The sequence below is a fragment of the Panthera pardus genome, unplaced genomic scaffold, assembly GCF_024362965.1.
Source record: "Panthera pardus isolate Hobbes unplaced genomic scaffold, ASM2436296v1 HiC_scaffold_18, whole genome shotgun sequence".
NCBI lineage: Eukaryota > Metazoa > Chordata > Mammalia > Carnivora > Felidae > Panthera > Panthera pardus.
Window position 1 is genome coordinate 11,075,162 of NW_026526743.1, and position 70,673 is coordinate 11,145,834.

The 70,673-nt window shown below is 45.6% G+C and overlaps 2 protein-coding genes and 2 long non-coding RNA genes across 4 annotated transcripts; 3 read left to right on the forward strand and 1 right to left on the reverse strand.

Annotated features, from left to right (window-relative positions):
• Positions 1-653: 653 nt before the first annotated feature.
• LOC109259343 (zinc finger protein 543-like) lies at positions 654-20,306 on the forward strand. Its single transcript, XM_019436904.2, has 6 exons — positions 654-1,025; positions 1,174-1,290; positions 2,261-2,668; positions 3,509-3,635; positions 10,373-10,468; positions 15,963-20,306. The coding sequence occupies exons 3-6, from the start codon at positions 2,480-2,482 to the stop codon at positions 17,807-17,809; spliced, it is 2,259 nt and encodes a 752-aa protein (XP_019292449.2). The 5' UTR covers positions 654-1,025; positions 1,174-1,290; positions 2,261-2,479; the 3' UTR covers positions 17,810-20,306.
• A 66-nt stretch (positions 20,307-20,372) lies between these two features.
• Positions 20,373-33,713, reverse strand: LOC128778065 (uncharacterized). Its single transcript, XR_008423452.1, has 2 exons — positions 33,309-33,713; positions 20,373-20,622 (listed from the first exon to the last, which is right to left on the reverse strand). It is a non-coding gene; the product is annotated as an uncharacterized LOC128778065 (long non-coding RNA).
• Positions 33,714-33,756: 43 nt separating this feature from the next.
• On the forward strand, positions 33,757-39,740 carry LOC109259377 (uncharacterized). Its single transcript, XR_002076640.2, has 3 exons — positions 33,757-34,203; positions 34,945-35,071; positions 36,105-39,740. It is a non-coding gene; the product is annotated as an uncharacterized LOC109259377 (long non-coding RNA).
• A 12,216-nt stretch (positions 39,741-51,956) lies between these two features.
• Positions 51,957-59,674, forward strand: ZNF304 (zinc finger protein 304). Its single transcript, XM_019436924.2, has 3 exons — positions 51,957-52,390; positions 54,044-54,170; positions 56,223-59,674. The coding sequence occupies exons 1-3, from the start codon at positions 52,358-52,360 to the stop codon at positions 58,040-58,042; spliced, it is 1,980 nt and encodes a 659-aa protein (XP_019292469.2). The 5' UTR covers positions 51,957-52,357; the 3' UTR covers positions 58,043-59,674.
• Positions 59,675-70,673: the final 10,999 nt, after the last annotated feature.

The window sequence follows — 70,673 nt, forward strand, 5'->3', positions numbered from 1 at the left end:
AACCCTGTTCGCTAACAACTCCCGAATTTGCAGATCCATGCACGACCCCTGGGCCAGCGATGAGACACAGGTCAAAGCGGCGGTGCTCGACCCCTGCGTCCACCTCCGGCCTCGCTCACCAGCTGGCGTCAAGGCCCCACAGCACGTGCAGCTGGTGCTGGACAGAGCCCGCGAGGGGCCAGGGGATGCGCATGCGCCGCGTGGGAGGGAGGGCTTCTGGCGTCTGCGTCCTGGCGCTCGCTACTCTTAAGGCTTGTGTGCCCGGCTCCCTCCAGGAGGATCGCGAGGAAGTGAGGAGCACGGGGAAGTCCCGAGCTGAGCCGAAGACCTCGGTCCCCGACGTGTCACGTGCCCCGACCCCGGGCGGACGTCCCGGCCCCCGGAGCCTCGATTTCCCCGGGCACGTGAAGGACCGCTTCGCGCCCGTCCCTCGGCCCCACTGTGAAGATGCAGGTCTGAGGCGGTACTCGGCCTCGCGCACTCTTCCACTGGAGGAGACAGGCTCGGGAAGCTCCCCACCGCCGCTGCTTTCAGGGACAAAACCACAATTCCCAGAAGGCTGTACACCGCGTGTCCGCGCGCGCTGGGCCAATGACAGCTCAGGACAGGGGCGTTTCCTGCGGCCCGCCCCGGCGGGGGCGGGACTTCCTGCTCCGTGGAGGCGAACGTCATCCGCCGGTGCCGGGTGGGGAGTACCGGTCTGTGCGGCTTCGAGCAGTGGTGGGCAGGGCGCCTTTATGAGGCGCGAGCGGAGAAGGCGGTGTGGAGCGTGGGTCTTACCTCCGCGTCCTTGTACGAGCCTGATACCCGCCCCTCATTCTCTATAACGGGGTGTCACGTGAGCGCCTGCTGTCCCTGCAGCCCTGGGCCTCGAGCGCGCTTCACAGCGGGGAAACTGAGGCTGGGAGTGAGACCGTCAGCCGAGCTCGCCCCGCTCTGGGGCCCCTCGGCCGCCACCCCCTCCCCGGGCCCCGCTCTGTGCACAGGGTCCCACGATGGCGGCGGCGTGGATGGCCCCTGCGCGGGTGAGTGGACGACGCTGTGGGTATTGCAGCCTGTCTGCTGCGGAGAGGGCTCCTGGGCAGCCGGAGGCTAGGAAGCCGTTCGCTTGCCTTTTCTCCCTGTCGTTTGTGTACAGCGCGCGTCGCTAGCTTGTCGTTTTATTGTCCGTAGTCCTGCGGCAGTGCCGGAGTTCCGACAAGTGTTTGGTCAGTGCCGGGAAGGTGAAAGTGATGCTTCCTTCCGCGGGCGTCCGTCACTCACAGATCCAGCCCGCCCCGGGACCTGCAGGTGCCCACCCGGCCCTCCCGCCGACCTCCTCGACCTTGCCTTCTTACCCGGGGGCGCGGTTCTCCGGACACACCAGCCTGACCATGCTGAGTTCATCCCCCAGCCCTTGTCCTTGCCCTGCCCTGTGCCCGCGATTCTGCCCCTTTGACTCTGGCGGGAGGGAGGGGGGGTCTTCCTCTCACATCCTTCTGGCCTCTGCTCAGATGTCACGCATTTGGACAGAACTGTCCCAGCAGTACAGGCCGAAGTGGCCCCTTCCCTGCTTGACCATCATCTGGCATTTTTGTGTAGGAAACCTGGCAAAATTAAATAAGGGTTCCTGGTTGAATATGTCTGGGATGTTGTGGGAGCAAAGAGAAAACAGTGGCAGAGGAACCATAATCGCTGGCCTTGGTTAATTTTTGCTGTGGGTTGAAGGGCAGACCTAACATTTCACCTCTTTTAATCCTCACCTCCTCTGAGTTAAGTTCTGTTAGTATTGCTGTTTTGCGTGAAAACAACTTGAGGCTTAGAGAGTTCAGTTATTTGCCCAAATTCACTTCAGCTCTTTTTTCTTTTTAATGTTTTACTTATGTTTGAGAGAGAGAGAGAGAGTGCGAGCCAGGGAGGGGCAGAGAGGGGGACAGAGGATCCGAAGTGGGCTCCGTGCTGACAGCAGCAAGCCAGATGTGGGGCTCAAACTCACAAACCTTGAGATCATGACCTGAGTTGAAGTCAGACACTCAACCGGCAGACACCCAGGCGCCCCTCCCTGCTGCTCTTAAGTAGCAGAAACAATCAGTGTGTCAGCCACCACAGCCTGTATTTGTACCCCCTTCTGTACCAAACGCATATAGGGATACCTGGCAGTGACACGGAAACATTGCAAGCCAAGCAGGCTTCCTTGGAGTAGGCAGTTTGGGCAGAAGGTGGGAATATGGCATTTCAGCAGGTGGAAGCGTGTGGACAAAACAAGGTATATTTGTTTCAGGAGTCCCCAGAAGACCTGTGTGATTTCCGTGGCCCCCCGCCCCCAGCTGTCGAGACCTACCTGGGAGGGCCAGCCTCTGTGATCATTTGCTGACTGTTCCGTCGTACACTCTGCCAGGAGAGACAGATGTAAATCGGAGGCTGTTCTCATGGCCGCAGCCTGCTTGCATCGTCCTCAGCAGCTTCCGTTCTCCGGGCCTGAAGTAGTCTTTCCTCAGGGATGGGTGCCGCGAGGACCCAGGCAGGCGGGTTTGAGTTCCGGCAGAGTCGCCAAAGGAAAGGAAAGAAGACTCCAGTAGGAAAAGGAAACAATGGCTCATTGTGGATTCTCCCTGGCAGTCTGAGGAGCAGAAGGCGTTGGCACCTGATCCGGGCCCTGCCCCTTCCCAAGCAGGTGCCACCACCTCAGGTGACTGTCCTGTAAGGTGGCTGATGATGAGCTCGCTCCTCTGCCCTTGTCCACAGAAATTATGTTCAGTGTTTGCCGAAATGAGTGTGACTGGGGATTTATGTGAAATGCTTCACATCTGCATTAACTCCTTTGCTAATGGAGGAGTGTCAAGATTGTGCAGTTAGACTATAGACCAGAGGGACCTCAGTTCAAATCCTGCCTCTGCTCATACCACATGTAAACTTAGGGCCCTGACTGGCGTGAGGGTGATAATGATACGACCTCAGGCTGTGGTCAGTCGTCCAGTGCTGCTTTTACGAATATCTTTTTTTCATTAATTTTCAAAACTGCTACCACCGAGGGATAATTACTGTATTGACCCAGGAATTGAGGCTCCCAAGTTCACATGCCAGGCAAGTGTTGATTTTAAGAGGATTCACACCTCAGGAGTATGACTTTTGTTCCCTTTAAGGAGACAGGCAGAGCGTCTGCGCGAGGCAGGCACACTGTGGAGACCAGTGAGTCTCGGGGATTATTCTGTAACTATCATTGCTGCTGTTTTCAGTGCTCTCTCCCATTCATCTGGCGTCTCGGAGCCCTTGCCATGCTGTGTCTCGCAGTCCACACAGGAAGGTCGTGACCTTGCGTCATTCTCCCTGGGCTCCCACGTGGGAGGCTCCTGGCTCCCGTGCTGCTGTAATCAAGGCAGAGCAGCATCTCGGAGTCCTTGAGGCCAGCACAGAGCTCAACCCTCAGCGGCCGTTTGGTCTCTCTGCTCCCTTGCCACCAAGAGAGATGGGCTCTGGTTCCCGTCAGTAGCCCTGGGACAAACACAGCTGCCTCTATTTGACTTTTCAGATGCTGGTGACCTTCGATGATGTGGCCGTGACTTTTACTCAGGAGGAGTGGGGGCAGCTGGACCCGGCCCAGAGGACCCTGTACCAGGAGGTGATGCTGGAAACCTGCAGGCTCCTGGTCTCTCTGGGTGAGGCCTCCCTCCTCCTGCCGTGTGGGAGACCCATCACCTCCTTCCCTCCACTCTCTGGCTCCAGGCCTGGCTGGTCGAGAAGGCCTCTGTAGCCTGCCTCCCTCCTCCCCACAGCTTCGGTGATTTTCTAGACTCCCCTCTTCCTGCCTGCTCTCCTGTGTGGGAGGGAGGGTGAGGCGAGAACATAGTTGGCTTTTGGTCACAGCCAAAGAAGGGTGTGTTGGGAGGAAATGGGGGTGTCTCACGGAACCCACAGGAAGGAATGCCCGCTGGGCCCCTTGAGGGACTGATCCAGCAACTTCGAGAAGCACGATTATGCCCTGGCTTCCGGGGCTTTCGTCCTGACCTCTCCGTGGGTCTGCCTGTGTCTCTGTTTTTTCACAGTGTTTTTTTCTGCCACAGCTGTTTGGCAGCAGGAAGCGGTCACCCAGTCCTTGCGGTGTGAGGCCCCATGTTCCGTGTCTCTACTCTTCTTGTATGCGGATACTGTTCCTCTTCATTCGTTTAATTCTCCCGACATGCCATCTTCGGCAAGTGAGGAAAATAGGGCCACTGCAACGAGTCCCTCTAAAGCTTAATCTGTTCAATTTAAAAGACCCCTCTTCGTTGCGAAAGGTTCTTTCTTTTGTGAAATGTTGAGGAGGATAGATAACGTTTATGTCTGTGCAAGCGTCCCTATTTGACCACACGACTGAGTGGGAGTCCCAATTTTTTGTTTTTAGTGGTTCCTGAAGCGCTGTCTAGCGTCATCAAGTCTGTGTCTCTCTCTGGCCCGTGTTCCCTGAGGATTGATGCCTCCTGCTCACATCCCCCGTCACTGTTTCAGCCTCCTTGGGCTGAGGTTGCTGGCCCCACACGGCTGCTTCCTTCTTCGTATAGTGCTTAGGAGACCAGGGTCTGGTGCCAGACCCTTACTGTTCAGTCCCCGCTCTGTGGCTTATGAGCTCTGTGTTTCTGGACCGGGTACTGAACCGCTCTGTGCCTCGTGATCTCAGCTAAAATGAAGTAATATAGCACCTCTGCTTCACAGGGCTGTCGTGAAGGTCAAATGGCTCAGAACAGTGTCTGGTGATATCTTGCGATGTGCGGCTTTAGCGATTGTGACCCTCGCTGCCGCCAGTACTGTTCTCATGTCATCATCGTTCTCATTGTCTGGTCTTCACCCTCATACTTGCACTCAGCATCTTCTGGAACAGTGTTGTATAGCTTTGTAGTCAAAGAGGCCAGATGCCAGACACGACTACACAGACCCTGATCCATCTTGGCTCAGCCATTTACCAGTTCCACGGTTTCAGCAAATCTGCCTGATCTCGGTTTCTTCGTCTATAAATGGTGCCAGTCACAGTGTTTACTTCGTGTGGAGGCTGTAAGGAAATCCTAAATTAGAATTTTTTATGTTCACTGGAAGAACAACAGAATCCTTTGCTTAGGACCTAAAAAAGACTTCGCTCAATGAAGACACTTTTGAGTGAAAAGCCTCAATATTTTATTTTATCTTTTTGTGAAGTTTATTCATTTATTTTGAGAAAGAGAGAGAACACAGGAGGGGCAGAGAGGGAGGGAGAGAGAGAGAATCCTAAGCAGGTTCCACCCCGTCAGCATGGAGCCCGACGTGGAGCTCAAACTCATGAATGGTGAGATCATGACCTGAGCCGAAATCAAGAGTCAGACATCCAACTGACTGAGCCACCCAGGGACCCAAGGCTCAATATTTTAAATATCATTTATTTTCTAAGTTAGTACATAAATTTAATTCTATGTTTTAAGAACATACTGCATTTAAATTGCTTGGCACAGTCCCTTGGGATATGGTTGCATCCTATAAATATTAGTGTTTTGTTTTGTTTTTAAGTTTATTTTTGAGAGAGTTGGGGAGGGGCAGAGAGAGGGAGGGAGAGAGAATCCCAAGCAGGCTTCACACTGTCAGCATGGAGCACGATTTGGGGCTCAAACTTGAAAACCGTGAGATCATGACCTGAGCCAAAATCCAGAGTCAGACACTTAACTGACTGAGCCACCCAGGTGCCCCTAGTTGTTTTTTTTTTGTTTTTTTGAAGACTTTTTAGGGGCGCCTGGGTGGCTCAGTCAGTTAAGCGTCCGACTTTGGCTCAGGTCACGATCTCGCGGTCCGTGAGTTCGAGCCCCGCGTCGGGCTCTGGGCTGACGGCTCGGAGCCTGGAGCCTGCTTCCGATTCTGTGTCTCCCTCTCTCTCTGCCCCTCCCCCGTTTATGCTCTGTCTCTCTCTGTCTCAAAAATAAATAAACGTTAAAAAAAAAAAAAAGACTTTTTAAAGAGCAATTTCAGGTTCATAGCAAAATTGAGAGATTCCCCATAAACCCCCTTCCTCCACACCTGCACAGCCTCCCACATTATCAACATTTCTCCCAGAGTGGTGCTTTTGTTACAGTCAGTGAACCTACACTGACCTCATAGTCCCCGAAAGTCCATAGTTTACATTAGGGGTCACTCCTTGTGTTGTGCATTCTGTGGGTTTGGACAAATGTGTAATGACACGTTTCCATCATTATAGTATCATGCAGAGTATTTTCACTGTGCTAAAAATCCTCTTTGCTCTGCCTATTCGTCCCTTCTCCTGCTCCACTTCATTAACCCCTGATCTTTTTACTATCCCCATTTGTGTTTTCCAGAATGTCTTGTAGTTGGAATCATACAGTATGTAGCCTTTTCAGATTGACTTCTTTCATTTAGTAATGTGCATTTAAGGTTTCTCAGTGTCTTTCTATGGCTTGATAGCTCATTTATTTTTAGTGCTGCGTACTCCATTTTCTAGATGTACCACAGTGTATCCATTTACCTGCTGGAGAAAGTCTCAGTTGCTTCCAAATTTTGGCAATTAACTATAAAGCTGTTGTAAATATCCATGTATAAGCTTTTATGTGGACTTTTGGGTAAATAAGGATCTTATGGTAAAGTTATGTGTACCTTTTTTTTGTCTTATTACATTTTCTTGTCACATTACCTAATACTTCCAGTATTTTTGTAGATGTTTATCAAGTTGAGGAAATTTACCTCCATTCCGCTTTTGCTTAGAGTTCTTTTTTTTTCTTATGTATTTTTTTAAATTTATTTTTTCATTTCGAGAGAAAGAGAGAGCACGAGTGGGGGAGAGAGACAGAGAATCCCAAGCAGCCTCTGTGTTGTCAGCACAGAGCCAGATGCAGGGCTAGATCCCACTAACTGAGATCATGATCTGAACCAAAGTCAGGAGTCAGACATTTAACCAGCTGAGTCACACAGGCTCCCCAGAGGTTTTTTGTTTTTTTTTTTAACTCTGAAACATGAATGGATGTTGGATTTTATCAAATGCTTTTCTGCATTATCAATATGATTGTTTGATTTTTCTTCTTTAGCCTGTTGCTGTGATGGATTATGTTAATTAATTTTTAAATTTTGAGTCAGGTTTGTATATCTGGGATAAATCCCACTTGGTTGTGATATATCATCTCTTTATACACTGTTGGGTTTGATTTGTTAATATTTTGTGGAGGATTTTTTTTTTTTTCATCTATGTTCATGAGACATATTGTGTATACTTTTCTGTGATGTCTTTATTTGATACTAGGTAATGCTGGCCTTACATATTGAATTAGGAAATATTCCCTCTGCTTCTGTCTCTGGGAGAGATTGTAGGGAATTGGTATAATTTCTTCTTTCAGGTTTTGGTAGAAGTCACCAGTGAACCCAACTGGGCCTCGTGCTTTGTTTTTTGGAAGGTTATTAACTTTTGATTCAATTTCCTTAATAGATATACACCTACTCGGATTGTCTGTTTCTTCTTGTGTGAGTTTTAGCACATTGTGTCAAGTGCATTCATCTCAGTTATTGAATTTGTGAGCATAGAGTGGTTGATGGTATTCTTTTAAAGTCCTTTAAAAAAATTTTTTTTCATGTTTGTTTATTTTTGAGAGACAGAGACAGAGCATAAGCAGGGGAGGGACAGGGAGAGAGGGAGACACAGAATCTGAAGCAGGCTCCAGGCTCCAAGCTGTTAGCAGAGCCCAACGTGGGGCTCGAACTCACAAAGCACAAGATCATGATCTGAACTAAAGTCAGATGCTTAACTAACTGAGCCACCCAGGCACCCCTTTTAATATCCTATTAATGTCCATAGGATCTGTAATTTGTGTTCTCTCTCATTTTTTTTTTTTTCTTCAGTTAGCCTGGCTAGAGGCTTATCCATTTTAATGATCTTTTTAAAGAACCAGATTTTTGTTTTGTTGATTTTTCTCTGTTTTCTGTTTTCTTTTTTTCAAAAAAATTTTTTTTAACGTTTATTTATTTTTGAGACAGAGAGAGACAGAGCATGAACGGGGGAGGGGCAGAGAGAGAGGGAGACAAAGAATCTGAAACAGGCTTCAGGCTCTGAGCCATCAGCACAGAGCCCGACACGGGGCTGGAACTCACGGACCCTGAGATCGTGACCTGAGCTGAAGTCTGACGCTTAACTGACTGAGCCACCCAGGCGCCCCTCTGTTTTCTGTTTTCAGTTTCATTAATTTCCGCTCTAATTCTTATTTCTTTTGTAGTGTTTACTTAGCACTTTATTTGTTCTTCTAGTCTCCTAAGGTGGAAATTTATATAATTAACTTTAGATCTTTCTTTAAAAAAAATATTTCTATGTTATAAATTTACTGCTAAGCACTGCATTGCTGCGTTCCACAATTTTGCTAAGTTGTATTTTTTATTTTTTTATGTTTATTTGGTTTGAAGTTTTTTGTTGTTTTTTTTCTTCGGTAATCTCTACACTCAACATGGGGCTCAAATTCATGACCCCAAGATCAAGAGTCACATGCTCTTCCAACTGAGCCACAGAGGCATCCTCTATTTTGGTTTTCATTTAGTTCAAAATATTTTTTACTTTCTTGAGATTGCTTCTTAGACCCACATGTTATTTAAAAATGTGCTGTTTAATCTTTACCTATTTGGGGATTTTCCAGTTATCTTTCTATTATTAATTTCTAGTTAATTACTTTGTGGTCTGAGAGCAGACATTATATGATTTCTGTTCTTTTTAAATTTTGGTTAAGGTGTGTTTTATGGCCCACAATATGATCTGTTATGGTGAATGTCCCATGTGAGAGAAGAATGTGTATTCTGTTTTGGGATGCAGTAGTCTACAGATGTCAGTTATATCCAGGTAATTGATGGGATTGTTCAGTTCAACTATGGCATTATTAACTGTCTGCCTGTTGGATCTGTCCATTACTTTTTTTTTTTTTTTTTTAAGTTTATGTATTATTTACTTTGGGAGAGAGACAGCGGGGCAGAGAGAGAGGGAGAGAGAGAGAATCTCAAGCAGGCTTCACACTGGCAACGCAGAGCCTGACACGGGGCTCAAAATCATGAAACTGCGAGATCATGACCTGAGCAGAAACCAAGAGTCGGACGCTCAACCAACTAAGTCACCCAGGCGCCCCGGATCTGTCCATTTCTGGTAGAGGAGTAGTGTAGTCTCCAACTTTGATAGGGGATTCATCTATTACTCCTTGTCATTCTGTCAGTTTTTGCCTCATATAGTTTGATGGCAGACACATACAGATTAAGGAATTTTATGTCTTCTTTTTATTTAAAAAAAAAATTTTTTTTTTCAACGTTTATTTTATTTTTGGGACAGAGAGAGACAGAGCATGAACGGGGGAGGGGCAGAGAGAGGGAGACACAGAATCGGAAACAGGCTCCAGGCTCCGAGCCATCAGCCCAGAGCCCGACGCGGGGCTCGAACTCACGGACCGTGAGATCGTGACCTGGCTGAAGTCGGACGCTTAACCGCCTGCGCCACCCAGGTGCCCCGAGTCTTCTTAGCAAACTAACCCATTTATCATTACATAATGCTTTCTTCATCCCTGGTAATTTTCCTTGCTTTGAGGTCTTCCCTGTCTGAAATTAATACAGGTCTGCCTGCTTTCTTTTGACTAGTGTTAGCGTATTCTGATAACGTATTAGTATATTTTCCTCCATCCATTTACTTTCAACATGTATCTTTTTATTTACAGTGGGTTTTTTATAGACGATCTATAGTTGGGTCTTATTTTTTTATCCATTCTGACCATCTCTGTCTTATAATTGGAGCATTTAGAAAAAAAAACAGACGTTCCAAGTGATATTGATACAGAGGGGTTAATATTTACCATATTTGTCACTGTATTCTATTTGTTGTCCTTGTTCCTGTATTTGCATTCTAGTCTTTCTGCCTGGAATAACCTGTCTCTCTGCTCAGAGTACCCAGCCACTCTGCCTACCTGACTGTCTATGATCAGAGATGCCACTGGGGAAATGAACCTACTAGGTGGGGTGCCATCATCCTGGGAAGTGTTTAAAATCTCCTGATGCCCAAGCCTCACCCCAGATATTTTGTGTAAATTAGGCAGTGGTAGCAGCGAAGCTCACCAGGTATTGGCTGACGCACAGGGAGGTCGAGGCCCCTGACTGGATTAATTAGAAAGCACCTTCAGGAAATAGGTCTAAACAGCGTTGCGATTCTACAGGATGGGGATCAAAGGGAATTGGTGCATTCTGTGGAGCCGATGCTAATGTCTACAGTCTTTGGGGCCCAATGACAGTGTTTTATGCAGCTGGTTTCCAGGACACATCATTTTATTTGCATGGATGGGAGCAGCTTCATTCTGAGGCCTTCTCCAAATTCTGATGTCCCAGTCTAGATTTATTTCTTCTCACCAGAATCTCCACGTCCTCTTTCTTTCTCCGTAAACAGGCTGTCCTCTACCCAAACCAGAGCAGATCTACCCACTGGAGCGGAGCCCAGAGTTATGGACACTGCAGAGAGGCCTCTCCTCTAGCAACTGCCCAGGTGGGTGCCAACAGCTGGCCAGGTGGGGGTCCTGGCAGCTTGTAGACGGCAGAGTAGACTGTCCCTGGAGTTTGTGGAAGTTTTACTGTTGTGGCCTCTCTCAAGGCTTACGATGCACGGAGCCTTGTAACCTGAGGTGTTTCCACCCGTTCCCGGCACCCCATCACAATGTCCAGCACTCCTGGGGAGGTGTGGGGCCTATTAAGTAAGAAGTCCAGGCTCTTGGCTCTGGTTGCTTGGGCTTAAAAACTAGCTGTGACATGCCACAACCCTGTGGCCGCAAGAAAGGTGCGTCATCTCACAGTGCCTTCATGTCAGTTCAGCCACTGTAACCCAGCTGCTCTAACAGGTGTATTCCAGAATCTTGGGGGCTCAGCATATGAAAAGTACTTTTCTCACCGAAGGACTGTGTGGGTCCACCTGCAGCTGTGTGCCACACAGTTACTCAGGGACCCAGCTACCTCCTGTCATCAACATGAGACTTTCAGGTTGACCTGCCACCTTCCGGCTGGCAGAAGGGAAATCAGAGAAGAAAGGGAGGTGTCATACCCACTATTTCTCCTCGCATTCGATCTGGCTGCACTTCGGTGCCTGGCTCTGGGAAATGAGGCTGAACTGTGTGTCCGTGGAGAGGAGCCAATGGTTTGGTGAGTGTAGTCTGCTCCTGAAAACTGCTAGCAATAATAGTTTCTGTATCACTGGATTGTTTGAGGACGTACCAGATTGCATGTGACGCTGGTTCACACTGGCCCTGACCTACAGGGCACGAATGGCTCAGCAAAGGTAAGCTGTTAGTGCCACTTACGTCACAGTATGAGTCCTCGTGAATAATGATAGTAGTTCAAGTTGCCTTCTGAAGTGCAAGGAGACTAGCTGTCCTCTGCGTCTCACCCTTTCCCACCTTCTCCACCATTCTCCAAGGGTCCGTTAGACACTCAGAAGCACTCCCGGGCTCCATATCTTAGCACCCCTCCTGTCGCTTAAGCTTCAAGGTAACACTTCACCAACACCTCACCTTCTCTTCCCCAAATGTGGGCCGCTGAGGCCCTCGGGACATCAGGTGTGCTGACTGGTGCCACCGCAGAGCCAGGCTCTCCCCTCTCGTGGTCCCTTGGTCTATTCAGCCCTTCAGAGTCTGTTCCACACCTTCGCCCTTGTCCCCGGTCTCACGTCTGCGAATGTGCAAAAGACACTTCAGCTCACCATGCCTGAGAGGGAGCTCGTGATTTTTCCCTCTCCTCCCACCTCCCGTGCAGGTCAGAAGGCTGGGTGCCACTTTAAGTCACTCCTCAACCCTTCCGTCTCCACCAGCCCCCACATCCAGACATCCTGTCCATTTCACGCACGCGTCTCCACTGCCTCCCCTGCTACCCCTGACCTGTCCCCACACACCTAAGTCCAGCCGGTCTCCCTGCGTCTGCTGCATGCCTCTGATCTGTGCTGCCTCCCACACTGGCCCCCCCAGCCGCTTGGACCTTGTTCTAGACCTTCGCCGGCCCCCCTACCCACCCAGTGATGTCTCAGCACATTTTCATGGTGAAAGTCGTCTGTGTTCTTCTGTTGCTTGATCTCCAACCCTTATACATGGATAGAAATCTCTGTGTGAACCTCCCCATCCTGCCCCCTCGTGGAGCTCGACCTTAGTTCCTGCACTAAGTCCTGATCACACCTTTTTAGGGCACTTGCTTCTTCACGTATTTTCTGCCTCTTCAACTTTATCTAATCTCTGCTCAACATAAAAATATGCTCGGTTGCCTCACACTTAGGGAAAGTAAATTACAAAGGCTTATGCCTCTCCCGTGTCTGCACACTGGCATCAACTCCACTTTCCCTGTATAACCAATCTTGGAAAAGTTGTCTCATTCTTTTTTTTTTTTAATGTTCATTCATTTTTTTGAGAGAGAGAGAGAGAAACAGAGCACGAGCGGGGGAACGGGCAGAGAGAGAGGGAGACACAGAGTCTGAAGCAGACTCCAGGCTTTGAGCTGTCAGCACAGAGCCTGACATGGGGCTCGAACCCATGAACAGTGAGATCGTGACCTGAGCCAAAGTCGGATGCTTAACCAACTGAGCCACCCAGGTGCCCCAAAGTTGTCTCATTCTTCCGAGAGATGTCTACATTTTTGTTCCATACCTCCCATTAATGATTATTTTCTTGAACTTTTTGAATGAGATATAACTCATATGCTGTGTTGCTTAAAAGCCTTAAGAGGTCAGCTTGACGAATCTTTGTATACGTATAAACCCACATCACCACCGTTACGCTAATATATACCACAGTGCCCCTGATCTGTGGTTTCGCTTTCTGCGGTTTCAGTTACCCGTGGGCAACCACGGTCCAAAAGCAGGTGATGGTCCTTCTGATATATCAGCAGAAGGTCAATAGTAGCCTAATGCTGTGTCACACGCCTGCGTCATTCACCTCCCTTCGTCTCCTCATGTGGGCGTTTTATCATCTCACAGCACCACAAGAAGGGTGAGTGGCGTACAATAAGATATTTTCGGATAGAGACCACATTTGTGTAACTTTTATTCCAGCGTTTGTTAAAATTGTTGTATTTTATTATTAGTTTTTTTTGTTAATCTCTTATGTGCCAAATGTATAAATTAAACTTTAGGTATGTATGTACAGGGACAAAACATAGTATATACAGGATTGATACTACCCGTCATTTCAGGGACCCACGGGGGGTCTTGGTACAAATCCCCCGCAGATAAGGGGGGCCACTGTAGAATATCTCCAGCACCTTGTCGGGGTCTCATGCCCTCGACAGCCCCTTCCGTGAGGTAGCCCCTGTTTAGACCATCAGCATAGATTTATTTTGAGTGTTGAACCCACTGTGTGCTGTCGGTATATCTGTCTCTTGATCATCATTATGTCTGTGAGATTCTTTTCATGTGGTTGCATATAGTTGGAGTTTTTCACAGTCGACACAGTGTGATGTCTCATTGTGTGAAAAACTGCCGTTTATTTATCCCTTCCCCTCTTGACAGGCATTGCTGTTGTTTTCAACTTCCTGCTGCCGAGGATATTCTTGTCATGTGTTTCGGTGCCGAGAGGCACTGATTTCTGTGAGGAACGGACTCTGGTATGTTTCTGGGTCAGTTTGGCTCAATTGGAAACTGCCAGGCAGTTCGGCAGAATGGTGTCCCCTTTCACGTTCCCGCCATTCGCGTATGAAAGTGCCGACATTGTCCTCTTCGCTCTTTGAGGCCCCGTGGGGGGTTCCTCTGAACCACAGCACGGGAAAATGTTCCTTAGGAAAATATTCCTTACACGGTCACTGCTTTGCTCCCAGTTTCCAAATACGGCAGCGACCATCAGGATAATGGGTAACGGCCCGCAGTTTACTGAACGCCCCACAGGGGCCGGCATTGTGCCCGGCGTTTTACAGGTCTTGTCTCAATTCAGCCTTCAGGGCGGCCTTTGAGGCAGAAGCTGAGCCTGTCAGTGCTTTAGACGAGATTGAGATGGGAGCAGCTAAGTGACTTGTGCCATATCTGCTCACTTGGTGCAGGCAGGACGTGAGCCAGGATGTGGGCCAGGCGTTCCGGTTCCAGAGCAGACACTTAAACTCCGTACCGTGTGAGCACGTCGTATGGCACGCTTTTCTGATTGTGTCGTGGGCATCCGGCCTTCTTGGGGTCTCTGCCCCTGATCTCCCGGGACCTATCTTGTCTCCTTACTCTGGTGGCCTCTTTAATGTTGGCTCATCACACCTCTCATGGACCGTGCTCCCCCCCACCCCCAAGTGGGGAAGGGACAGAGAGAGAGGGGGACAGAGATCTAAAGCAGGCTCTGTGCTGATAGCAGAGGGCCCAGTGCAGGGCTCGAACTCACAAACAAGACATGACCTGGGCCCAAGTCAGACACTTAACTGACTGAGCCACCCGGGTGACCCATGGACCGTTCTTTTTATTCTTCAATACCCTCCAGGGTTAATATGTATGTACATTCTTACACTGTCAGTTTACATCGTCCTAATTAGGTCCCAGATGTATGTTAGGGGACTAACTCATGATAAACAATTAGAGCTAACGGGGGTTACATTTTGCTCAGTGTCTGGCACCAGACTGAACATGGTCCACATAGCAAACATGGCAAATGCAGGATTTCACTCCATCGTCATGGAGTCCTATAGTCCAGGCTCTTTTTTTAGCTTTATTCTTGAGAAGACAAAATGAGGGCTGAAGGAATTTGAGTGCCTTGGGAGGTACCACGGAGCTAATACTGAGTTCCTGTGGGGCTTGGGCCTAGGGTTTCTGTGGTCCAAGACCATGATCTTTTTTTTTTTTTTTTTAATGTTTGTTTATTTTTGAGAGAGAGACAGAGCATGAGCAGTGGGGGGGGGGGGGGCAGAGAGAGAGAGAGAGAGAGAGGGAGACACAGAATCCTAAGTAGGCTCCAGGCTCTGAGCTGTCAGCACACAGCCCAATGCAGGGCTGGAACCCACGAACTGAGATCATGACCTGAGCCGAACAAAGTCAGATGCCCAACCGACTGAGCCACCCAGGCGCCCCCCCAAGACCATGATCTTAACCGTAATACTGCTGTGATCTCTAACTTTTGTTAAAGTGGACCTCAGGTACAAATTGCAATTAATCCTAAACCTTGGCTTATGACACACTGTCCTCACTGATTCATGAATGACCTTGATTAATTGATGTATTACCCAAGGTATTTGCTCATTCATTTCTTTTTGAAAATAACGTACTTAACATCACTGAACTGAAGAACGAGAACATTGCTCACACCTGCTGTCTAGGCGGTCTGCACTGCTGTAACGAGAATGCCACAGACTGGCAGCTCTAACAACAAACGTTTGTTATCCACGGTTGTGGAGGCTAGAAGTCTAAGATCTGGGTGCTGGCAGATCTGATGTGTGGTGAGGGCCCTCTTCCTGGTTTGCAGATGGCGGTCTCTCTGTCCTCACACGGCAGACGCTCTTGTGTCTCCCCTTGCGAGGACAGCAATCCCGTGTCGGGGGCTGTACTCTCACAGGCCCATCTCTGGCGTGCTGCACTCCTTGAGTCTCAGAACACTCTGCCTTTGTTCATTCTGTTAACTGAGGCCGAAATGGTGTTCCCACTCTCTCTGTCCGGCAGCTTCTAGCTCTCCCTGTGCGGGAAGCTTCCCTGACCTCTTCCTGGCTGCTGCATGGGCTGCCTCAGGTGCTCCTATCCTGGCCTCTTATAGCACCTGCAGACGTTCTTGCTTGGAGCAAACCCAGCACACACGCGACATTCCTGTCTGCCCGTCCCTAGTCTCCAGACACTCTGTCCCCCATCGGTTCTCTCCCTCTGGATTTCCTCTCAAAGGTTTCAAGAGTTCAGAATCCAAAAAGAAAGAAATTGTAAACGGGGTTTCCGAGATTGGAAAACATGGGAGGTGCTGAGCCACTGTTTCCATTTTCTTATTCCCACTGAAATGGCAATTTTGCTTTTCTGTGTTCCCATCTCTAATAGGCCCTTCTGTGTATTGTATTCCCTTCAGGTGACAATATAAAACCTGAGACCACCGAGCCTTCCCCTTCTCACCTTGCCTTGTCTGAGGAAACCTCACCACGGGAGCAAATGACTTCACGAGCCCCAGGGTACTCCCAGCTTGGGCAAGGCAAGAGTCAGGATAGGCCATCAGAAATGCTGGAAGGCCAGTTGGAACCAGGAACAGACCCCCTGATGGAAAAGCTCCCTGGAAACATGAAGCCCGAACATGATGGTTTAGGGACAGATGATCGTCTACACTCAAGGATTGTACAGGAGCTGATCCCTGCGGGACATGTCCTCCATGAACGTGACTCACGGGGACCACCGAAAGATCCCTTGATTCGTGAAGGGAGACGTCCCTATAAGTGTGCGGAATGCGGGAAAGCGTTTACCAAGAACTGCTTTCTTGTTCGACACGAGCAGGTTCACACTGGAGTGAAGCCCTATGAATGCACCGAGTGCGGGAAAACTTTTAGCAAGAGCACACACCTCCTCCAGCACCACATGATCCACACGGGGGAGAGGCCCTACGAGTGCATGGAGTGCGGGAAGGCCTTCAACCGCAGGTCGCACCTCACGAGGCACCAGCGGATTCACACTGGGGAGAAGCCTTACAAGTGCAGCGAGTGTGGAAAGGCCTTCACCCACCGCTCCAATTTAGTCTTGCATAACAGGAGCCACACTGGAGAGAAACCCTTTGTGTGCAAAGAATGTGGAAAAGCCTTCCGAGATAAGACAGGTTTCCTTCGACACTACATCATCCACACAGGAGAGAAGCCCTTCGAGTGCCTGGAGTGCGGGAAGGCCTTCAACCGCCGCTCACACCTCACGTGGCACCAGCAGATTCACAGTGGAGTGAGACCCTTTGAATGCAACGAATGTGGGAAAGCCTTTTGCGACAGCACAGACCTCATTCAGCACTATGTCATCCACACGGGGGAGAAGCCCTACAAGTGCCTGGAGTGTGGGAAGGCCTTCTACCGCCGGTCACACCTCAAGCAGCACCAGCGGAGTCACACCGGCGAGAAGCCCTACGTGTGCGGTGAGTGCGGAAAGGCCTTCACCCACTGCTCCACTTTCATCTTGCACAAAAGGGCCCACACCGGAGAAAAACCCTACGAGTGCAAAGAATGTGGGAAAGCCTTTAGCAATCGGTCAGACCTCATCCGACACTTCAGCATCCACACTGAGGAGAAGCCCTACGAGTGCATGGAGTGCGGGAAGGCCTTCAACCGCCGCTCATACCTCACGAGGCACCAGCGGATTCACAGTGGAGAGAAGCCCTATGAGTGCGTGCAGTGTGGCAAAGCCTTTTGCCAGAGGGCAAACCTCATTCGACACGCCATCATCCACACCGGGGAGAAGCCCTATGAGTGCAGTGAGTGTGGAAAGGCCTTCACCTACTGCTACACTTTCATCTTGCACAAAAGGGCCCACATTGGAGAAAAACCTTTTGAGTGCAAACAATGTGGGAAAGCCTTTAGCACTAGGAAGGACCTCATCCGACACGTCAGCATCCACGCCGGGGAGAAGCCCTTCGAGTGCTCTGAGTGCGGGAAGGCCTTCAACCGCCGCTCGGGGCTCACGAGGCACCAGCGGATTCACAGTGGAGAGAAGCCCTATGAATGTGTCGAGTGTGGGAAATCCTTCTGCTGGAGCACAAGCCTCATCCGACACTCCGTCATCCACACCGGGGAGAAGCCCTATGAATGCAGCGAGTGTGGAAAGGCCTTCAGTCGCAGCTCCTCCCTCACTCAGCATCAGAGGATTCATACTGGGAGACACCCCGTCAGGGGCAGCGCAGCAGAAGTGGGGAGACCCTTCGCGAGCGGGCAGTCCTCGGTCACCCTCTAAGCGCTCCACAGGGGAAAGACTTTTGAATGTAGCCACTGAGGAAACCTCTTACTCAGAATCCGATCGTTCATACCAAAGAGAAACCCTTCTGTTGGAGGATATCGGTTGTCATCTGAGGAGTCATACTGGAAGTTCACCCAGCCTAGAGCCTTATTCTACATCTGAGAACTCCTCCAAGAGCATGATCCAGTCATTCTCGTGCACTTAGCATGACCATTGGCCCCATCTTCTCAGTTTACGCTGCAAAATTATCTCAGGGATATTTAAACAAAGGAGGAGGAGATACAAGAGAAACACAAGCACAGTTTCTTTCATATTTCTGTGACAAGCCTATGGCAGTTTCTTGTTCCTTATCTTATTTGGGGGGGGGGGTGGTGTTTCAGAGATCAGAGAGCCTTGTCCCCTTTGCCTTGTATATACCTTCACTGCTGTCCATTGTCAGGACAGTTGGGACAGTTGAGGGTGTGTGGAAAACCTTTATTTTTTTTATGTTTATGTTTATGATTTTTCACACTCACAGATGGCTTTATTCAGCCGTCGCCCATAGGACAAGGTGCCTCCCAGACCCCACAGTCCCTTGAAAACCTTTATTGAAGGCCTTTGTCCTACAGCATCATCCCTACCTTTGAGTAGCATAAGTCTTAACAAGAAATATGAAAACTTGAGTTATGAAAGACTCACATTTCAGGAGATAAAAATGTACATATGAATGGGCCCACTGTAGCACATTCTTAAGACTTTGATTTTTTAAAAAGCAAAAAATTTTTTTCAGGTGTACTTAACCATCCGTTTATACGTGCTCTTGATCTACTTGTCTGTTGTTTTTTTGTATTTTTCTGTACGACGAGGATGGCAGTGTAGCTGCGTTACCTTCTCAGATGAATCCTCTGATTGTGGTTCCTGAGCTTCTCCAATCCTATTTAGAGAGGCTTCTCCCGAGTCCACCTCACTTGTTTTCTATGGGTCGAATTAGAGCCAAAACAAAAGAAAACACATAGCTAAATTAAGCTAAAAAAATAAAGAGCAACTCCGAAAAGCAGAGAGAAAGAATCCCATTTTTAATCCTACGAAAGGTGGGTGAGGATTCACTGTTGAGGAAATTGACTAGAATATTAGCAGATGAAATGGGCATGTGCACATGCAGGGGTGTGTGAGTTTCACTGTTGTTTCCATGGCCTTGGTTTCCAGTGTAGTAAGTAACAGTACCTTTATCAGCGTCTTTTGGAATTCCTTCTTTGTTTTTTTGTGGGTTTTTTTGTTTTGTTTTGTTTTGCTTTGCTTTGCTTTGACCTACCTGTGATAGTATTACCTCACATTAAGAAATATGCTGTACAGAAAGATGTAAAAATAATCACGCATTCACTTTGAACCCTCCTCAGGGCCTCCTAAATCATCACCACAGGTGTACTTTTGTATTGCCGTCATAGACCAAGCCATTTTTGTTACATTGATTCATGGCATTATTGTGAAGGCACCTCTTAATCCTTTTCGGGTCATGTCTAAGAAGTCTTAAGGAAGCTCTCTGTCCTGAATACTTTCTCCTGTGTTTTCTCCTAAAAGTTTTGTCGTTTTTGCATATAAATCTCTGATCCATGTCAAGTTCATTTTTGTATTACCATGTGAGGTTTAGGTTGAGTTTCTTTCTTGTATTTTTGCTTAAGGATGTTCAGTTGACTGGCACCGTTGGTTGAAAACTACACTACAGTACTATGCCTCCACTGAATTATGTTTATTCCTTGATCAAAAACCTGTTGGGCATATTTATGTTGGTCTATTTCTGAGTCTCTGTGTTATCCCACTGATTTGTACATCTAAACCTCTGCCAGTACCAAACTATCTTGATTACTGCAGCTTTTAGTAAATCTTAAAATTGGGTGAAGTGATTTCTCCTTTATTCTTTTTTAAAATTGATTTAGCTTTCCATATCAAATGTTTTCCCTTGGCTTTCTGTAAACACTTTATCATGTGCTTGTCTGTATGTAGGAAACATCTTGCTGGGAATTTGATAGACACTACATTAGTCTATGGATCATTTCTGTGAGATTTGGCATCTTTATTATTTTGACTCTCACACCATGAACATGGTATGTCTCTTCATTTATTTAGATCTTTTTTGGTTTATTTCACTAGCGTTTTGTAATTTTCCACTTGTAAATCCTGAACATATTTTGTTAGATTTTTACTTTGGCACTTTTTTTGGAGTCACTGTATGTTATATGGAGGTTTTAATTCCAGTTTGTACATGAACATTACTGTTACAGAGAAATATGATTAATTTTGATATGTTGACCTTGCCTCCTGCGACCTTGCTGAATACTTATTCTAGCAGAATTTTGTGTAGATTCCTCAGGATTTTCTTCATAAACAATAATGTTATCAGCAAATTGCAAATATCTTTTGTCTTCTTCCCAATCTGTATCCCTTTCATTTCCTTTTCTGTCTTTATTGTACTAGCTAGAACTTGCAGTACAATGTCAAATAAAAGGGTGAAAGAGGACATACTTGCCTAGTTTGTAATGTTAAGAAGAAAGCATTCAGTGTTGATTATTAAATATGATGGCTGTGGGTTTTTTGTTGTTTTGCTTTTTAAAAAATTTTAATTCCAGTGCAGTTAACAAACACCATTATATTGGGGCGCCTGGGTGGCTCAGTCAGTTGAGCGTCCAACTTCGCCTCAGGTCATGATCTCATGGCTTGTAAGTTCAAGCCCCACGTTGGGCTCTGTGTTGACACCTCAGCCTGGAGCCTGCTTCGGATTCTGCTTCAGATCCCTCTCTCTGCCCCTAACCCACTCACATTCTGTCTCTGTCTCTCTCGAAAATAAATAAACATTAAAAAAAAATTAAAAAAAAAACCAAACAGCATTATATTAGTTTCAGGTGTACAATATAGTGACTCAGCATTTCCGTATATTACTCATTCCTGGAGATAAGTGTACTCTTAATCCCCTTCACCTAATACATCCTTCCCAACCACCTTCCCTCTGTTAACTATCTGTTTGTTGTCAATAATTAAGAGTCTATTTTTTGGTTTGTCTCTTTTATATATATGTATATGCATATGTATATGTATACATATATATATATAGGTGTTCTCTGTCTAGTTTGGAAAGACACCCTCTTAATTTACTAAGAGCTTTCATTGAAAGGGTATTGAATTTTGCCAAATGTTTTTTCTCCTTTGGCTGATGTGACCATGTAATTTTTCTTCTGTAGCCTGTTGATATGACAGATTGCCTTGACTGGTTTTGAATGTTGAACTGGCCTTGCCTCCTTGCTTCCTTGCAGTAAACTGCACCAGGTCATGGAATATAAATATAGTGTAGCAGCATTCTGTTTGCTAATCTTCTATTGGGGAATTTTGTGTCTAAAATCATAAGCATATTGGTGTATAATTTTTTTGTACTACTATCGGTGTCTGCAGATTACGTGCCTCCCAAAATGAACTAGGAAGTGTTCCTCCTCTTCTTTTCTTTTTCTTTTCTTTCTTTTCTTTCCTGGATGAGATTTCATAAAATTGGTGTTATTTCTTACTTAAATATCTGGTAGAATTGTCCAGTGAAATCATTTGGGCCTGGAGATTTCTCTTTGGGATACTTTTTTTTTTTTAAAGAATTTTTTTTTAATGTTTATTTATTTTTGAGAGAGAGAGAGAGAGACAGAGACAGAGCACGAGCAGGGGAGGGGCAAAGAGAGAGGGAGACACAGAATCCGAAGCAGGGCTCCAGGCTCCGAGCTGTCAGCACAGAGCCCGACACGGGGCTCGAACCCACAAGCTGTGAGAGTGTGACCCGAGTCGATGTGGGATGCTCAACTGACTGAGCCACCCAGGTGCCCCATCTTTGGGATACTTTTAATAACACATTCATTCAACTTAATTGGTAGAGGACTATTGAGAGTTGTTATTTTATATCAGGTGGGTTTTGATAGAACTCTGGAGGAGTTGTTCCACTTCATCTAAGTCTTCTAACTAAATTGTGGAATTGTTTGAAGTATTCCTTTATTATTATTTTCATGATAGGAAGACCTATGATTATATCTCCTGTTTTATTCCTGATATTAGAAATGGATATTTGTTCTTTCTACTTCTTAGATTTTATCAATTTTATTGACTATTTCAAAAAACTAGCTTTTTATATCACTGATTTTTTTCTATTTCTATTCTCAGTTTCTTCTCTGGTGTTTATTATTCTACTTTTTCTGGTTTTATTTAGCTCTATGTAGTTTTTTGAGATGGTAGGGTTTGTTTTTTCTTTTTTAATGTAAGAAGCCTTTGGTTCTGTGAATTTCCCGCATCACTGTTGGAGTTCCAGCCCAGAAATTTTCATATGTTTTGAATTCACTTTCATTCAGTTTAAATAATTCTTGATTCTATTGGAGACTTCCTCTGTGACCCATGGATTATTTAGAAGGGTGCTCGTTAATACCCAAGTGTTTGGAATATTTTATTATTTTTCTGTTATTTCTAGTTTCATATGTGGTCTGAGTGATTTCAGAACATTTACATCTGTTGACGTGTACTTTATGACCCACAAACAGATGAGCCATAAACAACATTCTTGTTAAATGTTCCATGGGTGCTTGAAAAAGATAGATCTATATCTATAGATAGCTATAGATATAGATACAGATATAGATATATTCTGCTGTTGTTGGGTGGAGTGTTCTATAAATGTGAGATTCTGCTGGTTATTGGTGTTACTCAGATTTTCCATATCCTTGCTGATTTTGTGCCTAGTGTTTCTATCAGTCACTGAACAAGGAGCATTGAAATCCTCAACTATAATTGTGGAATTGTCTCTTTCTTTCTGTTCTGTTACCTTTTGCTTTGTGTGTTGGAATGTTTTCTTGTTTGGTGCATATACATTTATGATGGCTCTATCTTTTTTGGTATGTTGACCCTTGTATCATTATGTAACTAATATCCCTCTTTGTCCCTGTTAATTTTCATGGCTGTCAAGTATACTTTATCTGGTATTAACATAGCCACTGCTGGACTTTTATTACTATTTATATGGTTTATATTTGTGCATCTCTTTTATTTTAACGTACCTATATTGTTACATTTGAGGTAAATTTTTTGTGGGTAGCATACGAGGGATCCTGCATTTTTTCCCCTACCACTTTGACAGTGTGTCTTTTAATTGGCATGTTAGACCATTTATACTTGAAGTCGTTACTGACATGTTGGGACTAAATGTCATTTTTCTTCTTCGATTTTTAATTTTTCCCGTTTCTTGTTCCTGTTTTGCTGTTTTGGTTTTTGTGGGGGTGGGCAAAGTGTTCCTTGCCTTCTTCTAGGTCCCTGGACATATTTTAGAATTCAACTTTGATTCACATATAGTGGTTTAGGGGTATATTTCTTTTTTCCTTTTTATTTTTAAGTCGTTGCTCTAGGTATTAAAATGTACATGTGCAATTTATCACAGTCTCCTCTCAACAACATTTACCAGTTAAGTGCAATGTAGAAACCTTAGTTCTATTAGGTCCCTTTACGCTCACTATTCTTTTAGTTGTCTTGGGTGTTTACTCTTCCCGTGTTGAGGACCATATTGAATGATGTTACAATTTTTGTTTCAGTTGTCAAACATTTTTATTTTTTTAATATTTTAATTTTAGTTTTTCAGTTAATTCATTTATTATTTCTGTGAGAGAGAGAATGCATACGCGCACACAAGTGGAGGCGGGGGGGAGAGAGACAGACAGACAGAATCTGAAGCGGGCTCCAGGCTCTGAGCTGTCAGCACAAAGCCTCACACGGGGCTTGAACTCCAAAACCACGAGATCATGACCTGAACCCAAGTCCAGTGCTCAACTGACAGCCACCCAGGGGCACCTGTCAAACATTTTTAAAAGCTCATGAGAAGGGCTTTTAAACAGTTTACCTGTTTCTTACCCTTTCGTTAAAGTTTCATTTCCTTTCTGTTTGGAGAATTTCCTGTAGCCATTCTTTCAGGGTAGGTCTCCTGGTGACACACGTTCTTTGTTTTCTTTCATCTGAGAATGGCTTTATTTCCTCATCCTTGACGGAAATTTTGATATCATATAGGGTTCATGGTTGGCAATTCTTAGTACTTGAAAAATGTTACTTCACTACCTTCAGACCTCCTGTGGTTTCAGGTGAGAAATCTGCCATTCTGTTCCCCTACAGATAATATGTCATTTCCCTCTAGCTGCTTTTAAAATGTTGTTCTGTCTTTAGTTTTGAGAAATTTAATTATTTTGTGCCCTGGTGTAGAAATTTTTTGTTCATCCTGTTTGGGGTTTCTTTAGGTTTTTGAAATTGCCTTTTGCCGATTTGGCGGGATTTTCAACCTTTATTTATTCCAGTATTATGTTTAGCTCCACCCTCTTTCTGCTTCCTTTCTGGGACGTCAGCAATATGAATGTTACTTTTTTTCATTATCCCCACAGGTCCCTGAGGCTCTGTTGTTTTTAAACTTGTTTTATCCAGTCGTTTTATGTCTGTTGGGCTTGAGTAATTTGTCGACCCGTCTTTGGGGAGGGGGCAGGGAATGAAGTGCCAGCCACTCTCATTGCTTCCGGATGCAGTTGGAAGATTAGCTCCTCCCCTGGGTTTGCATGACAATATCCTGGATGTGGAAGCAGAACCCCACCTCGGATCACCTCCTTGGGCTTTGGTACTAGGTGAGGGTGCACATTTAGCTCTCCCCCCTGCACAAAGGGAAGGAGCCTATGGGCTTTTTTATCAGGTTCCCCAAATGGGGGGGGGGGGCGGGGGTGCAGAAGGGGACAGTGGGGATCAAAAGTGGGCAACAACCAAACATCAAAAGTGGAACTAGACTCTTGCCCCTTTGGTTGGCTAGTTGATTAGGAAAAACCCAGGCCTTGGTTACAGATGGATCTCCTTCCTCTTTGGGGGCGAGTGGGAGGTCGGCTGCAAAGGAACTGGTGATACATCACATCTCACTTAGAGTGGCCCCGAAGGCTACTGGTGTGGAGAAGTCCTCTCTGTGGCCAGATCTCGGACCAGGACAACTGGGTATCACTTTTGCATTAGGACAGGTGGCCTGAAGTAAGGCAATATGTGTACTTTTGTGGCAGATGGCTTGTCTGGTTGTTGAGCAGCACTGAAGAATCAAGAGTAGCAGACAAGTGATACGTTTGTACGGAACAGGAGCACGCAGTTACTAGAGGGGGTGCAGTGAAGGGATACGTGTGTTCCCCATCAGCGCCTGCAGGCACCCATTGCAGAGTAGTCGAGGTTAGCCAGGCTCAGCCCTCAGCCTTCCCAGTCTTTGCACCTTGGGGTGGCGGAAATGGAGCTTTTAGGTGAGCCCTGCAGCATGGCGTCCGCCTCCCCACAACTGAAATAGCCACTTCACTAACTGAACCTCTGACGTGCCAGTTACAAAGACCGACGCTAAGATCATGATACGATACGTTCTCTAGGAGACCAAACTGCCACTTGGTGGCAGATTGCTTACATCAGGTCTGTTTCTTACTGTGGGGAAGTGATTCGTCCTTCCTGGGATTGATAGTTATTTCTGGGTATGGTATTAACTTCTCTGCCAAAAGGGCCTCTGCAGATACCGTTATAAAGGTGTATTGATTACTTGATCTGCCAACGCCAGCTGGCCATCACACTGAAGATGCGATCCCAGTGTAGACACAGATGGACTGAGGTCTTGCAAGGGAGTTTCTGTAGCCAACACTGTTGGTTCCTCCGTTCCCTGTATAACCCACTTTCCCACAAGTCTTACCAGAGGGTCCCCAGCAGGAAGGAGCCACACTTGCCCGTGACGTCAGCCCCCTCACTAATGGAAATCGTAGGGCCTTCCCCCTTGTCCGGCTCCCTGCCTGCCCTCACTCCTGTGCATTCCAAGCTCATGTCTCAGGTATACCCCCAGGCCCCAGTAATCCTCTCCCGGTTTTCTGCCATAAAACATCTAAAGGAACAAGTTCTGTTTCCACATTTGCTGTCCCCCCCCACCCCCGGTTTTCGTTTTCCCACTCTCACGTGTAGATACTACTCCACACTCCCCCAAAAGCCCCCTGCTTGCCCCATTCTGTGGCAGCAGCCATGCCAGACCCTAGACCCAGGGTCACTGTAAGCCCCACGTTTTGAGCTGCTTCCGGCTGTGGGGGAATTCTGGAAAAGCCTGGATCCCCATGTCCCCCACCCCACAAACCTCTGCCTACTCCTCACTTCCAAGGGTGTTCATGTTTTTCAGCATCATTTTAGCCTTCTCTCGGGGTTCCGATTTTTATACTTACTGCTTGAACATACTTGCTTTCTCCACCAAATACCTGCCCTTATCATCATCTTTTCTGACCCATTTTCTTCAAGCAGCTCTTCTCTACACGGGTGAAATCCTAGATGTTCGTAAAGTAAGCTAAAATATCTGAAGAATTCAGCTATTCAGATGAACACTATTTTCTGGCTTTGTTATCACCATTTCCGGACCTCCACTCCACTGCTTCTCACTGATGAAAGGAACCTCAAGTGAAATTTTGTGTTATTCTTCCTACATCACGGCAACCCCAGTGTGCATTTCCCCATGGGTTCTGTGCTACCTGCCCCACACCATGGCTCTCTGCAGCTTTCCCCTTGTGATGTTAATATGTTCAGCCTATAAAATGATATGCCAGGGGCGCCTGGGTGGCTCAGTCGGTTAAGCGTCCGACTTCAGCTCAGGTCACGATCTCGCGGTCCGTGAGTTCGAGCCCCGCGTCGGGCTCTGGGCTGATGGCTCGGAGCCTGGAGCCTGCTTCCGATTCTGTGTCTCCCTCTCTCTCTGCCCCTCCCCCGTTCATGCTCTGTCTCTCTCTGTCTCAAAAATAAATAAACATTAAAATAAAATAAAATAAAATAAAATGATATGCCATTTTCTTTTTTTCTTTTTTCTTTGCCATTCTCTTTTCTAAGTCTTTCTCCCAAAATTTTCACCTACCATAGAACAAAATTTTTACTGCTTTCTTGCATACTTTCTTTACATTCCTTCCTTGTTCTTTTGGACAAGTCTAGGGAAGTATCTGAACTGAATCACGTTATCTTAAACTTTAAATATCCCTTATTAATTTAAAAAATGTATTGAAGTATAATTTGCATTTAATCATCTCACTTTTAAGAATATATCTTGGGGCGCCTGGGTGGCTCAGTTGGTTAAGCATCCGTCTCTTGGTTTTGGCTCAGGTCATGATCTCACAGTTTGTGAGTTGGAGCCCCACACCAGGCTCTGTGCTGACAGCTCAGAGCCTGGAGCCTGCTTCGGATTCTGTGTCTTCCTCTTTATCTCTCTGCCCCTCCTCCACTTGCTCTCTGTGTGTCTCTCTCAAAAAATCAATAAACATTAAAAAATTTTTTAAAGAATATATCTTGATTAATTTTGAAAAATATATATAGTTTTGTGACCATCACCATCAAGATGTGAAATACTTGCATTACTCCCAAGTGTTCCTTCATGTAGTCCAATCCCTCTCCAAAACCCCAGCCTTAGGAGCCACTGATCTGGTTTTTTTTAGAATACCAAATGAATGGAATCACTTAATATGTGGTCTTTTTTTTTTTTTTTCAGGTATTTTAAGATTCAGCCATGTTGTTTCTATTTCTTTTACATAAAACCGAGTAGTCTCTTCTTTTCTGTATGTGCTATAATTTCTTCATCCATTTCCAGTTTATGGAAAACATTTCCATGTTTTGGACTATTGTGAACAAAACTTCCCTGAATATTTCAATAGATGTTTGGAAGGAGACATTTTCACTTGCATAACTGGAGGAGTGCAGTGTCCTGTAGCACATGTACAGCTGCCTGTGTAGGGAACTGCCAGTCGTTCTGAAATGGCCGTCCCAGTTGGCGTTCTCGCCAACAGTGTATGGGAATGCTAGCTGTTCTGCATCCTCAGCAGCACTTGGTATTGCCGGTCTTTTTAATTTTAGCAATTCTAGCAGGTGCTTCATTACTGTAGTATAGTTTTAGGTGGCATTGCCAGAATGACTCATGATACTGAGCACCTGTTCAATGGTCATTCATAGATCTTTGGTTGCTTGATCAAATCCTTTCTTTGCCCATTAGAAAATTTCTTCCAGGGGCGCCTGGGTGGCTCAGTCGGTTAATCATCCGACTTTGGCTCAGGTCATGGTCTCACGGTTCATGGGTTCAAGCCCCACATCAGGCTCTGTGCTGACAGCTCGGAGTGTGAAGCCTGCTTCTGATTCTATGTCTCCCTCTCTCTCTGCCCCTCCCCTGCTCAGGCACTCTCTCTCTCTCTCTCAAAAATAAATAAATGTAAAAAAAAAAAATTTTTTTTTTAATAAAATTTTTTCCAGGGCACCTGGATGGCTCAGTCAGTTACATGTCCGACTTCGGCTCAGGTCACGATCTCACGGTTCATGGGTTCAAGCCCCACGTTGGGCTCTGTGCTGACAGCTCAGAGCCTGGAGGCTGCTTCAGATTTTGTGTCTCTCTCTCTGTCTCTGCCCCTCCCCTACTTGTGCTCTGTCGCTCTCTGTCTCTCAAAAGTAAGTAAACGTTAAAAATTTTTTTTTAATTTTTTTCTAACATGGTTTGTCAGAATTTAATATTCTGGATGCTACTCTTTTATCAGATGTGTGTTTTGCAACTAGTTTCTCTCAATTGTTGGCTTATCTCTTTGTTTTAGTGGTGTCTTTTGATGAACAGATGTTTTTAACCTTAATGTAATCAATAATTCATTGTTTTTTGTTTGTTTGATGTGTCCTTTTTGTGTCAAACTCTCTAATTTTAGGAGCTTGTCCAATGCAAGGTTGCAAAACTTTGAGTTATGTTTTCTTCTAGACATTTTATGGTTTTCATAATTACGTTATGCTCTAGGCCCATTTTGAGTTAATACTTATATATGGTCTGAGGTAAAGATTTTACAATACTTTTAAACATTTTATAACCAAGCTAATCACTTTGGGGCATACCCATTAGGAACAAGTGCTTTTTACACCAAAATGCCTATACACAAAGTTTGTAACAATTTCATAATCACGAACTGGAAATAATTCGGATGACAGTTATCTCTAAGGAGCTTAATTTCTTCCATTCATTCATTGGAGGGAAGCACAGAGATTAAGACTGCTGCATCCACGCAACAACGCTCGGAGGGGAGATGTACATTGGACACAAGGTAGTAATCCTGCACAATTCTGTAGATGGGTTCATGACCAGGAAAACCTAATCCGTGGTGATAACATACTAGCGGTCATGTTTGTGCAGTCTTAGGTGAGGCCAGTACGTGCTGAGAAGTTACGGGGCATGCTCTCTCTGCACACCAGGGGCTGCACATGAAACACAAATAAGGAGACTTCAAACTACACTTCTAAGGTTTGCCCATTTAATCTCATTGAATTACACATGTATGAAAAAGAGGAAAAAATATCAATGCAATAAATTAATACTAATGCATCCCCTCCCCCCAGTGAAAAATGGAACATGGCAATCTTAGCATGCCAGGTATGAACCCACGAGATTGCAAATCCTGTCCTTCATTTCAGAGAACACCATCCGGAATTTTGCTTTACTCATTCTCTTTTCTTTGTAGTTTGACAACTTAAATGTGTATTGCAAATGGTGTTTATTTTTGTCTGATTTTGCAATGTATATGAATGGAATAATGCTTTACAGATGCTTTTTTGTATTACCTGGATATATTATTCTTTTATTTTTAAAGATTTGGGGGATGAATGTATATCTGTCTCATCATCCTTTAATTATACACATTAAATGGTGTTCCTTTTAATGGAATTCATTAATTGCACCTCACGAGAACATGTAGGAATGTCATCATTTTTGGTATACTGTAAAGTAAAGCTTCAAGTTGAATATTCTATAATAATTTTATATTTTTTAATATTTATTTTTGAGAGAGTGCAAGTGGGGGAGGGGCAGAGAGACAGCGAGAATCCCAAACAGGTTCTTGTGCTGTCAGTGCAGAGCCCAATGTGGGGCTTGATCTCATAAACCTGAGCCAAAACCGAGAGTTGGATGCTTAACTGACTGAGCCATCCAGGTGCCCTCTGTTCTATAATAATTTTAAAACAAAAGTATGCTTTGAATAGTAGACATTGAGCATTTTAAAGAACCATAGAGACCCCTTCCATGTGATAAGAAAACTTAAGTGCAGAGAAGTCCACTGACTAACCCAAACCCATACTCAAGGGTAGACCCCATCTATTTCTCCTAACTTGTCTGAATACTGTTCATCAGACTACTTACAAAAGTTCTGTCAAGATGGCACTGGGGATGTCCTTGTTTTCAAAAAATATAGTTCTATTTGTATTATCTTTCCACTCTAGGCATGGGTTATTTAGTATTTTGGAACTTAATTTTCCAAGCACATGTTTAAATTTTTTCAGATATTTTCTACCCTGATTGCATTCTTTATTTCATTCCATGCAAGTTGAAGAGATTTTTTTTTTTAATTATGCTATATAGTCAGTTGGTTTTTCTCTTAATTTGCAATAGAGAGTGTGTGCACAAGTGGGGAAGGGGCAGAGGGAGAATCTCCCAGTGTAGGGCCCCACGTGGGGCTCGATCTCACAACTGTGAGATCATGACCTGAGCTTAAATCAAGAGTTGGATGCTTAACCAACTGAGCTACCCAGGGGCCCCTGTACCATCAGTTTTATACACCCTTACTTTGTGCTAAAAAGCAAACATCCTGTCGTCTGTGTCTGCAGTTCTTTATGTATCCATCAGGCCAGATTTGTCCACCTTGGTGTGTGAATCTAAGGCAACCTTACAATGTTACGCCTGCCTTTTCAAAATCAGTTGCTGAGATAACATAGGAGAATATCCAAGATTTAACTCTATTCTTACAGTACGATTGTTGTTTCAAACTATGTAGTTTTTGCTGAAATGATGTTAAGAATTGTATACATGGGCGCCTGGGTGGCTCAGTCAGTTAAGCGTCCAACTTCAGCTCAGGTCATGATCTCATGGTTCATGAGTTTGAGCCCCACATCAGGCTCTATGTTGACAGTGCAGAGCCTGCTTGGGATTCTCTCTCTCTCCCTCACTGTCTGCCCCTCCCCCCCTCACTTGCGCTCTCAAAAATAAACTTAATAAGAAAAATTTTAAATAATTTAAGATATGTCTCCCAGTTGATGTTTTTCTCTTTGTATCTATTTTTCAGATACAAACACATTTTTTGTGTGTTTTTAACTTAGTAATTGTAAGATATATATTTCCAAACTTTTATTTCACCTATCTCTATAATATCTTATCTTACAAGTATGACTTATAAACTGAATATTGCCAGATATTTTTCAACCCACCAAAAATTACTAATTCAAACATTTATTCCATACTCATTTCATGTGATAGCTGGTATGTTTGGGTTCAAATTCATCTTCCTATTTTGTGCTTATCTTTGCTTCAGTTCTGTTACTTATACTTTCTTTTAAAAATTTGTACAATTTGCATTCCAAACTTTCCTTTAAAATTTTTTTTAATGTTTATTTATTTTTGAAGGAGAGAGAGTAAATGGAGGAAGGGCAGAGAGAGAGGGAGATACAGAATCCAGAATCCAAAGCAGGCTCCAGGCTCTGAGCTGTCAACATAGAGCCTGACGCAGGGCTCGAACTCACAGACTGTGAGATCATGACCTGAGCCGAAGGTGGACACTCAACCGACTGAGCCACCCAGGTGCCCCTAAACTTTGCTTTTAGTTGGGAATGTATCTGGTCCTATTTTATTCGTCTTTAAGCTGAAAATTATAAAACATGTCTGTAACAACAGAATATAGCATTAATACATTTCCCCTTCTCTTGCACAATATAAAGGATATTATTGAGGATTGCATTGTCATTCTATCATTTTACTCAAAAAGGAGATGTTTATACATCTGTGTGTATACAGATGTGTATACATCTGATGTGTATACAGTTAGTAATTGTATTAATTCACAGATCATCTTTCTCCTGGATCTTCATTCCTTTTGTCAGTGCACACCTTTCACCTGGCATCACTTTCCTTTGATCAAACTTTAATGTTTCTTTTTGTTTTTAAGAGTTTATTTTGAGACAGAACAAGAAAGCAGGGAGAGGGCAGAGAGAGAAGGGGGCTCTGAAGCAGATTTCGCACTGTCAGTGAGAGCCAGATGCAGGGCTCGAACTCAAGAACTGTGAGATCATTCTTGGTTGGGATTCTCTTTCTCCTTACCTCCGTTCCTCTCTCTCTCTGCCCCTCCCCACCTTGTGTGCCATCTCTCTCTCTCTCTCTCTCAAAATAATAAACTTTAACAAAAAAAACAAAAAACCTGTGAGATCATGACCTGAGCCAAAACCAAGAGTTGGATGCTTAACTGATTGAGCCACTCAGGTGCCCCCTTTGATCAAATTTTAAATGTAAACTTCAAGATTCATTTTGTGTGGGTCAGTTTTCTGTTAAATTTTTCATTTTAGGCCTCATACAGTCTTATTTCAGGCTCTTTCTTGAAAAACACTATTGGGAGTATAAAAATCTATGTGGATGATTGTTTTTGGCACCTTCACTGTGTCTTTCCACGTGTTCCTGACCCACCATACACTGGATGTGAGTGGAAGTAATTTACTTTGTGTTGATAGTTTCCTGGTGTTAAGGAATAGTGTTTGAAACTGATGCAAAGAACAACACACAGCAGAGAGTGTATCAGTGAGACGGTTTCAGTATTTAGATGGGGTTTGAGTTGTTGGAATAATAAAAGAGTGACAGTATAGAATGCATAGGAGCAATATAAAAATATGTATCTGGTGACCAAACTGATGGATTGTGACAGAAGGCGGCTGGATGCTTACTAATCCCATTTTCTCTGCCTGGACACCTGGGATGTATCTCAGCTTTCCTTACACTTATGTTGGGACCATGTGAATGAGCTGTGACCAACGGAATACACACAGAAGCGACTGTGAAATCGTCCTCACATTTGTGCACAATTCTGGGGATATCCTCAGGGGTCTTATATTTCACACCTCCCCAGGATTCAGTGCCCCTTTGGGAACGGCAAGTTCAGGTGATGGGCTGCTGGTGAGGATGTTTTGATAAGGACCTGAAGCCTCTGAGCTTCATAATCATATCTGTACCTGGGCCTACCTGCCCTGAGTGTCGGAAGGGCACAACGGGGGAGAGACAGAGGTCCTGGGTACTGTGAACTAGATGAAAGTCACGCCACAAACGTGAGACCATGTCAACTCCGCCCTCCACTTAGGCCTGACAGCAGTGGGTCATGATGTTCCCTAGATCTGAATCATGAGACCTGTAATAATGCGCGTCTTGGGTAACGTGCCTCCCCGTAGTTTACGAAACCCTCCTGCCGCGTTCTTTACAAAAAAACGAAATAAGCCAAATAGTTCAAATCTGTGCTTTTATGTAAAATTTGTCATCAAGACCTGTGAGGCTGCTTTGCGAATCAAGAAGTCCTTGTATTTTCTGTTTCCATGAGCAATGCCAAGGATCCTACGAAGAGGCGACCCCGACCGCGCCTCCCTCTGCAGCGTGTTAATGGTAACGACAATGACAATACTAGGTACTTACTGAGCACTAACCGCGTGACAGGCACTTCAAGTTCCGAGAGACTTAGTGCCCAGTCTCGTCACGGTAGAGCTGTGGTTCTCAAACCTGGGCACCGCGGCAGGATCCTTAAGCCAGCGCTGATCCCCGTTCGCAGTTTCTGACACATCGGGTCGCGGCGGGCCACAGAGAGGTCCCCTGGTCCCGCGACGCCAGTTCCTGGGGACGAGGCTTCGCCCCTCGCCCACAGGAATTGGGGCGCTTTTCTTTACTGGGAAACCTGGGGCTCTATTCCCGGCGCGTTCCCGCAGGCCCTTGTCGTTGCCGTGGGGACAGGAAGTGGCGCGCGCGCGCGCGCGGAAACTACGTTACCCAGAAATGGGTGCTGCGCGCTTCCGCCCTGGGGAAGGGGCCGCAGACGCCCGGGAGGGGCGTTTCCTGCGGGGTCGGGGCGGGACTTCCGGTCGCGCCGCAGGAGCGCATCCCTCAGTGAGCGGCGGCTGGTCGGCCCACGACCACGTGGACTGGGGCGCACGCCGGGCCACTCGGGGCCGCGCCGGACGGTAGAGTGACGTTGCGGGGACCGCCCCCGCGCCCTGTGCGAGTCGTGACGCCCAGGCGTCGGCTCCATCTCCCCTAGACTGTGCCCGGCTGTGGGACGGGCGCCGCAGGGACTGCGCCTTCTCCGGCCCCCCGCCCCCGCGCTCCGTCGCCGAGGTCCCCGAAGGCGGCGGCCCGAGCCTTGCGAGCACTTACACCGTCGTCTAGCGAGGCTCGGAGCGCGACAAGCAGCTGCAGGCGACCCCGCCCAGGCTAAGCCTTCGGGACCCGCACTGGTCACCCGCCTCTCAGGGTCCCGCTTGGCCCACCCGGTCCCCCGGTGGTGGCAGGGGCGGCAGCACGGATGAATCCGGCGCAGGTGAGTGAAGGGTCACCCTCACGGTCACCGCTCCTCCTTGTGGCCGATGGTGGCGGTGAGGCTCTGCCTTACCTCCCCCGGTTCTCGGTCGTGGAGTCCCTGGAGGAGGGCCCTCTGGCCCAGGATCCTGATCTAGGGCGCGTGTGTTCGGGTTACGGACGGCCCGGGGAACAACACTGGAAGGGCGACCCAGTCACGGGAGCAGGCGCAAGGGAACGGGGAACTTGGACGTGGGGTTGAGCTGGGAGTGAACAGAGCCTCCGTTGTGTCTTTTGGGAGCAGAGAGAAGTGGAATGGCAGGCCGGGAGGCTGCGCCTCTCTGCTGCAAGTTTGGAGCTGAGGAGGGGGGGGCTGACGCAGACGTCACTCGACGGTGGAGACTGGAAGTGAGAGAAGAAATGAACTGAGAGCCCTGAGGCCCTAGTAGTGGGGGCTTCTGGGAGAAGGCTGAGCCCAAGTTTGGTTGTCTGGGAGGCATGGTCTGGAGGACACCAGGAGAACTGGCCAGCACGAGTGTTTGGCGTCCAGAGCTTACCCAGTACCCACCTGTCCACCTGCCTGGCTCTCTGCTCTGCACACAGTGCTCAGAGGGACGTGAGAAGAGAGCAGGCACTAGTGGCGCCAAGACCTGGTGTCGCCTCTGAGTCGGGAGCTGGGAGGAGAGGGACCGGGGTGGTCGTGTGAGTGGATTGACTGGGGAGTCCTCTTGCCTGTGGCTCAACTGTCCCCCCATCACGACAGGGCTGTGTGACCTTTGAGGATGTGTTCGTGTACTTCTCCCGGGAGGAGTGGGAGCTCCTTGAGGAGGCTCAGAGACTCCTGTACCGTGATGTGATGCTGGAGAACTTTGCACTTGTGTCCTCACTGGGTAAGGCCCTGCTGTGTTTATCTGTTGCTATGTGGCAAATTATCCCAGAGGTTAGTGGGATGACGACAAACGTGTATTATCTCACAGTTTCTGTGAGTCAGAAATCAGGCATATCTCACGTGGGTATCTTTAGCTCAAGGTCTTTCATAACCTTGTTGTCAGACTCTCCAGGGCTGCTGTCTCATCTGAAGGCTCAACTGGAGATGAACCTCCTGTCAAGGTCACGCACACGAGCAGGAGGCTGTTGGACTAAGTAGTCATTTTCTTGTTGGCTTTTGTGCCGAACCCTCCCTCAGTCTCTTGCTATGATGTCTTCTCCATAAGTAGATCACCACACAGCAGCTGATTCCCATGAGCAAGAGACAGCATCCAATATAGAGGCTGGTATTTTTGTAACTTATTCTCAGAAGTGACATCCTATCATTTTTGCCATAATCTGTTCATTAAAAAGGAATTTTTAGGTTCAGCCCATGCTCGGCTGGAAAGACTTAACAGGGACATGGATACCTGGGGGTAGGTACGATTCCCAATTTCCTGGGCTGAGTTTTGCTCTTTCCTTTTTCCCCAGAGGGCAGCTTTCTGTCTGACAGTACCATCATGGCATGATCCCTTTCCTTAGCTCCCTGGACTAGGTGGTATGGGTACCAGAGCTGGGCAATGAACACTGTTTCCTCTTCTCTTAGAGCAGCCCCAGCCTCTTCTGTCCCAAAGCTTTGAAATGAAGGATTTGGGGGTGAGGAGTCTTGTATTCTGCCCAACAAATATGGCCTGGCCACACCTTGGCCGGGTGATTACCCAAATCCCTGATCTCTCAGAGTCTGCCCAGAGTCTCCCTGCTTCCTCTAATTGACATATCCTGGGGCCTGACTCTTCAAGAATCGCAGGCACCGTGCGGTCACTCCTTGTGAAGAACAGTGAGCTGTTCCTGCAAGACTGTGTCGAAGATTGTTTTTTAAATACTTAATTTTCTTCCTTCTGGAGAGGGTCACTGTGGGTACTGCTAGCCACTCAACCAGCTCTTCTTTCCCCGTAGGACTTGCAGTTTCCAGGACCCATGTTGTTTCCCAAATGCAGCCGGAGGGGAACGCAGGGTGCCTGAGAAGGTAGATGCAGTGGCAGCTACAGCAGAGAAGACCTGAAGGAGGCCCGGCCCCGGTGAGTGGAAGCCACGGGAATGGTCGCATCAGGGCTGGCTTCGCCTCCTACCAGCAACCTGTGCTGTATCTCCTAGCGTTCTGATGCCACAACCAGCGGCTGACCTCATCCCACGTTTTCTTCCCCGTTTGTGACACTTTGCCCACTTACCACTTTTACTCTGTCCTCAGTCACCTGTTGGTCCCCCGCCCTTCCCATCTCCACACCTTTTCCCCTCGTGGTGCTCCATGCAGTGCTTTGCGGCATTGGCTCTTTTTTAACAGGTCGTGAGTTGTGCTCATATCCTTCAATTTTCCTTGAAAACAAAGTATTCCATTCCAACCAGAATTTTCTGGCCCAGGACAGACCCTTTTGCACAGCACTCACCGTCACAAGGAACAAGGCCTTGCCGGACGACCACTGGCAGGGGAGTGGTTTGGAGCCCCTGCCTCTCCTTATCCTATACTCCATCCATCCTTGTCCCCTCTCCCTGTGTGGTCTCCTTCATTCTCTGACCTTTAGAGACCCGAGGCACACAGCTGCCCTTCCTCATCCTGATTCTGGCTCCCCTGTCGTGCCAGCGGCCCCATGGACTACTTCCTGGTTGCATCAGACACACATTTGTTATGGGGTGCCACAGGCCACCAATTAAACCTGCACTTCACCGGCATTTATCTTCCGTCAGGCTGTCGGCATGCAGCGAAGGATGAGGCTACACCTTCTGATGCTCCCCATCAGTGGGTGTCACAGATGAGAACTCCCCAGGCAGGTCCTTCCCCCCGAAAGGCTCACCCCTGTGACACATGTGGCCCATTCTTGACAGACATCTTTGCACCTGGCTGAGCCACGGGGAACACCATCTGGGCAACACGGCAACACCAGCGCAAGAGTCCCTGTAGGAGAGACTTCTGGGTAGTATAAATCTTGACCAGATGCAGAAGCAGTGGAGTGGAGAAAATTTTTTTAGAAAGTAAGGAGCCTGGCCTGATTTGTGAAGGTCAGCAGATGCCATGGGGCGAAGAAGGCCCTTACCTGCAGGGAGGGTGGGAGGAACTCTGTGGTCAGCTGTGGACTTGTCCAGCACCGGGCCCTTCACGGTGGGGAGAAACCACACTGGGCCCTGAGCGTGGGGGGCCTTTTGTGTATCCGATTTCCTTTAGGCAAGAAAGCACAACCTGAGACCATAAAGCCTTCCGCTTGTGGGAGGCAGCCTCACTCCAGGCTTGGTTGACTCAGAGCTTCTCATGGGGCTCATGGTTGGGGTGAACCGGGAACAACGAGGGCCAGCGGAGGGCTACTTGAGCCACACGGAGAGGCTCCCGGGGAAGGTGAGCTCCAAGCACAGCTAATCTGCCTTCGAGGCTTTCACGGGAGCAAGTCTCAGTGGGGCGCCTTCCGTGAACCACTCACACAGTCCACGTAAAGCATCGGTGGTCTATGGGAAGAATCTACGAGAGGAAGGTTCAACAGATGGTGGCGTGTTTGGCAACAGCAGTTGTGCTGAAGGGAAGCCCGGGACTGCACTGAACGTGAGAAAGCCTTTCTCGAGAAGGCGGGCCTCGGTGAGCACGTGAGGGTTTACCTCAAGTGAAGCCATGGGAGAGTTTCCCAGTGCAGTAGGGCTTTCGGCTGCGGGCCAGACCTCCCGTGGCACAGGCAGATTCACGCTGGGAGAAGCCTTATGAATGCCAGGAACGGAGGAGAATCGGGGACAGCTCTGCTTTGTCCAGAATAGTTTTGCCCACCCAAGAGAAAGTGTCTTCAAGTACAAAGTGAGCGGGTAAGCCTCTTGTGACCGCTGTTCTCTTGCTGATCGCGTGTTTTCCCAGGAGAGAAGCCCTGAATGCAGTGCTGTGGAAAGGCCTCCAGTCACCGCTTTTATTTCTGGCATGATAGAGTCCACACTGCAGGAGAACCCTTGGAGTGTGAAGAAGATCAGAGAGCCTTCTGTGACCTCTTTTCCCGAAGTCAGCACAAGGAGTCACAGTGGGGAAAACCTTGTGAACACAGTGAATGTGGACGCACGCTCAGCCTTCATTCATCGCTCCCCCCGCCCCCTAAGTATTCGTATTGGGGAGAAACCCTGTGAGCGTCAGACATGTGGGAAAGCCTTTTGCAAATGGACTTCCCTCAGTCAGCACCAGAGAACTCATACTGAGGAGAAGCCTTTTGAATGTAAGTCCCGAGGAAACTCTTTGCCAGAGGAAACCTCCTGCCAAGCATCTGAAAAATTATACCAAAGAGAAACCCCGTAAGTGTCATCGTTGTGAGAAGATCTTCTGAAGCGGTTCATCACTTACTGTTGTATGATCCACCCGGCTAGGACCATACTCTCTGAATAAGAACTTACAAAGGAGAGAAAACCAGCAGTTGCTGTGTAATTACAAAGCCTTCAGCCCTAGCTTGGTTTCAGTATGCCCTGAAGAGTGATTCCAGAGTAGTTTAAAAAAGAGAGCAAAGGCATAAGGGAAGAGGAAGAAAAGAGGTAGATGTGACAGAAAAAGGAGTACGTGTGGTTTCTTTCAGGTTTCCCTGCCAAACCCATGACAATTTGTTAGCAGTTTTAGGGGGGGCAGGTGGGAGCAGTATGGGCGAGGTGAAGGGGCCTCCCCCCGCCACCTGACTTAATACACTCCCGGCCATTCCGTGTCAGGAGAGCTGGACACTTGGTGCAGCTCTGCAAATATTTACTGAAATCCTTTTTTGTTAAAAAAAAAAAACCCTACTTAATCATTAAGTGTCATAAGTCTTTGTGATAAATGTGAAGTCTTGATTTATGAAGCACTTAACAACTTAAAAGAAATTAGAATACTAAAAATATTGTTACCTAAAATTATCTCATATCTAAGGAGCAAAGAACAAATATATGAATGGGTACATTTTGCTGCACCATTTAAGACCATTTAAGGTTATTTTTTCATTTATTCTGTATTGAGATATAATTGACAGATCACATAATTGGCATATAACATGTAAGTTTAAGGTGTTCAACATTGATCTTGTTGAATTTATATTGCGACGTGGTTGTCATTGTAGCATTAACCTCTGTATCCTGGCGGTATCCTGTATCCTGTGTTCCTAGTGGTGGGAGCAGTTCACATCTAGTCTCTTGCCAAGTTTAATGTTTGTAATACAGTTTTGTTCCTTGTAACCCCTGTACCGTGTGTTAAATCTCCAGGAGTTACTTAGTAGCTGCAATTATGTGCCCTTAAACAACATCTCCCTGTCCCCTGCCAAGCCTTTGGTAACCCATCATTCCACTCTCTTATTTGAGTTCAGAGTTTTTTGTTTTTCTTTTAAGAATCTTCGTATAAAAAATACAGTATTTGTCTTCCTGTGTTTGACTTATCTCACCTAGCGTAATGTCCCCAAGGCCCATCTGTATTGTCAGAAATGGCAGCATTTCCTTTTTTCTAATGGGTGAATAACATTCCACTGTGAATATATACCACATCTTCATCCTTTGATGGACACTTAGGCTGTCACTACATCTTGTCTCTCGTGTACAATGTTAATAAACATGGGAGTACAGATATCTCTGAGATCTTGTTTTCATTTCCCTTGGTTATGTATATACCCAGAAGTGGGACTGTTGGACCCTATGGTGGTTCTATTTTTAAATTTTTGAAGAAGCTTCATACTGTTCTCCAAAGTGACCAGACCAGTTTACAGTCCCACCAACAGTGCACAGATGTTCCCTTCTCTCCACATCTTTGCTGACATTTAATCTCTTGTCCTCGTGATACTAGCCATTCTGACAGGTGTGAGGTGATACCACATTCTGGTTTTGATTTGCGTTTCCCTGATGATTAGTGATAATGGGCACCTTTTCCTGTACCTGTTAGCCATTTGGATGTCTTTGCAAAAATGTCTGTGTGGTTCCTCTGCCCATGGTTTAATCAGATTTTTTTTTTTGTTACTGAGTTGTAGGAGTTCTTTTTTTTAATGTGTTTATTTTTGAGAGAGAGACAGATACAGAGCACAAGCAGGAGAGGGCCAGAGAGAGTCACACACAGAATCTGAAGCAGACTCCAGGCTCTGAGCTATCAGTACAGAGCCCGACATGAGGCTCAAACCCACTAACTGTGAGATCATGACCTGAGCCTAAGTCAGACGCTTAACCAACTGAGCCATCCAGGTGCCCCAAGTGATATGAATTCTTTATAAAATTTTGGATATTAACCCCTTGTCTGTACATGGTTTGCAAATATTCTCTCCCATTCCATAGGTTGTCTTTCTTTTATTTTTTTAGTTACTTCTTTTGCAATGTAGAAGCTTTTACACTTGATGTAGTCCCACTTGTTGCTTTTTTCTTTTCTTTGTGCTTTTGGTGTCATAGCCAAAAAAATCACTGCCAGAACCACTGTTTTGGAGCTTCCTTTTTCTTCTCAGAATCTTGTAGCATCAGGTCTTATGTTTAGGTCTTTTTGTGAGTGGGGCAAGGAGTCCACTTTCATTTTTCTGCATGGAGTTATCCAGTTTTCCAATACCATTTGTTGGAAAGACTCTCTTTTCCCTATTGGATGTTCTTGGCTCTCATCAAATATTAGTTGACCACATCTGTGGGATTTTGAATCTCTTCTGTTCCATTGGGGTGGGTCTGTTTTTAATGCCAATTCCATACCGTTTTGGTTACTATAGCTTTGTAGTATAGTTTGAAATCAGGAAATGTGATGCTACCTGCTCTTTCTCATGATTGCCTTGGTTATTAGGAACTTTTGTGGTTCCATACAAATTTTAAGGTTGTTTCTTCTGTTCCTGGGAAAAGTGCCATTGGAATTTTGATAGGGATTGACTTGAATCTATAGATAGCTTTTGGGTAACATGGACATTTTAGCAGTATTCTTCCAGTCTCTGAACACTGTGTCTTTCCATTGGGTCTTACTTCTTTCAATAGAATCTCATAGTTTTCATTGATGGATCATAGTTTCATTCATGGATCTTTCATTTCCATGGTTAAACTTACTCCTAGGTATTGTTTTTGATGCCATTTAGAATGAGACAGCTTTTTATTTCCCCAGATGTTTCACTGTTATCGTATAAAAAATGCAACTGATCTGTATATGTTGATCACATCCTGCAACTTTACACTGATTAGATCCAACAGTTTTTAGTTGAGTCTCTGGGATTTTCAGTGTATAAGAATCTATCATCTGGGGGCGTGAGTCGGTTAAGTGTTGGTCTTGATCCCATCATATATATATATGTGTGTGTGTATATGTATATGATGACAGTTTTTTTTTCTTTTCATTTGGATACCTGTTAATTTCTTTGTGTTGCCTAATTGCTCTAACTAGGACGTTCAGTACTATGTTAAGAGTGGTGAGAGAAGATTCAGTTTAAAGAAAAAAAAGCCTTTTCTTCATGTCATTTTATTTTTTTTATTTTTTTTAGTGATTTATTTTTGACAGAGAGAGAGAGAGAGAGAGAGAGAGAATCAGTGGGGGAGGGGCAGAGAGAGAGGGAGACACAGAATCCGAAGCAGGTTCCAGGCACCGAGCTGTCAGCACAGAGCCCAATGTGGGGCTCGACCTCACAGACTGCAAGATCATGACCTGAGCCAAAGTCGGATGCTCAACCGACTGAGCCACCCAGGCGCCCCTTCTTCATGTCATTTTAGACATCTATTCTGCTCACTTTCCCTTGATCCTGATCTGTTTTACTTTATTTTCTCTGAGGCACGATGGGGATCATACAGCTGTGCAGTCTTCCCAGGTGAGTCTTAATCGTTTCCTCTGACTGGGTTTTTCACTTTTTTAAATCTCTTTGAGGGCCTTCTCCAGGTCCACCTCAGCAGTTTTCTAAGGGTTGACTTAGGTCTAAAACAAACAGTAAAGCTCATGACAAACTGAAAAAACAAACATGGTTAAGGAATCTTACTGTTTAATGTTAGGAGAATGTGCCCAGCGTTGTTATAAAGAAAAGTGGGTGGAATTTACCAAAGGGATGAAGACGTATTCATGCAGGCACGTGTAATTTCACATCCTGCCCGTGGACTGACTTCCACTGTGCTCTCATCAGGTGGGGCACTTTGGACAATCTCCTTCCTTCGGGATTGTCCTTGAGGACAAATGTTGAACTATAGGAGATGATCATTGCTACCTCATAAAAAATTGTGCAGTTTTTAATACAAATACAACCATATTCTCCCTTTGAGCCCTCCTCAAAACCTCTGCAATGACCACAGGTCTAAGTTTGCATCTCCACCGAGGGCTGAAACCATTATGCCATGCTTTACCGCGTTTCATCAGTCGTGCACTTTGCAATGAGTCAGCAGTCACAATGCTTACAATTTTTTTAAATGCTTATTTTTGAGAAGGAGAGACCATGAGCGGGAAAAGAGAAGAGAGAAAGGGGGATAGAGGATCCAAAGCAGGCTCAGCTGACAGCAGTGAGCCTGATGTGGGGCTCGAGCTCATGGACTGTGACATCATGACCCAAGCTGAAGCTAGATCCCCAACTGACCGAGCCACTGAGGTGCCTCAATAGTTATAATTTTTTTTTTTTAATGTTTATTTTTGAGAGAGAGAGTGTGAGTGGGGAAGGGAAGAGAGAGAAAGAGACACAGAATCTGAACCAGGCTCTGAGCTGTCAGCACAGAGCCCAACACAGGGCTGGAACTCACAAAGCATGAGATCATGACCTGAGCTGAAGTCAGATGCTTAACCGACTGAGTCACCCAGGTTCTCTAGTTATAATTTTGTAATGACAGCATGTATAGTTTTCTATGACTTGGGAAAGAGAGTTGCCTCCCAAGGGCCCCTTCCTCCTCTGGCCTCTCTTAGGGGAGCTTATCTGCACAGTGGCTGTGGCTATGTCTATAGCTGAGCCCCTGGGTCTGTAAGGGTCGACGAAATACTCTACAGAGAATTTGTTTCCCCCCCGGGAGCTCTGGTACCATGCAGTACGTTCAGACCCTGGGCCCACGTTCGTCCCAAAGCTGTTGTGACTTGCTGTCTCAGTGATGAAGGACTGAGGTTTATCCCTCATCTCCCATTCCTTCCCATCTGGCCTTCACTTCCGCGCTCCATCAGCCCAGCTGCTACCTTGCTACCATGTGGACAAGAATGACGGGACCGCGTGCTTCAGTCGTGGCACGTCCTGTGGAGTTAGGACACGTGGGTGACTGAGACATGGGCCCTTCCCTTGAGCTCAGGTGAAAAGTATATTAAACAGGTGGAGTAAAGTAACTCTGGCTGTGACACCAAAGTGTCTGGGAGCCCCGGAAGCATGAGAGAGGGATTGAAACGTGGGGGTGAGAGGACAGGTGTGGAGGGGCAGGGTGGCACACAGGCTCAGAGCTTAGAGTTGTGATGGTTGGGATTCCAGCCTGTCTGCACCGTGACCATCGCCAGCCACATGACCTTGGTCCCGTTCCTTGTCCCTGGAGTGCCTGGTCTTTGTGCATAAAATGCGAAGGTGGACGTCGAACTAAAGTGCGCAGAGCCGAGCAGGCCCTGGAACGATGCAGGACCCTCAGGCGGGGTTGGAGTTGGAGGGCGTCTACAGAGGTGACAGCGTGTGTCAAGGCGCAAGACTGAGAGGTGTGGTCTAGAGGAGGGCTGCTGTGGCTGCGGTGGGAAGGGTGGTGGTCAGTGAGGTGGAGTGGGCGGGGCGACATGAGGCACTGGCTTTGTGCCCACTCATTTTGAACTGTCCATCAGACATCTAAGCGGGGACATCGGTATCTCACTGGATGTGCGCGCCTGGAGCTCAGGGGAGCATTTGGTCTACGGATACGTGGTGCCGGTGCCCGCCGGCACCGGAAGTGCCCACAGTGAGGCCTACTGGTGCGCTGCCACATGGGCTGTTGCGTGCTGGGAAATGTGCGACGCTCAGGAAGTGGGTTGGGGGGATGTCTTCTGCGCTCTGGGCGTGTGCTCAGTGATTTGTAGGAGGTTTAAGAAAGTGGAAATTTGATCTGAATTGGATGTTATCAGGAAACGGGGTCGGTCCTATGATTGGATATCCTGAAATTTAAAAAAAATTTAAAAATATTTATTTAAATATTTTTGAGAGAGAGAGACAGAGAGTGCAAGCAGGGGAGGGGCAAAGACAGAGGGAGACACAGAATCCGAAGCAGGCTCCAGTCTTGGAGCTGTCAGCACAGACCCCCAGGCAGGGCTCGAACCCATGAACTGCGAGATCATGACCTAAGCAAACGGAGGACGCTTAACCAACTGAGCCATCCAGGCACTGCCCCACTACAATTTTTTTAATGCTTCTTTATTTTGAGAGAATGTGAGCAAGTGAGGAGCAGAGAGAGAGGGAGAGAAAGTCCCAAGTAGGCTCCAAGCTGTCAGCACAGAGCCGGGCGCGGGGCTGGTACTCATGAACCATGAGATCATGACCTGAGCCAAAATCAAGAGTTTGGATGCTTAACTGAGTGAGCCAGCCAGGCGCCCCTGAAATATTTTATCTTCAAGGCGGGGGACGGGAGTGGCACTACAGCAGCTGGTGGACAGTGTAGCTGTCACTCAGGTCACACAGGAGAGGGTGGGCACCTGGTCATTTCCATTGTTTGCACAGGGTTCTTGTTTTTGTCCATGCTCTGGCATGGTGACGGCGTGGTTTTTGACCTTATCTCAGTCTGTCATGGTCACTGAGGTCAGTGTTCAGTGAACTTGCTCATGTCCAACAGGAGAATCCCAGAGTTTAGAGCGGAATGCCAGACCATAGCCTGGCCCCCAGGCCTATCCCTTTCCAATCATGACCCCTCCCGCGGCCAATTTCAACCTGTAATACAGATAGAAATTAGCCCCACACAGAGAGATCTAGGCAGAGGGAACGTTACACACAAAACTTGAGCGTGTGAGGATCCTGGGCACTGGAGAGAGTGGAAGTTCAGGGTGGGAGATCTGAGGCCAGGGCCTGGGGACTGGCCCCCCTGAGGGGCTGGTCAGAGACACCTCGCACAGGAGGGAAGTTCTGAATGGGAACAGGCTGAGGGCACAGATATCCCGGTGGGGACATTGTTCTCAAGAGCCCAGCTGCTGGTGGGGCCTTAGTGGCGCTCAGAGGGCCCCTTAGACGTGACTGGGCTAGAGCGGAGCAAGGGACCTGGGGCCGGTGTGGGCGGTTGGTCAGGGGCACCCAGAGGCAGATGCAGGCAGGGCGCTCACACCACGGAACCTACACAGTTTGAGCAGACTCCACAGCATCATCACACACACTACCCAAAAGTGTATTGACAGATGTGCACACCCAGGGACACACACGCAGGACACAACATCCTGTGCAGGTGCACACACAGATACCCACCAGGACACAGACACAGGCATATACCCAAAGGTAGACTTATTTATACAGCCACATTGATAGACACACGTGTCCAAATGGTCACTCATGTACAGATGTAGCCATCCAGACGGGCACGCACACACGATCTCACTCACTCACACAGACACACAGTCGCACAGACCTTCCCTAATGATAATCAGATCCACATCCATAGGGACGTGGTCATAAATGTGTAACATCTGCTTCTGCGAGAAGAGGGCATTTGGACTACATAAGTTCATTACAGACTTTACTGATATAAAGGATGTGCGATTTACAGATGATAATAATATACACAGTGGTCTCTATTGTAAGCCTCACATAGCCAATGGATTCTCAAAGAATGCTTCTGTTAATTTTTGCTTTAACTCCTTGATGTGTCAAGATCTGTACAAAGCTTCAACATATTTATGTATTGTAACCAAGCAAATCCAATTCTGCGTGTATACCCAATAGAAATGAGGGCATTTTTCCTCCAAAATATACACAGTTGACCATTGAACGCCACAGATTTGAACTACATGGGTCCATTTATACACGGGGTTGTTGTTTGTATGAAACAGTACCGTACTATGAATGTATGTATTTTCTCTTCTTTATGATTTTCTTAATACCATTTTCATTTCTCTAGCCATATAAAATATGTGCTAACCAACTATTTATGTTCTCAGTAAGGCTTCCTGTCCGTAGCAGACTATTATTTTAGTTAAGTTTTTGGAGAGTCCAAAGTTATATGCGGATTTTCAACGGACCAAGTGTCAGCACACCCAGCCCCCGTGTCGTTCAAGGGTCAGCTGTAGGATTATAGGCTTATAAGCAACTTGATTGATCATAAGCAAGAACCCAAAACAACCCACAGAGCTATCAATGGGGACATGCCTAAATAAATTATACGGTCACAGAATGGAAGAAAACACAGCAATGAAAACTACTGCTTCATGCCACGTGGATGAATCTCTTAGAAAAAGAAGTGGGTGACACTGATACAAGTCAGAGACAAATCAGTATGGGCTGTAACCTCAGCTAGAAAGGTTAAAAAAACAACAACAGTGAATCTAATATATTGTGAAAAAGGACAGTAATGGTCACGTTTGTGCAGGGCTCTGTTCTAGGACATGTACGGGTGAGGTTTAGTGGATGTTGACAGGCAAATACTCATGAAGCCATGCTCTTAACATTTGTCCACTTCATCTTATTGAAATTACACATATAGAAAAAAAGAGAAATAAAATAAGTACCAGTGCACACCCCACAGAATAAAAAAGCACAGCAAAATTAGAATTCCTATATGAACCTCACAGATTGCAAATCCCATTTTACACCTCAGAGGAATCCTTTATCCAGAAATTTTGCTTTACTAATTCTCTTTCTTTTTAATTCATGGTTTGACACCTTACAAATGTCACTAATCACAGATACATTTTATGCTTGTTGTGAAATCCATATGAATGAAATCATTAGTGTGCTTTTCTCTACTATGGATTTTTTTTTTCTTTTAGTATTTGCAAGATGAATGTATCACTTGTGAATCATCCGAATGTATCACTTGTTAATTATCCTTTATTTATAATATATGTATTTTAAACTGTTCATGTACCTATAGAATTTTATTAAACACATCGCTCAAGACTATGTGGGGATGTCATTTAGTCAAAATATTTACACTTTTTATTATCTTTATGTTACATGGTTATTTAGTATTTTATAACTTAATTTCCAAACATGCCTTTTAATATTTTCCATTTACCTCTGTTGTTGATTGATGTCTTGATTGTTTCCTTGTCTTATTTCACTCCATACAAATCAAAGATACTTTTCATGGTTGTCTATACTGTAAACATTCAGTCTGTACTAAATTTAAACATCCTTTACTTGTATGTAAATGTATGTGTCAGGCCAGATTTGTCACTCTTGATGTGTGGATCCATGAGAACCTTAACAATTTTATATTGGCTGTTTCTACTAATTTCTGAGATGGCTGATATAAAAATGCCTGATACATTTGTGGACTGGTATCTTTATCCTTGCTATTCTCAAACTGGCTTTATGTAATTTAAGTCAGTATCATAAGTTACATACATATTCTGTTATATCTTCTTGGTGATGCTTTCTCGCTGTAAATTATTTCTTTCTGATATAAATACATGTTAAGCATGTGTTCGTGTCTTATTATGTAATAATTATAACAGGTATATTTTTCAAAACCTGTTTCATATATTTATATTTTAGATGTGTCCCTTGTATCCATGTTATTGTTGAATATTTTTAATATATCAAAAATTACTGGCTGATGATCTGAGCATTTACTCCATACTCATTTCATGAGATGGCTCATATATATTTAGGTTTAAATACATTCTCCATGGATATGTGTGTGCTTTTCTTTGCCTCACTTGTTCTGTACATTTCCTTTTAAAAACTTTCTGTTGAGGGGCACCTGGGTGGCTCAGTCAGCTAAGCCTCCAACTTTGGGTCAGGTCGTGATCTCACAGTTTGTGAGTTCAAGCCCTACATCAAGCCCTCCCTGCTTGGGAGTCTCTCTCTCTGCCCTGCCCCACTTGCACGCATGCATGTGCATGCACTCTCTCTTTCTCTCTCAAAATAAATAAATTAATTAAAAAATAAAAACTTGCTATTGGTTATTTCTGTACATTTCAATTTTTCCTTCTTCATATTTGTGGGGTGGATACACTGATTCTGTTTATTAGTATTTAAGCTGAAAATGACAATGCACTTATTTAACACAATAAAATAGAGATAAAATCTTTGCTCTCCTGAAAAATATAAGATTTAAATATTAATTTGCTTATCTCAGTTTATGTGCTATTGAGTCTATACATGGTAATCCATCACTCTGTCTTCAAAAAGGAAATATTAATGTCTTATACAGAGAATGTTTGTATTAATCTACAAACACACCCCTCTCATAGATCCTCATTCCTTCTACCATCACAGACCATTCATCTGGGATCACTTTCCTTCAATCTTAAATAGAATCTTTAAAGTGTTCTTTATGTCAGGTTTTTTTTTTTTCATTAAATTTCTCATGTTTGGTCTCAAATAGTCTTATACTGTTTCTTTGAAGATACATTTGTTGTATATAGAAACTTGGTGGTGGTTATCTCTCCCACAGTTTCAGTATGTCCTTCTATTGTGTTCTGGACACTAATATCATACTGGGTGTAAGTGGAGACATTGTGTGTATAAGCCATATATAAACATATATAGCTCTGAGAGACAGTATTTGGACCTGAGTTGCATAAGACTTCACCCAACGATCCTAACATTGAGATGCAATCAGTGAATGGATGAGGTTTTAATTTTGGTTGTCACATTAACAAGGGCGTAAGAGGGTAAAATATAGATGATGGATAATAAAATGGGCATCAGTGATCAAATTGATGGATTGTGCTAGAAATGGTCTAGGTGTTCACCAATACTATTCTTTTGGACTCCTGAGAGGAAAAGTATGTCCTCGCTTCCCTTACACTTAACTTAGGACCATGTTAGTGCTAGGTATGCCATTCAACTTGTTTTGAAGTCAATGAGGAAGCACCTTCACCTTTGGCTACTTGAGCTTAACAGGCCAGCTGCTCTGTTTATTATTAAGCTTCCTGGACATTCCGGACTCAACTCCCTGGAGGCCAAAGTAATCCACCTCACTGATATTTCTGCCAAATAGTTCTCTCAAGGAGACCCAAGAGCCAAACCTCTGTCATCGTCGAAAAGAATGTTCTCGCACATGATAATTTGGAAGAATTGACCAGAGACACCCAACAATTGGCCCCCCAAAAGTAAAAACAACATTGGAAATTTAATAATTGTTGATCTGATAAAAAGAGAGAATTCTTATTTGGACTAAATGACAATATGGCCCTACCAGAAATTCTAAAATTCTCACCATTTACCAATGTACAACTATTGGTCTACTGACAAAATGATAGTGTTTATGAAACAATATTGGTGAGGAAATATTAATGAGGCCACAAAAGTGCCTACTTCACTTGTCCTGTTTGTCCAGTGGTACAAGGAAAGGTGTTCATACTGCTCCCAGACACTTTGAACTGCCCAATGGAACATTTGAGGTTTGGCAAATGAATTTCATACAGCTTTCCCTGTCTCGTGGATATAAATGTGTTTTAGTCATGGTTTATACGTTGTCTCACTGGACCAAAGCTTTCCCTTGTAGACAGGCCACTGCTTCTTCTGTGGCTAAAACTCTGTTAGAAAAGATTATCACTACCTGAGAAACACCTCTCAAACATCATGGTGGTTGGCTAACCCATTTTACCCATAACGTGCTTCAACAGTTCTGTTTGGCTGGTTTTATACTTTGATTGTGTGTGTCATCCTCAGTCCTCAGGGTTAGTTGAACACACTAATGGCACTGGTAAGACTCAACAGGCAAAATGTGTAGAGATCTTCGATATACATTGTTCAAAAATATTGCCATCAGTCCTAATTCTCAGATCTCCCACTGTCCATAGATTCTCACCCTTTGGGATAGTCACGGGACTTCTAGTGCACTTGGCCCTGCCTCCTCCGACCCACAGTTGATAAAGTAGATATCCTTCAAAATCGTAAAGGCCTAATTGCTCACTAAAGGCACCGAGGGACAAAAGGCCACTGAATTAAGAAAAAACTGACTCTTGATCAGCAATGCTTTCCGAGAAGGATCCTGATCAAAAGGGAGGAATGGGAAAATGAATAAAGGACAACTTCACTAAAATGGAGTTGGGATGGCCAAAAGGAGGAACTCTCACCCAGTACTACTGGAAATCAAGAATTTCCAATTACCAAGACCAACAGAAGAATCAACAGGGAAGAATCATTAACTACAGACCCTAACAGGAAAAGATGTGCACTGCATTTCCTACAAGAAATTGACCACCCCAGCAACTCAAACAAAGAGAAACCACATTCACCCTGAACTCTTGCTTTTCTCCAGTGGACTTGCGTTCAAAACAATCCTTCCCAACTTCCTCTTTCTTCTCCATAAATAAGTTCCTTACTTTTGTTTGCTGAACTAGTCTATGGTTTTTGCAATAGATTACTCGTCCTGAATTGCAATTCTCTGCTCTTTCAGAAGAAACCCATTTTTGCTAGCAAAATAACTGATTTGTTTTTAAGGTCTGCCATATGAAACCATGTTAAGTCCACACCTACTTAAGCCTAAGAGCAATTAGTCTTGATAGTCCTAACTTTTGAATCATATGGCCTGTAGGAATGTGTCCCTTGCACAACAGACCTACCTGTGCTTTGTGAAACCTTCCTATATAAGTTTTTTTTTTTTTTTAATAAAATGCACCTCAGGGCACCTGGACTGCTCAGTCGGTTAAGCGTTGGACTTCGGCTCAGGTCATGATCTCCTGGTTCATGAGTTCAAGCCCCATGTTGGGCTCTGTACTGACAGCTTGGAGCCTGGAGCCTGCCTCTGATCTGTGTCTCCCTCTCTCTCTGCCCCTCCCCTACTCATACTCTGTCTCTCTCAAGAATAAATAAGCATTAAAAAAAATTAAAAATTTCAAAAATTAAATGCACCTAATGGTATACACATATGCTTTATGCAAAAATTGTCACCGTTATTTATGATGCTGCTTGCTGACTCAGAGTGGTTGTATTTTGTGTTTGAAAACAAATCACCAGTGATTCTGCAAAGAGGGGTCCCTGACACCCTCCTACATCAGTATATGTACCAACCTTGTGATGATAACAATAGTAACAATAAGAGCCTGTATTTAACGCTAGGCCCTGTGTTAAGCACTTATCATCTCATTTTCCATGAAGTAGGTTGTAGTACTTTCCCATTTTAGTTATTAAATCTTGGGGGAAGGAGGGAGGTCATAAAAAGAGTTCCACTTCTCCAGGTTACGCTAGGGTCCCTCCCCCAGGTATTATATATCAGAAGGTGTCTTTTGGGTCCGCTAACTTTGATTTTCAGTAAATTCACAGGTGATGATGTCAGTAAGTTCACAGGTGATGATGTTACCGCCGTCTCAGGGATTTAAATTTGGGAATTAACGAATTGGAGTAACATTTAATGGTACTACACAAAGTCCCCACCAGCGGGACATATCCACTGTTCAATTTAAATCTCAGTCCCCAGAGCTGAGAGGTGAAACAGCTCCCCCAGTATTAAAGACTGGATCACGCGCTGGAGACCTCTGAGGACATGACTTTGCCCCAGGTGACCACAGAAATATGGGTGCGTCGCCTTTAAGAGGAGCTTGGGCACTCCGGGACCCTCTTTCCCCCGCATCTTTCTCCTCCTCGAGGCCTCCGCCTCCGGCGGCCAGGCGGTTGCCGGGAAGACCGGGAAAGATGCCCACTGCCTGGTTGGATGCAGGGCTCCAACTACATTACCCAGAAGTCTGTGCCGCCGCATCGGCGTTGTGCTCAAGGCAGCCCGGAAGATGGGCGTTTCCCGCCGCCCGGAGCGGCTGAGGCGGGACTTCCGGCGTCGCCAGCGTGACGTCTTTTGCCTGTGCCGGGACTCTCCACACGGGCCGTTGAGGCCCCGAGTCTGGGGCGGGGCCGGCTTCCCGCGCGGCTCTTCGGAACCGAGCCCGGAAGGACGGTACCGTACGCGCCTTTGTTACTCTCCATGAGCCCCGTCGTGGGACCGGCGGCCTTGCGCGGAGGTGTCGGCTGGAGCTGCGCCCTTCCCGGGGCCTTCGCACACGCGCGCTGCCCTCGGACGCCCCGGCCGCGGTACCCTGAGCTGTGGGCGTTTGTACCCGGGGGAGACGGGCTGGGAGCGCGACAGTCGGCCCGCGGGCACCGTGCCTAGTGGAGCTTTGGGGTTCCGGCTGAGCCCGCAGGGCCTGCCCGCTTTGCCCGCTTCTCGCCACCCCGTTCTGCTCACGGGATCCCATGGAGGCTGCGGCGCGGACAGACGGGGCTCAGGTGAGCGGAGGGGCGGCTTGTTCTAGGACCTTCCTCACTTGGCCTTCATCGCTCCCTCTGAGTGCAAAGGCGGCGGAGGGCACTCACTCCCCGCGGGTATGTGCCGAGGTTCCGGGTATCAGTATCGGTGGGATGAGGTGTGCAAGGGTTTCCAAGGCGCTGGCACAAATACTTGGAGGTGGAAATGAGTTAGGAGTGTCCCGGGAACCGTAGGTCCCTCTTAATCGGGTCAGAGCAGTCGGCAGGTGGTCAGGGGTCGGGCCTGGAGTGGCCGCCTGAGGAGCTGGGCCTCTGTTCCAAGGGTGGTGAAAGACGTGGCAGATTTGGAGCAGGAGAGGTGACCCGACCCAGATCTTAACGGGCTCCCTTTGGCTGCTCTCTGGCTGAGAACAGAGCATGGGCATGAGTGGGGAGCCTACCAGTAGTCTGTGAGTGTTGCCGGCAGCTGGCCCAGAGAGGCGGCTGTGGAAGTGAGAGATGGTGGTGGATTTTGTATCTGGGCCTTTTGTTTTAGGTAGTTATGTATTTTTGAGAGAGAGGTTGAATGCACAAGCAGGGGAGGGACAGAGAGAGAGAATCCCAAGGAGGAGCAGGCTCCTCGGTCTCTGGTCTCAGCCCAGAGCCCGATCTCACAAACCGTGAGATAGTGACCTGAGCCGAAATCGGGAGTCTGTCACTTAACTGCCTGAGCCACCCAGGCACCCGTTGTATCTGTTTTTTTAACCAGAGTGACCAGATTTTCTTGTGTGAAGGGTGAATAAGAGAAAGGAACGAATTGTGGATTACTCTAAGGTTTTTGGTTTTGTTTTGTGCTTTCTTTACCTGGTAGAATGACGGAGATGCCATCAACTGAGATAGGGAAGCTGATAGCAGGAGTAATTTTCGGTGGTAATATTGGGAGTTAGGCTGTTGTCATGTTTCGCCTAAGAAGTCCCAGAAACTCCTTAGTTGAGACATCGAGCTGGATGTGGGTTTTAGTTCTGGGGAAGGGTACTGGTTGAAGAAGTTCAAGAGGTGGCGGCCGGTATGTTGAATGCGGTGGAACTACGGGTTAAGTTTAGGAGGGAGTATCTTCAGGTCATGGTGGCAATGCGGTTAATAACAAGAAAAGTTGAAACTTGGGACTGAGGACTGGGTCTCTCGCTTAGGCGCTGGGTGACAGTGTACCTGTCACAAAGATACATGAGCACTTCCTGGACACCACGTGCAGAGCAGCATGGGGTGGGAGGCGGTTTGCCCTGTGGGTGCATATGGTGTGATCCAGAAAGTTGGTAGTGGAAGTGGCAGTCCCAGATGGGGAGAAGGGGTGGTTCAAAGAGTGACGTACATGTGAGGAGAAGAGTGAAGTGATGGCATGAAGGTTGTGTCTGGGACGCATGGTCTGAAGGACACCGGGAGAACTGGCCAGCACGAATGTTTGGCGTCCTTCGTGCCGGACTCAGAGCTTACCCAGTACCCACCTGCCCGCCTGCCTGGCTCTGCTCTGCACCCAGTGCTCAGAGGGACGTGAGAAGAGAGCAGGCACTAGTGGCGCCAAGACCTGGTGTCTCCTCTGAGTCGGGAGCTGGGAGGAGAGGGACCGGGGTGGTCGTGTGAGTGGATTGACTGGGGAGTCCTCTTGCCTGTGGCTCAACTGTCCCCCCATCACGACAGGGCTGTGTGACCTTTGAGGATGTGTTCGTGTACTTCTCCCGGGAGGAGTGGGAGCTCCTTGAGGAGGCTCAGAGACTCCTGTACCGTGATGTGATGCTGGAGAACTTTGCACTTGTGGCCTCATTGGGTAAGTCCCTGTTTTATCCGTGAGTATATAGCAAATTACCCCAAAACTTAGTGTCTTAAAACAGTAAAAATTCACTATTTCAGTTTCAGTGCATCAGGAATCTGGTCACAGCTTTCCTGGATGCTTTTTGCTTAGGCTCTCTTACGAGGTTTCAGTGAAGGAGTCAGCCAGGGCTGCGTTCTCATCCGAAAGCCAGTCTCTGGAAGAATCCACTTACAGGCTCACTCATGTGATTGTTCCCAAGAATTAGTTTCTTGTGGCTTATTGAACGTGGGAATTAGTTCCTCTCTGGCTGTTGACCTACAGACCTCAGTTCTCTGTCCAGGTGGCCTTTCTGTGCTGCGCCTCGTAACATGGAAGCTGCCTCCTCTCTGAGCAAGTGAGCAGAGAGTACCCAAGATGGAATCCAGCCTTTTTCCAACCTGACCTTGAAAGTGACATCCCCTTATTCTGTTCCTTAGAAAGTGGGTCGGTCAGTCTAACCTACAGTCCAAGGGAGAGGCTCACACAGGAGGCAGCCATTCTTAGGGCCGTCTTAGAGGCTGCCTTCCACAGGCCCTCACATTCACTCCGGTGTCCCTGGGGTTTGGTTCCCCTGTTTCCTAGAGGCATCTCTTTCTGTCCAGCCACCTCAGTGACTCCCTCCCCTGTTTGGGTCCCAGAATAGGTGCTGTGGGTGCCGGGGCTGGGCCACGTGCAGTGTCCCCTCCCCTGCTGAACACTTCCAACACTTTTTGCTCAAAGTCTTGCAGGAACAGGTTAGAGGTTCAGGGCCTTTTTAGTCTGCTCAACAGATTCAACATGGCTGTGTGCTTCCTGGCCAGGTATCTGTCCAGATCGACGGTACCTTGGTGTCCCAGGTTCTGCCCTCGCCATCCAGCTGACATTTCCTGGGGCCTGAGTATGCCAGGAATTACAGGCACTGACATGGTCACCGCTCATGAACGTCTCAGGGCTGCTCTGGCAAATCTTTCTTCAAGGATTTCCATTTTTAACATTCCATTTTCTTTCTTTTTTTTTCGAGTTTATTTTTATTTTTTGAGAGAGAGATAGAGAACAGTCAGGGGAGGGGCAGAGAGAAAGAGAGGGAGACAGAATCCCAAGCAGGGTCTACACTGTCAGCACAGAGCCCAGTGCAGGGCTTGAATTCATGAACCACGAGATCGTGACCCTAGCTGAAATCAAGAGTCAAAGGCTCAACTGACTGAGCCACCCAGGCACCCCTAACGTTTCATTTTCTTCTCTGTGAGGTGGGTCTACCTGGGCCACTCATGTGCCCTGGGTTTTCTTTACAACTTCATCTTCCAGATCCCATGTAGTTGCCCATGGGGAGAGGGGGAGAAAGCCCTGGTGTCTGACGGGGCTGACCTGACTCTAGCCATAGTGAGCGAGACCCAGAGAGGGCCTGGCCCTGCAGACTGAGGACCGGAGGAGAGCCATGTCAGTGCTGGGTTCGGGTCAGACTTGCAGCCTACTTCGTGTTCACCAGTGTTTTCTTGCCAGGGCCTATAGGGCTACCTCCTTTCTGCCTTGCCTTCCCCACTCCTGGCAGTTTGTGCACTTGTCTCTTCTCTTCTGTCTTCCAGCCCTGACTGTTTCCTCCTTTCTCTGGTGTCCGTGTCTCATTCTTCTCTGTTCCCTCTGCCACACTCTGCAACACTGGCTGCTTTAATGTGCAGTGAGTTGTGCACATCTCCTTAAACAGTCCTGAAGAAGCATCTACTCACCACAGTCAGATTTTCCTGGGTCTGGACCCAGCCTTCTGCGCAGAGCCCTCCTGGCACCAGCCACCAAGGCCCTGCTCCGTGGAGGAGTGAGCTGGAGACCTCTCCTCTGCTCCCTTTACCATGCACCACCGTCTTGCCTGCTACCCATTCTTTCTCCTTACTGTGACTGCTAGAGGCCCAGGACCGACACTGGGCCTGCTGGCTCCCTTGTGCCAGCGGCAAGTCGGGGCACTCGTTCTTTGGTGCGTCACACACATGGATGTGATGCGGCCGCTGCTGTCCACCAAAGCCCACGTGTACCTCACCGGCCTCTTTTCGCTTTCAGATTGTTGGCGTGAAGCAGACAACGAGGAGACGCCTGAGCAGAACGTTTTTGTCGGCGTGTCGCAGCTCAGGACTCCCGAGTCAGGTCCGTTCATCCAGAAAGCCCACCCGTGTGAGGTGTGTGATCCACTCTTAAGAGACATTTTGAACTTGGTGGAATGCCAGGGATCACCCCCCTTGCAGAAGCCGTACACGCGTGGCCCGTGTGGGAGAGGATTCTTACTCAGTGCGGACTTTTACCGGCACCAGAAGCGATGCAGTGGAGAGGATCTCTTTGGAGGGGACGCTGATGGGGCCTCATACGTGAAGAGCTATGCAGTCCACGTGCCAGGGAAACCCTGTACTTGCAGGGAGGAGGGGATGGACTTTCTGGGCGGCTCTGGCCTCTTCCAGTGCCCTACCACCAGCAATGGGATGATTCCATACAAAAGGACTGAGTGCATGGAATCTTTCCCAGCCGGTTCCAGTGTCGGCCGCCAGCAGACAGACCATGATGGACTGGTGCTCTTCAGTTGCACCGACAGCGAGAAAGCCTTCCTGAACACCTTTACTCTCCTCGGCAGCCAGGTAAGTCAGACTGAAGTAAGACCCTTTCGATGCCCGCCATGTGGAAATATGTCCAAGGAGAAATCAGCTCTTATCAATCACAGAAAAATTCACAGCGGAGAAGCATCGCATGTGTGTAAAGAGTGTGGAAAGGCCTTCGTTCACCTGTCTCACCTAAAAATGCACCAGAAATTTCACACTGGAAAAAGACATTACACATGCAGTGAGTGCGGGAAGGCCTTCAGCCGCAAAGACACACTTGTTCAGCACCAGAGAGTCCACACTGGAGAAAGGTCTTACGACTGCAGTGAGTGTGGAAAAGCCTATAGCAGAAGCTCCCACCTTGTTCAGCACCAGAGAATTCACACCGGAGAAAGACCTTACAAGTGCAGTGAGTGTGGAAAAGCCTTCAGCCGGAAAGACACACTTGTGCAACACCAGAGGTTTCACACTGGAGAGAGGCCTTACGAGTGCAGTGAGTGTGGGAAGTTCTTTAGCCAAAGCTCCCACCTTATCGAGCACTGGAGAATTCACACTGGGGCAAGGCCTTATGAATGCATCGAATGTGGAAAGTTTTTTAGCCATAACTCAAGCCTCATCAAACATCGGAGAGTCCACACGGGAGCAAGGTCTTACGTGTGCAGCAAATGTGGGAAAGCTTTCAGCTGCAAAGACACACTTGTTCAGCACCAGATAATTCACACTGGAGCCAGGCCTTATGAGTGCAGCGAGTGTGGGAAAGCCTTTAGCCGTAAAGACACACTTGTGCAGCACCAGAAAATCCACACCGGAGAAAGGCCTTATGAGTGCGGTGAATGTGGGAAATTTTTTAGCCATAGCTCCAACCTTATTGTACACCAGAGAATCCACACTGGAGCGAAGCCTTATGAGTGCACGGAATGTGGAAAGTGCTTCAGCCACAATTCCAGCCTCATTCTACACCAGAGAGTTCACACCGGCGCAAGGCCTTACGTGTGCAGCGAATGTGGAAAAGCCTACATCAGCAGCTCCCACCTTGTTCAGCACAAGAAAGTTCACACTGGAGCCAGACCTTACGAGTGCAGCGAATGTGGGAAATTCTTCAGCCGAAACTCTAGCCTCATTCTCCACCAGAGGGTTCACACTGGAGAAAAGCCTTACGTGTGCAGCGAATGCGGGAAAGCCTACAGCAGAAGTTCCCATCTTGTCCGGCACCAGAGGGTTCACACTGGAGAAAAGCCTCACGAATGCAACAGTTTCGGGGCTCCTTCAGCTACACCTCTTAAACTTGTTTAGCGTGAGAAAGTTCACACTGGAGAAAGGCCTTATGAATGCAGAAAATGTGCGGTCTCCTTGTTCGACCTAATAGGACTCACACCAGAGAAAATCTCTGTGAGTACCCTTTGGGAGGGAACCATCAGCCATCATTCGTACATGTATCATGAGGACGTTCCCGATAAGAAGCGTGTAGGTGGGAAGCTTTCATGAGGTACACTGCACTTTGTAGACTACCCAGGGCTCTTGACAGAGTTCTGTCACTGCCAGTGCCTGTGGCGGAAGCCATCTCTTTGCTGCCAGCTGTCAAGGTCCCACAGTGAGTGTCAGTCACTCTGATATGCTCAGGGAACCCAGACCCCTGGGCTCTCTCTCCTGTTCCCTGGAGGGAATCATGAGTGTTCTGAGCCCTGCGAGGTGCTCACTTCCTCCCCCATGGCTAGATTCTGAGTGGACGTGATCCAGCTCTGGCGAAAAGGATTTGAACTGGAGTCTGCGGGGGATTTCCAGACAGGATTTCTCTTCATGAGCAATGTTGACTGTAAACACAATAACCAGGACTCCTTCGTCTTGCTTCCACATCAGCTGACTTTAGAACTGCTTGCCTCACGCTGCTCTCATCTGCAGTGATCCTCGTATGTATGTGTGTTGGGGGAGGGGGGTCTCTTTACTGTGTGCAATGGATTGAGAAAAAGTTGGGTTCTTCCAACATGAAGGGAGGAACACCTTTTGTCGGCACCAACTTTATGTGCCTCAGAAGGGTCAACAGGATGGCAGAGAAAAATCTCAGTCTCGGCCTGATTTCCATCGTTGCCCAAGGCTTTGCTAGAAAAGAGTGAAGAGCTTTGGGTGCCTCATCTTGTGGCCTGGAAGGCAAGTTTCCTGTGAGCCCAGAGTTCATTTTGAGGAGGGCATAGTTGGTGTGATAATCCCCAGGGCTTCTGGAAACCATACGAAGTGGGTCTCTTGTTTCTAGGGAATTTCGCATATTCCCCAGGACTTTTCAGGGATTTCTGTCTCCTGGATCAGCCAGTCCCTGATGTCCCTGATATCCAGAATCCCACAGGCAAAGTGTTCTTGCCTGGAAGGCCCACAGGGCAAGGCGGGGATCAAAACAGGTACAGAAACACTGAGATAATGGAGTGGAGGTGAATGTGGCAAATGAGAGGATATGTATCTCTTCTCCAGGAGGCATCTACAGATGCCCATATGATTGTTGAGGGATGAGAGTGTATAGAACTTCTTAGGATCTTCAGACATCTGTATCTCCTGTGGCCAAGGCTACTGTCAGTGTCTAAAGGTTTGTGGATTCCTGTACCTCCCTGGGCTGTTGAGGTTGTGGCCATCACTACACAGGCAGGAACCTCAGCACTGACAAAGGAGAGCTCCAAGGATAGGGCTTCTCTGACTCAGCTGGCACTCCCAGTGCCTGAAGTGGGACGTGGATTTCACCGCTCTCCAGTTTTTGCTGACATTGAGGCAGGGCTCATCCTCCTAAACTGGGGAGAGGGATGTGGTAGAACCAAAATAGTTGTCAGATGTGACTTTCCGAGAGGGACAGTCAATATGAACTTTATGGGGAACACTTAATTCTCAAAAACTTTGTTGAGGTATGATTGACATGAAATAAACTGCACATATTAAAGTATGAAATGTGTTTCAGCATGTGTATGTACCTATGAAACCATCACCGCAGTCAAGATAATGAACATACTCAACACAACCCCAACATCCCTTGTATCCCTTTATAATCCTTTTATCGCAGTCTTTTTAATACCCTTTTCCACAATTCGTAGGGAACAGCAAGCATTTTCTAGAATTTTATCCTATCCTATGGTATATACTTCCTGGGAGTGGGGACTCTAGCCCTTGTCACTATCCATAACTATTTGGGGATTAATCCATCTCATTGTGTGTATCAATAGTTCGTTCATTTGTATTCAGTATTATTCCACTGTATGCATATACCACAGTTGGTTTTTATCCATTCAGCTAGTAATGGGTGTTTGGGTTGTTTCCAGTTTGGGGCCGTTACAAATAAAGCTGCTCTAAGATGTGTACAAGTTATCGGTTAATAACATTTCATTAGATAGATATAGCACAGTTTACTCTCCTACCGAAGGACTTCCTGGTTGCTTCCAAGTTTGACAATTATGAGAAGCCTGCAATATGTATTCGTGTGTAGGTTTTGTGTGGATGTAAGTTTCTAGTTCTTGGGTTCAAGCCAAGGAGTGTGATTTCCTGGATCATACAATGAGAGTATGTTTAGATTTGTAAGAAACAGTCTTCCAAAGTGGCTGCCCCATTTTGCACCCCCACCAGCAATGAATGAGCGTTTCTGTTGCTCCGCGTCCTCATCAGCATCTGGTGGTGTCAGTGTTCTGGAATTCATCCATTCTAGCAGGTGTGTAATGGTGTGGCGTTGTTGCTTTCACGTGGAATTCCTTAATGACATGTAAGTATCGTTTTCATATTCCTTTAACACTGTTTTTTGCTGAGCAGAATTTTAATCAAGTCCAAATCACCCAGTTTTTCTTTCAAGGATTGTCTTTTTAGTGTTGTATAAAAAGGCATTGCCAAATCCAAGATTCAGTGTCCAGTGTTATCATCATATAGGTGTTCTGTGGCTTTGTGTTTTGCATTTAGGTCTATTATCCATTTTGAGAAAATATTTGTGCAAGTATAAATTCTATATCTCGATCATTTTCTTAAACATCTAAACATCAGGATGTCTAGGGGCTCCTGAGTGGCTCGGTCGATTAAGCATCCCACTTTGGCTCGGGTCATGATTTCGCGGTTCATGGGTTCAGGCCCTGCGTCGGGCTCTGTGCTGACAGCTCAGAGCCTGGAGCCTGCTTCCTATTCTGTGTCTCTGTCTCTTTCTCTGCCCCTCTCCTGCTCGTGCGCGTGCTCTCTTTCTCTCTCTCTCAAAAATAAACAAACATTAAAAAAATGAAGATATCTAGTAGTTCCAGCACCATTTGGTGAAAAGACTACCCTTTTTCTACTAAATTGCCTTTGTTCCTCTTTCAACAATCAGTTGACTGTGTTTCTGCTGATCTGTTTCTAGACTCTCTTCCAATTTTTTTCCATCCATTAAGAGAATCATGTGGGCATGGGGTGGGTTCTTTGGGGGAAGGGTCTTGTTCATATGGTACAATCCATTCATTGATATTCAGATGTCAAACTAACCTTGCATTTCCTGGGACAAATCCCACCTGGTCATGATGTACAGTCCTTTGTATTGGTTACCACATCAGTTTTCTGATACTTTGTTAATGTATTTTGCATCTATATTGATGAGAGATAAAGTTTGGAGATTTCTTGTCATAGCTCTTTGTGACTTTGCTATCAGAGAATCCTGATCTTGTAGAAAAATATGGGAATGTTGTCTCCTTTATTTTCTGGAAGAATGGAAGAGTTTTTGAAAGATTAGGGATATTTCTTTAACTATTTGCTAGAATTCCTTAGTGAAGGCACTTGAGCCTGCAGTTTTCTTTTGGGAAGACTTTCAGTCGATTTCAGTCAAAATTTACTTAGTATAGTCCTATATAGATTTTCTACTTGTGTCAGTTTGGGATAATTGGTGTCCTTTTAGGAATTCTTCCATTTCAATTAAATTGTCATAAGTTGGGAGGCTAATGGTTTTTATAATATTCCCTTAGGATACTTTTAATGTCTGTAGGGTCAGTAGTGTCTTCAGTCCCACTGTAGTTAATTTTTTTCTTTGCCTATCTAAAGTTTTGTCAATTTCATTGATCTTTTGAACCAATTTTTTGTTTCATTTAAAAAAAATTAAAAAAAAATTTTTTTTAACGTTTTATTTATTTTTGAGACAGGGAGAGACAGAGCATGAACAGGGGAGGGTCAGAGAGACGGAGACACAGAATCTGACACAGGCTCCAGGCTCTGAGCTATCAGCACAGAGCCCGACGCAGGGCTCAAACTCACGGACCGCGAGATCATGACCTGAGCCGAAGTCAGCCGCTTAACCGACTGAGCCACCCAGGCGCCTTAAAAAAATTTTTTTTAAATGTTTATTTATTTTTGAGAGACAGACAGTGTGAGCTGGAGAGGGGCGGAGAGAGAGGAAGACACAGAATTTGCAGCAGGTTCCAGGCTCTGAGCTGTCAGCACAGAGTCTGATGTGGGGCTCGAACTTACAGACCGTGAGATCATGACCTGAGCCCAAGTAGGACACTTAACTAACTAAGCCACTCAGGCGCCCCTCATTTATTTTTTTAATTGAAGAGTAATTGACATACAATATATTAGTTTCAGGTGTACAATATACTTATTCAGTATTCATATACATTGCAAAATGGTCACCACAAGTGTAGTTACAAATGTCATTGTACAATGTTGTTAAAATGCTACTGACTGTATTCCCTATGCTCTAGATTGCATCCTGTGTTTATTTATTTTATAACAGGAAGAAGATTGTACCTCTTAATCCTCTTGCCTGTTTCATCTGTCCTCACCCCCTTTCTGTCTGACAGCCATCAGTTTGTTCTCTGTATCTATGAGTCTCTTTCTGTTTTGTTTGTTCATTTGTTTTGATTTTTAGATTCCACATATAAGTGAAATCATACGGTATTTTTCTTTGTGTGACTTATGTCACTTAGCATAGTACTGTCTAGGTCCATCGTGTCACAGATGGCAAGATTTCATTCTTTTTTATGGCTGAGTAATATTGTATTTCTCTCCATATAGATAGGTGGATAGATAGCTATAGATATTCATATAGGGAGATTATTAGATAGTGATAGATGTATATCTTCACACACATACCACATCTTTATCCATTCGTCCATCAGTGGACATCCAGTGTGCCTCCATACCTCGGCTATTGTAAACAGTGTTGTGATGAACGTAGAGAAGCATATGTCTTTGAAGTCGTGCTTTCACTTTCTTCAGATAACCTAGAAGAGGAATTGCCAGACTATATGGTATTTCTGTTTATGATTTTTAAAGGAAGTTTCATACAGTTTTCCGTAGTGGCTGTACCAATTTACGTTCCCAGTAGTGCACGAGTGTTCCCTTTTCTCCACATCCTTGCCAATACTTCTTTCTTATCTTTTTGATAATAGGTATTCTGACAGGTGTGAGTTGATCTCATTGTGGTTTTGATTTGCATTTCCCGGGTGGTTAGTGGTGTTGAGCATTTTTTTATATGCCTGTTGTCTGTCATCTTTGGAAAAACGTCTTCAGGTCCTCTGCCCATTTGTAAATCAGGTTGTTGTTGTTGTTTGATAGTGAATTTTATGAGTTTTTCATGTGTTTTGGATGTTAACCCCTTATTAGATATATAATTTGTAAATACCTTCTCCCACTCCGTAGGTTACCTTTTTGTTGTTGATGGTTTCCTTTGCTGTGCAAAAGCTTTTTAGTTTGGTCTCTCTCTTTTTTTTATATTTTTTAATGTTTATTTATTTTTGAGAGCGACAGAGCCAGAGCGCGAGCGGGGAGAGGCAGAGAGCGCAGGAGACACAGAATCCGAAGGACGCTCCAGGCTCTGAGCTGTCAGCACAGAGCCCGACCCGGGCTCACAAACCGTGAGATCATGACCTGAGCTAAACTCAGATGCTTAACTGACTGAGCCACCCAGGTGCCCCAAGTTTGGTGTCTTATTGATATTTGCTTTTGTTGTCCTTGCTTGAGGAGACATTGAAAAACATACCGCTAAGACCAGTGTCAGCAAGCTCACTGCCTATGTTTTCTTCAAAGAGTTTTATAGTTTCAGGTCTTATATTTAAGTCTTTAGCCCATTTTGAGTTTAGTTTTGTATACAGTATAATAAGGTGGTCCAATTTCATTCTTTTTCATGTAGCTGTCCAGTTTTCCCAACACCATTTATTAAATAAGCTGTCTTGTCTTCATTCTCTGTTCTTGTCTTCTTTGTCATAGATTAATTGACTATATAAGTGTGGGTTTATTTCTGTGGTCTCTATTCTGTTTCATTGACCTATGTGTCTGTTGTTGTGTCAGTACCATATTATTTTGACCACTTTAGCTTTGTACTATAGTTTGAAGTTTGGGAACATCGTATCTCCAGCTTGGGTCTTTTTCAAGATTGCTTGGCTATTTGGGGTCTTTTATGGTTCCATGCAAGTTTGAGGATTATTCTGTGAAAAATACCATTGGTATTTTGATACGGATTGCATTGAATCTGTAGATTGCTTTGAGTAGTATGGACATTTTAACAATGTTAATTCTTCTAATCCATGAGCATGGATTATCTTTCCATTTATTTGTATTGTCTTTAACTTCTTTTAACTTCTTTTATCGGTGTCTTGATAGTTTTTAGAGTATAGGCTTTTCATCTCCTTGGTTAAATTTATTATTTTATTCTTTTTGATGCAATTGTAAATGAGATTATTTTCTTTCTGATAGTTTTTATTAGTGTATACAAATGCAACATATTTCCGTATATTGATTATGTATCTTGCAAGTTTACCGATTTCATTTATTAGTTTACTAGTTTTCGGGTGGAGGTTTTGCGGTTTTCTGTATGCAGTTTGCCATCTGACATACTGACAGATTTACTTTCTTTCCAATTTGCATGCCTCTTATTTCTTTTTCTTGTGCAATTGCTGTGGCTAGGACTTCCAATACTACTTGACTAAAAGTGGCAAGAGTGGACATCCTTGTCTAGTGCCTGATCTTAGAGAAAAAGCTTTCAACTTTTTACTGTTCAGTATGATGTTAGCTGTGGGTTTGTCATCTATAGCCTTTAATATGTTGAGGTACATTTCCTCTACATTTACTTAGTTGAGAGTTTTTGTCATAAATAGATGCTGAACTTTGTCAAAAGCTTTTTCTGCACCTATGAGATGATCATAGGATTTCTGTCCCTTATTTTGTTAATGTGGCATATCATGTTGATTGATTTGCTGATACTAAACCCTCCTTGCATCCCACTTGATCATGGTGCATGATCCTTTTAAGTTATTGTTGAATTTGGTTTGTTAATATTTTGTTGAGGACTTTTGCATGTATGATCATCAGGGATATTGGCCTATAATTGTCTTTTTTGTAGTGTTTTTGTCTGTTTTAGTTATCAGGGTTTTGTGTGTCTGTGTTTCTATTTTCTAATTTCAGTGAATTTTGTTCTAATCTTTATTATTTTCTTTTTTATCCTTGGTTTGGGGTTAGTTTGGTCTTGTTTTCTTATTTTTTTTTTAAACATAGAAGCTTAGGTTATTGACATCTTCTTTTGTAATAAGCTGCTTAAAGTTACACATTTACCTCTAATCATTTACTTTAGCTGTGTCACATTGATTTTTATATGTAGCATTTTTACCTTTATCTAGCTCAGGATATTTATGTCTTTTAAAAATCCCTTGTAATTTCTCCATTTACTGATAGGATATTTGATAATATATGGTTTAAGAAGTTCCTATTAAATTTGCAGGGCTGCTATCTCAGAGCAGGAAGAATGCTTTTAATTTTTCAGTCAAGGGCCCAAGTGTTATAATTAAGGTTTGAAATGGGGGAAATCTATTGGCTATTTTAGATATCTTACATTCTGAGGAAGAGACCAAGCAAAGCTGTCAGTGTTTAATGTAGAAGGAGTAACCCCCCGTTATCAATCAGGAATTGGTGAGAATGACCATTGGTATGAGTGCTTAAGGCAGGCTCTCAGGCACTTTTTCCTTCCTCAGAGCACCCTCATTGACAGTGCTGACTTGAGGGTATTTTCTTTGTCTTGGGTTTTGTTTCATAAGATAGGACAACCTTTTTTTCCAGTGTTCATTCTATTTACGGTATCTACAAGTGACTTTGTCAGTAGATGGTTGATTGGGAAGTGGGCCATCAGCTGTTTGGCCCACAGAGACACGATTTACATCAGGTCCGGTCTCGTTTTTATTCTAAAGCCCTTTCAAAATGGACTGTTGTAGTTCAGCTAAAGGGACTCTTTATTATTCTAATTTCTGTTTTCAGATTAGGTCTCTAACTTTAAGTTTAATGCTATTAATAAAATGACATCATTTTACATTAGCTGTTACGTCAGCACCACCGTAACTCCCAAATGTTGTAAGAAGGTATTTTTCTCGTCTGTATTGAAAATCTATAGCTTCATCTTTTTCAAATAATTTTGGCTCGATGATTAAATTACTGTATCATCGACTTTTGTTATAAATACTTCAGGTATGGGTTTTAGGAGACTTGGACCTCCTTTTCTGGCCATTTCATGACCCTTTGAAACAGGACTCCTGTTGGTCCTTTGTCAGGTCAGCACAATCAACTTCTGCCATTCATGATTTGGCACCTGAGGTTCCAACCAACGTGCATACAAAATTGTATAAGTTAGGTGACCTTGGTTTTTTTTTTTAACGTTTATTTATTTTTGAGACAGAGACAGAGCATGAATGGGGGAGGGTCAGAGAGAGGGAGACACAGAATCTGAAACAGGTTCCAGGCTCTGAGCTGTCAGCACAGAGCCCGACGCGGGGCTCGAACTCACGGACCGCGAGATCATGACCTGAGCTGAAGTCGGCCGCTTAACTGACTGAGCCACCCAGGCGCCCCGTGACCTTGGTTTCTAAGCACTGTAAAGAATTCTAAGTTCTAAAAAAAAAAAAAAAAAAAAAAAAAAAAAAAAAAAGCTAAATTCTTTTATGAATAGTTGGTGGTCTTATTTGGGTCGGAGGGAATCTTTAGTTTTACCTCTTAATTCCGCTCAAGTCCAAGGCTTAAATTTTATAGTTTCCTGCACGCCTGACTCATGGGAAGGGTGGATGTTTAGCAGTAGCCGGCATTTGGGGTTTTCAGGGAGTTGTTGGGAAAATGTGTGGGCCCTGGACAAGGGGGACAGGAGGGGGAAGAGGTGCCAAAGGAGAGAAATCAGAAGGATAAGGGGGAAGGCAGAGCTGGATACGGGGAAGCAACTGGAGGACAAGGAGGGAGGATTTACGCAGGGAATGAGTCTCCTTTGCTACTGCTGAAGTTCGTCAAATTGCTCATTAGTTTTGCCCAGAATCTTTTAGTGATGCAACTTTTGAGTCAGATTTTATTTGGAGGCATCTGCATACTCGTAAAAACAACACAGTCCGTTGGGCCTGAGAAGTCTTCTTAACACATCAAATGTCCCCCCACAGTGACCACTGAAGGCCCAAATTCCCCATGGTGCAGTTACAGTATTTAGAAAGAGTTAGGATTGGAACAGGAATGCATATAAAATGCAGGGTTTTTTCATGGGAGAGGAGAGGATTTAGACCTAGAGCACCCTATGAGAGCAGACAGTGGCTGGTAGGAATAGAATACTTGTGCACCTCTAACCCTCACCCTAATGATTGGCTGCTTTAAGCCACAGGCTCACAATCTGTGCCCCTGGCATGTGGATAACCAGAGAGAATTCTTTCTCTAGATTATAGTCCAGCTCTCAGTACCAAAAAAAAGAAAAGAAAGAAAAGGTGTAAGGAGAGCGCACTTGCTTTATTGGTTACCCGCAGCCAAGTTTGTGGGATCTGCAAACACACTGCACGCTGGTGTGTGAGGCTGGCGTGAACCACAGGCTTGCCAACAATATGGCCATGCCTGTGTTCCACCCTATGATTCAACTTATTAGGACAACCAACTTTTAGCACAGAATTTCAGAAATCGCTCGAAAGACAGCAAAAAGGTATGAAGAGGAATGGCCTGATCCGCCAAGGATCCCAAACCGCTGGGAAGTAACAACAAAACCCAGGTATCGAACAGAATGAAAAGCCCGGAAACCCAACACGAAGAGAGCAGATTTCCCAAATCTTCAAGGATTTGACTTGCCCTTAACAAGGTGCAAGGGACAAATATGTGGCATGGCAGTGGGTAGGAGTCTGGGGTCTGCGAGGACCAGCAACGCAGAGCAGATCTCAGCAGGACTTTCATGATAAACATCCTAGATGAAACAGCTTCTGCAGTGAGCACATGCAGTTTACCCTGTTCCTCCGTCCATCAGATATTGACTAGTGAGACACGTGTTCCACAGAAGTGTGAGCTGGGGGACTGATCACGATATACGATGTGGAAGCTCTTACAACCTCTCCTGTAGTTGTTTTCTTAATCTGAATTTCTCTGAAAATCTTTTCACTCACTTTGATATTAGTTGAACTCATACACCCCTCATGCTTAACTGGGAATAATGTTGGTTTACATCTATCCACTTTCCATATTAAATGAACAAATCGCATATCACACAAAGACCTTGAAGAGGCTTCTCACCACATGTAATACATATCCGCTCTTCAGGAAATTCATCACAAAATTTATGCTTGCATCTGGGCATTTTTGTATTCAGTATACACCCAAAAGTGGGTAATAGCAACTTGGGCAAGAATAGAAAACCTAGCCTTCTCAATCTCAAAGTCCGTGCCAATTTGTTTGTCATTCGTAAGTCCAAACTCATAACTAAGTGTATGTTACAAACAGGCTGAACCCTTGAAAGGTTTGCAAACCTGTGAATCAACAATGGATTTCACTCGGTATGCAATGCAAAAAAAAAAAAAAAAAAAAAAAGAAAAAGAATTTTCTATGTGCCTGCAAGGGAGAGCTTCTAGTCACCTCAAAGAAAACCAGAGCTGCTCTCATCTAGTTTTTGGTAAGTCTGGCATTCAGGAATTGGTAGACTTTCAGAAACAGGCGTGTTTAAGAACTGATGGGCTCTTCAGTTGTGACCGTGGTACCTACTGTTGACCAACTTTCAGAAGCAGGGTCACTGAAGTGAGGCCCTTGCTGATGGACTGCTGCCCATGCCGGGGGCTGTCACTGATTGGCTGTCTTTCAGGACTGGGGCTTGAACGGATTGACTGAATTTTGGAAGCTCAGAATGATCAATGATCTACTAATTCTCAGAAGCTGAGTTGCTGGGGTGAGGCTGTTGTTGACTGGCTGGCATTCAGAGGTCATCTGAAGTTATTTCTAATAAACTTTGGTTTCTTGTTCACGACTTTGGAATTTGGCCAAAGAACACTCTTTTCCTTCCCTGAATATGAAAAATAAGCACTCCAAATCTTAAGTCCCCTCTTTGGTTCTTCCTCAGCTAAACCAGCAGGAGAGACCATAAGGCATTTTCCAGAAGGTCACTTACGGGGCTTTGATTTTGAGCTAAGGTCGCCACTAAGCAATTTAACTGCTAATTACAGTGCGAAAAATAGCTATAACTGCTGACTTTTTGTAACGTATTGTAAAAAAGCTAAGTACAGAATAGGTATGGCATCCTGACAGCATTGACACAGGACAAAGGACGTGTGCTGTATACACAGCCACAGGCAATCCTATCCCTTTTGTGTGCCACACACTATTGTACCTGCAACCCTTTATGTGCTCATTGAACATTTGCAGATCAGTAAATACACAACAGCACAACTTCCCCCTTCCTTTTTACCTTTGTGGCAACTCTTTTTCAATACTGTGTTTTCCTCTCCCTACAGGCTGTAAATGCACAATATTTTCAAATATTAAAAATCGGGGCACCTGGGAAGCTCATTTGGTTAAGTATCTGACCTGGGCTCAGGTCATGATTGTGGGGAATACGCTTAGGAACCCCCTGAGCCTGCACTGATGGGTTAACAAGGCATAAAGAATTACAAAGCCAAAGGATGCTCACACCCAAGTTTGGGTAAACAAGATTAAGTAAATAGGTATAGAGGGGGCAAGGCAAAGGCTCCAGTATAGAACAAAGGTATAGGAGGTAAACAAGATCAGGTATTCACGGTGAAAACACCCCCCATTTAGTACTATAGCAGAAAGCTGCTTTCACAGGAAGGAAGTAGCAAATTAGGTGAACAGGTAAATAGGGCTATAGACCACTGCAGGGCAAAGTTGTCCAGAGCGGAGCTAATTAATAAAAGAAAGGTACCTTGTTAACCCAGAGGTTACACATTCTATCTGTCTTATCCCCTAGGCTACCTAAGATAAACAGACACAGCGTCTCGTGTCTGCGGTTAACAACCATCTGCCCGTTGCGAGGATTTTGTTTTATATTGACCCAAACCCCTAACACCGTATATCTTCAAACCCCCCTTTCCCTCATGCCCATATGTTAATGTTCAGAGATTTACTGTCTCTTTGCGCATGTCCATCACCATATTTGTAAGCCTTCTGATCCTAATAAAAATGAAGCAAGGACCCTTAATCAGGGCTCTTGTCTTCTCCTGGACATTAGCCATCTCTCACATTTTAATCCTGCATCCTGCTTTCTTGCTGGCCAAGAAAGAACTCTAGACCCAGAGTCTAAGACACATGATCTCACGGTTCATAAGTTCAAGCCATATGTCAGGCTGGGTGCTGACAGTCTGGAGCCTGCTTGGGATTCTCCATCCATCCTTTATCTCTGCCCCTCCCCCACTCGTGCTTTCTCTCTCACAATAAATAAACTTTTAAAAATCACATTTTGGGACCAAACCATGAATGTAGCCAAGGTTTCAGCAAGCTACAGTCTCAGTTTCATTCTCTGACCTCTCAACTCAGTGTCTCCTGCTCAAACTTCACTGAGATCTTGACTTTCTCCCCCACTTGTCACAGATATATTTCTCTAGAATGATTTTTGCCACTCTCCTTGAAAAATTACAAAACCATTTTTAATAGCATTCAGTAATATCCATTTCACAAGTGTTTTCCCAGAGATAATATCAACCCCCTGTGCATTCACTACTGCTGCAATTACAGATGA

Coding starts and splice junctions, on each gene's coding strand:
- LOC109259343 (XM_019436904.2), top strand. CDS start 2,480: ATGGGTGCCGCGAGGACCCAGGCAGGCGGGTTTGAGTTCCGGCAGAGT. Junction 2,669..3,508: donor AGCAGGTGCCACCACCTCAG/GTGACTGTCCTG, acceptor TTGACTTTTCAG/ATGCTGGTGACCTTCGATGA. Junction 3,636..10,372: donor CAGGCTCCTGGTCTCTCTGG/GTGAGGCCTCCC, acceptor CTCCGTAAACAG/GCTGTCCTCTACCCAAACCA.
- ZNF304 (XM_019436924.2), top strand. CDS start 52,358: ATGGAGGCTGCGGCGCGGACAGACGGGGCTCAG. Junction 52,391..54,043: donor CGCGGACAGACGGGGCTCAG/GTGAGCGGAGGG, acceptor CCATCACGACAG/GGCTGTGTGACCTTTGAGGA. Junction 54,171..56,222: donor TGCACTTGTGGCCTCATTGG/GTAAGTCCCTGT, acceptor TTTCGCTTTCAG/ATTGTTGGCGTGAAGCAGAC.